The 70,889-nt window shown below is 44.3% G+C and overlaps 1 protein-coding gene and 1 non-coding gene across 4 annotated transcripts; both read right to left on the reverse strand.

Annotated features, from left to right (window-relative positions):
- On the reverse strand, window positions 11,221-60,613 carry HS1BP3 (HCLS1 binding protein 3). 3 transcript variants are annotated; one of them, XM_021390691.1, is made up of 8 exons: window positions 60,310-60,452; window positions 56,850-57,015; window positions 48,796-49,003; window positions 46,108-46,321; window positions 24,836-24,987; window positions 24,188-24,323; window positions 13,753-13,889; window positions 11,221-13,659 (listed from the first exon to the last, which is right to left on the reverse strand). In XM_021390691.1, the coding sequence occupies exons 1-8, from the start codon at window positions 60,348-60,350 to the stop codon at window positions 13,625-13,627; spliced, it is 1,089 nt and encodes a 362-aa protein (XP_021246366.1). In that variant the 5' UTR covers window positions 60,351-60,452; the 3' UTR covers window positions 11,221-13,624. The 3 variants fall into 3 exon arrangements, with proteins under 3 accessions (XP_021246366.1, XP_021246367.1, XP_021246365.1); XM_021390692.1 differs by having other exon boundaries at window positions 11,221-13,889; window positions 60,310-60,613; XM_021390690.1 differs by lacking the exons at window positions 11,221-13,659; window positions 13,753-13,889 and adding an exon at window positions 14,433-15,688.
- On the reverse strand, window positions 60,533-60,614 carry TRNAS-AGA. Its single transcript has one exon. It is a non-coding gene; the product is annotated as a tRNA-Ser (tRNA).

Here is a 70,889-nt window from a genome sequence, read left to right on the forward strand (position 1 = left end):
CATGGTGCTTCTGTGCTGGCTGCTCTTGGTGCTGGATGTCTGCAGTGGTTCCTCTGTGACTAGAATTGTAAGATACTTTTCAATAAACTTCTGAGCACCCTCTACCTCTCTCACAATCAAACAGGATCCAAGGCAGACTTGGATACTGCTTGTTATCAGGCATGGAATGTTCCTGTCAATATTAATAGACTAGAATCAGATCACTTGCTAACCCATCGCTTCTTCTTTCCTCTCCAAAAATATTGTGGTTCTGAAAACCAACCTTCTCAACGTCCTGCCTTTCAACACATCTATCAAGTAATGCTGGTTTGCATGCCAAAACCTGTCCATGAGCACAAGTCTTGGACATATCCCAGGTGAGCTGAAAAATGCTGGGAGTAGCATTGCCCATGGCAAGAAGAGGTCAGACAGTGCTGCTGAAAGCTGAAAGGAGCCTGGAGCGATCTACACTGTCCTCACACCAGGAGGCACCTTCTCACCCTGCTCCCGAGCTGTACAGTACTGTCAGGCTTTCCTCAACAGAAGATGAGATTTCACCAACACAGGCAGGAAGCATAGAAGACATTTCGTTGCTGAAATGACGGTCCCCAAGAGAGGGCAACTAGACCTGCTGAAGTATGCCAACAGGAGAAAGTGTGTCTAAAAAAAGGACATGGAGCTTTCTTTAATATTGCCCACACAAATCAATCTTTATTTAGATTTATTAGCCAATTCCCCCCTCTTTCATGAGACCGAACAGCATTATAAGCTAATGGTCACTATGGCCTGTGAGCACAGGTTTCCAGACAACTTTCCCACCAGATTGCAGCAGTTCTGAAGTTAGTGAGACAAAGAGCTTAAACCCTGGCCTATCTCTGACAACGGATGTTCCCTTAATGAACATAAATCTGTCACTCACTTTGCAGTCCCCCTGAGGTCGCAGAGCACAGATATGCACAAGACAGCAGTGGAGGGGGAGGCAACTCTGTATGGATGAGCACATTAGTCACTGCTGTTCACAGGGTTATTTTTAATCTCCTGTCTTCTGTAGGGGAACTCTTTCACACAGTATTTTTAAAAGGAAAAATGGGCTTGACATTGCCCTCCTTTCCCACTGTGCGAGAACAGAATGTCTGCCAGGAGGAGAGACGCCCACCCTGTTGCAAAGGGAGCTTAAGGCCAAGCAAGTTGGAATTCAAATAGTCAGCAGTGCAGTCCTCTGCCTCACCTCTGCACCGCTGGCTGCTGCAAAGCTGAGCACAGCTACCTGGGCCTCGGCTGATCCACCACCAAGCATCCCATCCCAAAGCTTTTGCATTTGAATGTAGAGGCATTCCAAGCAAAGCCACAGGACTCCAGAAGCCACCTTGCCCTGTATCGGACTCATTAAATTTGCTGAAAGAGCTCTGGATGTCTTCTGGCTTCATTCACTCAGGTAGGGACACGTGTGCTCAAATGCGCAAGGCTTATGCTACCCATGCAGAGGTCTATTCGCACAGGAGTGTCAGTGGCATCCCCTGTTTTTTTCAGTCCTGCCATTCTACTGTTGGTGTTGTCGAGGTTACGTACAAGTAAATCCAAGATCAGATCTGAGAAATGCTTTTGGCAAAGGGTCAGACTGGCTGGGGCCATGAAGAAGGAGCTCTTTGCCATAAACAAGGAGTACCGTGAGCCCAGATGAAACCTGCAGCTGAAAGGGATAAAAGTCTGCACAGGGACAAAAGCACTTTTGCGGTAGACATTAGGAATAACACACAATTTCATAGGCAAAGACAACAGAAGTGCAAACCCTTTCCAAGTACCTGTGCCACCAGCAGCAGCCCTGTGCTCTGAGTCTGGGATGTGAAGGTTGGGGAAGTGGACAGGGCAGCCCCCCATCCACAGCATTATTTCCAATAAACTCACAGCCCCATGTAGTTTTGAAACAATTATGTCTTTACCCTCCTGGTGTACTAACAGACCAAGTGTGCTCTCCCTGTCGCTGTAAGGAGGATTCTACCTTTACCCAAGGGTGAGCATGCACCAGCAGGAAGTGAAGGCTGGCCAAGAATGAGACATAGAATCATAGAATCATTAAGGTTGGAAAAGACCATTAAGATCATCTAGTTCAATTGTTGACCCACCACTATGTTCACTAAACCATGTCCTTAAGCAACACAATTCCATGTTCCTTGAAAACCTCCAAGGATGGTGACTCCACCACCTCCCTGGGCAACCTGTTCCACATGCCTTCAGGATGAGAAATTCCTACCAGATGGAGAGGGCAGAGCAGAGGTAAATAATCTCTGGGGACTGGCCTGGCCTGGAGCACAGCCCTGCACAAAGCCATGGACTAGGGTCAGCAAGCACAGCAAGCCGCGGACTCTCTTAGCTTCTGGAGAGACAACATCAGCGTCATCCTGACATTTCTCTTTTAAACCCTGGTAGAGGTGTTACTCAGATTAGGGAGAAAATTGGCAGAATGCAGGAAACATTTCTGAAAGGTTTCAATATCAACAGAACTTTCAGCGTATCGAGGCAATTTCCTGACTCTTTTAATCTAACCTCTCAACCCAGCAGTTTTATCCTGATGGACAGGGAAACACTTGAGAAACGATTAGATTCTCTGCCGCTAGCTGTTTCTGTGGGAAAGTGGAGGTTGGCTACAGGAGCAAATGAACAATAGTAATATCCAGTAAATCATTCCTTGCCATTTAATTGCATAATGCTGCAAATCACATCAGTGTTGGATCTGTCCATGTGGATTGCAGGGGCTGGACTCCAGCTTTCCCCAGTGTCTGTAAAGGAAAAACATTTCAACACTGGAGAAAATCTGGGAACAGAGATACAGATCTGTCCCTTTGTTCTTAAATTCACCACCAGATACTTGAATTAAATTAAATGCCAGTCCCTCCTCTATGACTTTGTAAAAGCGACGCCAAATAATTGCTGGAGATACAAAAACCCCGTCGTAATCCCTTTAAAATCAAAATATCCATGGAGATTTTCTTTATAAGCTGTCGTAGGTTTCAGGTTCTCTTAAAGCTTCCATTCCATTTGCTTTATTTATTTTGCCAAGGAGTCAAGCTGGTGTCAGAAAGGGAGCAGCCAGGTCTTGGTGCACCAGCTCCTGTGTGTGTGTGTTAAACAAGAGAAGGCAAGAAGGCAGCACCCATGAGAAGACCTGGCCCCCTGCAGCAGTGCATCACCTCCAAGGCCATATTGAGCACTGAGCCTGCTTATTGTTGATCCCCAGCCACTGGGTGTTTTGTGGCTCATTGCTGGAAATCCTAGTGTGCCTAAAGCAGAGCATGACTTCCTCTTGGCTCCTGTCATCGCTTCCTTTGGGTTGTCATTATGTGCATGCTCTTCTCTTTCTTATGAGAGGAATTAGGTGGCTGAGTATTACAGACCTTATCAAAAGAAGTGATGTTAAAAGGAAAAGTGGCCCTGCTTTGTACTCACGGGGTTTTGCAAGAGACACCCTGAGCTGCTTAGACCACAGGCAGAACAGCCTTTAAAGGGATGGAGCAATTTACATAGTGAAAAGAGTGAAAAAAACCCCTGATCAGATACAAAACAAACGATGTAACCCATGTGCTGTCCTTAAGCAGGAAAATCTGCTGCACAATCCCAAAGGCTCAGCCCTACACAGATGGATTTTCTTTCTCGGGAAATGGAGCCCATGCAGTTTTTTGGGCATTTGGGAACATTAAGCTTTCTCCCTGTTTATCAGTCTGCTCTGCTTCACAATCTGCATGGTGCATTACAGCACCGCTTTTATAAAGATGTAGAAGAGAACGAGATGAGAAAGTGTTGGCAATGCATAAGCCTCCTTCCCTTCTCCCCAGAATTGTCTGTTCCCAGACCCCAGTGCACTGTCAGACTTCCCTCACTGAATGATGGAAGTCGGGGGGGAGCTGGGTCTCCTTGGTTATTTCTCTGAACACAGACATTCGACTAAAGATCAACAATTTGTCAAATTGGCTTTGGAGCCCCGATCCAAAGAATGAAAGAGATAGATAGATAGACAGATAGATAGATAGATAGATAGATATAAAATTCAGAATCTTAGTTGACTATGATGCCCCAACAGGCTTGTCTCCATGACACCTTGTGAATGCAGTTGTATTTCCTGCTTGCAGGGACAGAGGGAAGGAAAGAGGGCATGAATGATGAGTACTGCCTGGGAGTGAGGAGACTTGCTGTGAATCCTGCTTCAGGGTACATCTAATGTGAAATACACAACCTTTCCTTCCTCTGAGAGGGGACTGAAATCAGATACATACCCTCATGTCTGCATCATGAGACATATTCATTTGCACACACTCCATAGCCCATTGAATATTTACTTTGCTGTGCATACAAAGACACGAAATCATTAGGAGATGTTTATGTTTACAGGGAATATCAAACTCCAGAACACTTTTCAGCATAGTGAATTAGATTAAAATGAGACAGAGGGGAGGAATAAACTGTGCTCTCCTGTGGCTGGAGATGTCTTACTAGCCAAGCAGTAAATGGCAGTGCTTCCTCCAGCCTTATTGTGGGGATGGGAAGGGGAGGAGCAGGAAGGGAAGAATGAAGAGGATGAGGAACTTGTGGTTGCTGCAACAGATGAAAAAACCCCAAAGCAGCACCCATGGCTCATCAGCCTTAAAAGCTGTGGGGAGGAGCAGGGGCACCCAGTGACAGAAGTGCTTGGGTTCTGCTTTTTCTGTGTCTCTTCCCTCGTGGCACTCTGTTGGTGTTAATGGGCGCTTTCAAACACTGAAATATTATCTTTCGTATACAGTTTACAAAGCCAAATCCTGCAAGTCCGTGTTCCTGTGAGACTCTCCACTGGAGTCAGCAGAGGTTGAAACCTGGGTGCATTTACTGAAGTATTTTTCCTTGGATCAAGTGTGAGCTTTTGAAGGGGATGTGAGCTTTTGAAGGGGACCTCTCTATTCTCCCCACCTGCTACTTCAGTTCTTATCTAGGATGGTCCCAGAGCAGTTAATGAAGGCTTTGGATGAATGAACTGCCTTAAAAGGCCTTCACCCAATGCAGAACAAAGTAACTCCCAAACACACATCTCACCAATACCACTCCAATCACAACACCATCCTCCTTTATTTTCAGCACCTATCTCCCAAATTTCCCCTTCCTTGTCACAGAGTGCAGATTTGCAGAAGCACCATGTTTCCAAGCAAATCTCTCACCTTTGGGGCAGCAGGATATAGCTGCTGTAGGGCTGGGAAGTCGGCTCATGTGGACTCCACACAGGCCCTAGAGGCATCTGGCAGGTGACACATGCTCTTCAACAACAAACTCAGCCAAATGATTTCCAGTCTCCATTCTCATTTGGAACGCAGGGCCATGATGGTGATGCCAGGAGTGTGTTGCATTGATTTGACTTGGTCGCTTAAGCCAGTGTTTCAGGACATATTGGACTGGGTTTCTTTGCATGTATGTGAAAAAGAAATAACAGGCCAAGGGCTCCCTCTGCATCCTCTACCAGGCATAACTCTTGTACCAGCTGGAACAGCCTGGCTGGGGGCATATGCCTGTCATAGAATTTGGTGCCTCAGTCCAGCACTGCTGATGTGGGATCACCTCCAGCTTCCTTGGAGGCAAGAGAAAAAGCATCCAAAGGAGATCAGAACACCCTGCTGAACTCTCTGCTGTTCTGCACTTCTCTAGGAGGACTGAGAGGTTTTATTTTGTGAGGAACCATGTGTCTGCATTAGGCTAGATCCATTTTGGTGTGGCAAGAGGCATGAAAGGTTCTTCGTGCCCCTTTGGACAAACTGAGCTGAAGCTCTGCCTGCAGAGAGCCTGGAGCTTCTGCACCATGGCACAAGGTACAGAAAGGCAAGATCTTAATTTTACACATCCAAGATTTTGTGTGGGAGTAGGGCCCTGAGGATAACATGTTAATTAAATGTTGCATCATTGCAGGAGATAAATAGCTCTTATCTTTGGGTGCACAGGCGACATCAAATAATCAATTTGCAAAATGAAGATGAGCACTTTGGAGAAATGAAGGAGATGGGGGCACCACTTTCCAGCAACCTGTTTGCACAGGGATGTCAGAACGGTGTTTATTTTTCAGGTGTAAAAGCAGCAGTGCAAATTCACAACTAGACAAAGCTCTAGGAGCCTTCTGCCTTTCTGATTAGGGATGTACCTCTTTACGTAAATCCTGAGGAGATGGCACCTTGCTCCCTATCCCATGCTGAAATGAGGCTGGCAATAACATCCCTCTGAGCACACGGCTCCACTAGGCAGCTGAGGTCTGGAGCAGGCCAGGAAATTGCTTCACTGCACAATTGTAAGAGCCCAAAATTAAACTTGATGAAAACTAAATCATTTTCTTCCAAGGGCAATGTCTTCCTGAATGAACTTCTGATTTTCAAAATAAATGGTCAGTGTTTTATTTTATGGCTTTGGTTTTTAGCTTTTGTTTGTCTGCTTGAGATTTTGCCTTTTTGCATCAGTTTGAAACTGAGATATTTTTTGCAGCCTTCAGATTTCCCTAAGAACAAGCCCAGCACCTCAGCATTTCCACCTACAGCTTTCCAAGCACCAACATGGGTGAAGTGCTTTTCTAAGAATTCTTGTGAAAACGCACTTTTGACATGAGGTGAGCACACAGCAGATAGGGACAGTGTTCTGGTGAGACAAGTCCCACCTAGGGCAAATTCCCAGCACTCCATTTCCCCTGCCTTGGCCATGAACCTCCCCACGTACCTGCTGCCAGCAGTGTTGGCTGGCTTGCCTGCTAACAAATGACCTGAAGCTCATTTGCAGGAGTAGGCCCAAAATAATGCTCATGGCATGGCTCCAGCTCATGAGCCCAGCCTGGAATCTCTTCCAGCAGCTGCAGGCTGCGGCCTGCCCCGCAAACAGGAGGGGCCCAGCGTGGCCATGGGGAGAAGGCCTCCTTGGGCAGGATCTGTTTCACCTAAGTATAGATGCCCACGGCCTGCAGCTGAGCTCGTTGGCCAGGGTTCCCTCCTGGAGGCCAACAGGCATTTCCAAAGGGTATTTTGTCTTGCCTCACATTAGATGAAGGTCAGAGAAAGCAGCCCAGAAGCACCAGTTGTTTCTGTTGACTAAAAAGGCATCTCAGCTGCTTGCTCTGATACACAGCCCCACCTCTCCTGTTCAGGCGCATAAACACGGGCACCTCATGTCTGCTTGGCCTGCAGCTGCTGGCTCCCAACCTCCTTCTTGCACGCCCTGCTCCAAGCAGATCTGCTGCTGGCACCACAGCCCCTTTGGAGCTGGAATTGAGCAGCCCACAGGGAAAGCCTTGCTCAGCCCATTCCTGCACAGGACTTAAGGAGAGACATGGGGTGGGCATGGGCTGGCTGCTTGTGGGCACACTCACAGGAAAATCCACAGAGCTGCCACAGCGTTTTAGTTCTGGCAGCACACACACTACACAGAATCACAGAATCATTAAGGTTGGAAAGCCCACCAAGATCATCTAGGCCAACCATCAGCCCACTCCTGTGACATGTCACGCATTCAGTGTGACATTTACCCTTTTCTTGAGCACCTCCAGGGACAGTGACTCCCCCACCTCCCTGGGCAGCTGGCGCCAGTGCATCACCACTCTTTCTGAGAAGAAATTTTTCCTAATATCCACTTAATGCCTTCTGTTACACAGGTAACCTTGTGAAGGCTTGGGTTTCACTTGTCTCCCTCTAATTTATAAGGCAAAAGGCTCAGCTCTAACATCCAAGTGTTTTCTACACTGATTTCCTAACCCCTCTTTCAAGGCATGGGATTATAAGGCCTTCTCTTGTATACGGCTCTATTCAGACTGAAATAAGAATTTTCTGCTTCCTCATCTGAAGATTGATGGACACTCTGCACTGAGCCAAATAACTGAGCATGTGCGATGTTATTCCAAACAATTAAAATCTGACAAAAGCTAGGGAACTAAACCCCATCTCCCACAAAGGAGATAGCTGAACATACTTATTTGCAGCGGGAATAGCCTGCGACTTCACACTAATGGGGATCATGTTCCTACTGGTTTAACTAGGTGCCAAATGGGATGACCGTCTCACTTGTGACATATAATCGATAAAGAAACAGTAATAGGAGGTCTCCAATGACTAGAAACAACTCAGATCCCAGCAAGCAAAGTTTTTTATTAATACCCCTACATCTCATTTCTACAAGTCCCCTGCCACACCGGTAACATGGTACCAGGGTGCAGAAAGCCCCTCTGTTCTCACCCTGCCATGCTTCAGTGACCCAAAAGCCTCTGCATTGAGTCACTGACATTGTTCTCACTGTATACCAGGAAGAGCATATAATTGCTCATTGCCAGCATTTCAACCATGTTTCTAAGAATTGGGAGTGCTGTCAGGACATTGTTTTCTGGCTACAACTGAATATCCAGAATATTCAACTTCGTGTCTGCTGCTGCCGATGCTATTTCCATTTTAGGCCTGGTTACATCCACACCCATGCTGAAGGAGAAGCAATGTTTTCCTGTTAAGACAGCAGCTCTGGTTTTGGGATGCCACGAAAAGCGTCCAAAAATGGGGCTTAGGTACTTACTATCTGTTTTTCTTTTTAGCAAATTACAGTGGCTAGTCCTAGTGCTTAATCAAGAGGAAAATACTTTCTTATCATTGCACCCTTGAAGGCACCTCAGGTTTCTGCTGGGACAAGTCGACTACATTTTTGAAAGAAAGTTTCTTTTTTAAAAGCTCTGTCTTAGGGAATTCTGATCCAAAGCTAAAGCTTTATTCCCACTGAACTGTGGCTGTGCCAGGGATTTGAGACTGGACATGGAAGAGGAAAGTGACTTTCAAAGGAATTTGGAGTTTGGGCTTATTTTGCTGACATAATAAAGAAAACAGTTAAGCTTCTCCTCATTTATTTGTAAAGGTTGTTCATTTCCCTCTTATATTTTATTGGAAAAAATAGGAGGAAACTCAGATTCTCACACCCTTCGTGTTGGGAAAACCCATTAGCAATCCCAGCAAATGTTTTTCTCACAAACATTGTTAGACATTTAAAAATGAAACAGGAATTCAACTGGGAAAGAAATTAAAAATTGTAGTGCTACAATATCCTTGTCCTATTGCTTCTTTTCCACCCTTAATCATAGAATCATAGAATTGTTAGGGTTGGAAAAGACCTCTAAAATCATCCAATCCAACTGTCCAGCTAACTCAGTGCCATATCTCCACATTTCTTGAACACCTCCAGGATCGGTGACTCCACCACCTCCCTGGGCAGCCTGTTCCAGGGTGTGACCACTCTTCTGGAGAAGTTTTTCCTAAAATCCCACCGGAACCTCCCCTGGTGCAACTTGATGTTACCAACTCTCTGGCTATTCTGCAGTCAAAAAATCTTCCTCCATTTCTAACAATACAGAGGAAAGATAGGCATTTTTTTGTGAGTGTGGTTAATGTTTCAAGTTATCCTTATGCATATTACACTCAAAAAAAGAAGCAAAAACAAATATGAAAATCCCTTAATCCACGAGACTGTTTTGTTTGTATTTTTAGTTCAGCCTCGAGGTTCGTGGCCAAGATAGGAAACCAGACAAATTTTTGGCTGGCTCTGCTGCAGAGTCCCAGGTTAACTGTGGGAAAATTAATAACCCTCTAGAGTTTTTTCCATGTTGTCATATGTACTGCATACATATCTATTATCAGACAGAAACACAGAGCTTATAAATGACTCCAAAGCCTTCGATCCCAGACCCTGATGAAGTCTCTAAAACAAATAAATATTGTTTTCATGAAGTGGCGGTTATACAAATTGCTCTGGAAGTGCCCAGGGAGGCAGCAGGTCTCTGCCAGTGGCACATGCTGAACACCCAGCCAGCTACGTGCAGCTGAGGTGGGATAAAGAGAGAAGGAAAAAAAAAAAAAAGAAACAGCAACATAAAAGGATTTAAAAAACTATGCTAAGTGCAGACATTACAGGTTTCATTCTCACTAATTACTGCATGAGGAACTGCAGGTCGGTACCTTAAAGGTGATGGCAGTCAATATGGTAATGTGTGCCCTGAAACGAAATGGGTCCGCTCATGACTGCTCTGCAGAACTGAGCGTGCAAATGAATGACTTGGAAATATGGGAAAAATTGGAGCTGGTTAATTGTGCAAGTGCAATACCATTCAGAAGAGCCTTGTTGCTCGTCTGCCTCAGCCAAAAATGCTGCTTTGGGCACAGCCACACAAACAGCCCTGCAACCTGGTCTGTGTGTTGCCAGCCTGGAAACAGGAGGAAGCAGCAGTGAGCCAGGCTTGTGAGTCTCCTGTCTCATTGCTTAAGGAAATTTGTTTGTTGTAGAATGGAGAGCAGAGACAGCACCACCAAGCTGTTCTATTAAGAGCATCTGAAGGGATATTGTGAAATCTACTCCAACACAGCAGAGGACACCTGAACCTCCCTGTGATTTTGCCCCTTCCTCTCTGCTACAGTAGTACAGCCTCTTCCTGCAAAGGTGGAAGGTGAAGCCAGATGGATCTGGGGCTCAGTTTACCACCAAACACGCACTGACAACATCAGCATGCAACAGGAGAGGTTTGCAAAGCAAAATAGCTATTGGTAACCACCCACTGCCCTCATGTATGCAGTTGGGGAAGTTATTTCTACTTCTAGTTGGGTCCTCTGGACCAAAGAGTCCAGATTGCTCTACTGCATCTCTGGTGGGGCCTACACATGGGAAATGGAGATCAGGCGATTAGCAGTGAAAGTGTTCCCCGTGCTACACCAAGCCACTGATGAAGACAGGCCCATATTTCTTTTTCATTCCCCATGATAAAGATGAATTTTCCACACCATTCCATGTAGAAATATGTTTTCTTTTTAGGTAAGGCATTATGACTATAATTAGCCAGCAGTCCTGGACACAAGAAATTCCTCCGAGGGACCACAAAAAAGATTAAATATGCAAGCTATTAAAGGTCAAGGCACAGGAAGGCATAGGCAGGAAAGTAAATCACTGTACCCTGAAGATTTGATTGCATAAGAGGGGAAAGAACTGGGCAGCCAGGACTCTCAGCATTTAAGGTAAAGAAATGATTATTTTTGTTCACAGGAAGAGCTTGTTAACATACCCAGACATTGTGAAACTGAACCTTTTCTATATGCTTCTCCGAGATGAAATCAGAGGCCTTAAATTATTATCACAAACCAAACAGTCAGAGATGTTTGCAATCATTAGCACAAATCCCCTGGACAAACTTAAAAAGCACAGAGAAATTAGCAGAGAAACAAGAAAAGTTTTCAGTAATTACCCCAGGAATTTAGTAATTTTATTTTGTTTGCTTTTATGTTCATTTGAAAAACCATGGGGCTCATCTCACCAAAGAACCATTAAACAGATCACTACAGCCCTGGTCCTTCAGGGGAAGGGAAGGGCTTCAAGCACTGCGTATAGCCCAGGCAGATGCCTTGATGAGAGTACCAACAGTCACATATCTAAGTGAAATATGCTTTTTCTGTACTCTGTATTAAATCTAACAACCATAGGGATTGGTCATTTACAGTCTCCTTTCATTAGCTAATGCCTAAGTGCCCCTATGAGTGTGCTGGGTTTTCCTGACCTTAAATTACAGACTGACTTGTGTACTCCAGCTGCAAGCTCAGCTACAATGCAGAACTATCAGTTTCAATTTCTTCAGATCCAGCCCAAATCGCCACACCAAGCTAGGTCTTAAATACCATGTGTGAATTAGCTTTACTAAAAATGCAGCACAGAACTGATATGAACAGATGATCCACCGTTCATCTGTGAAACACCCAAAGTAGTGAAATCAGCATTTTAACTGTGATCCAAATAACGATGTATAGAGTTCCATGTTTTTAGTGCTGTACCATACAACAAGCAGAAGGTTATGCAAAACAAGCAGCAGCTTCTAATGCAATAGAGATACCTATTATGAGTTCTAATTACTAAAGAAAATATCTTTTTTAAGGGTTTAAATTTAACTCCACTGCTTTTCAGATCCTCTTATGAGCTAGCTGTTATTAATGTCATAAGGTGATGCCTGTCAGCCAAGAACTACACCAGAGTCCGTAACTGAATTTCAAGAGCTGTCAAGAGGAGGCTAATAAAATATCTGCTACTGGGAGTGATGTATGCGAAAGAAAAGCTCTGGTCTGGCAGGATGCAAAGTATGTTGTGTGGTTTCCCAATGCCATTTCCAATAATATGTTCAATTTTTCTGAGCTGCATTTGCCTGACATTCTTCTCCTGTATAATAATGATTCATTACATATAATTTATTCAAAGACTGTAACTCACCTCTAAGTGCCTATAAATATTACTGGAGCTAGACATTTGCATTGTAAAACAAATGCGTTACACTGGGATTTATGACGGATCCTTTCACATTAGTTGCTTGACAGAAAAGAGCTTTTTCTGAAGTAAAACAGACCTTGAAATCATCTTAAAAATCTACCACAGGAAACAATTAACAGCTCTTCCTTCCCTGTGCTGGTTAGGTAATTTGACAATTTAGGGAAGGGTTGAGGACAAAATATTCCCTGCTCAGTTTAAATGAATATTGCTATACTGCTGTTTCATCAGTATTACTGGGAATGTTCCCATGGTTATAATAGTAATGCATAATATCTGCCCTCCCACTGCTTTGCAGAAGTGTGAACCATTTCTGAGCTCAGGAACAAAGGCTGCAGACTGTGGCACCACACCAAGTGTTAAGGAAAGGGTGTGGGATGCTGGCAAATTGGCACGTGAGTATGTAGCAATTCTAAAAGCAGGAGAAGTCCAACGTGAGATGACAATACTCAGCCAGGACATCACCGCGTCGTGGGAAGCCAGTACCATGGTGATGTCCTGACCTGGCTTGCTGCCTCCCTCACTGGGTGGGTGTTCAGTCTAGAAAACAGACTGAGAGGCATACTTTGTTCTTTCTGTGCTGATGAGAATTAGAAATTACAAATCTAAGTTGCAGTAAGGAACAGTTATGTCAGACAGTAGGAAAACATTTCTAATAGAATGGCCAAGAACTATATATAATAGCACCCCCATGGAGGCTATGACATCTCCAGCACTCTGCCCAGCCAAACTTCTAAGGGCTGGTTAGAAAAATGCCTATGAGAGAGAACACACAGGCATAATTACAGCCACCGCAAGAAAAAATCACTTGCCATGCTCAAGGATGTCTTCAGTCTGCCTGTGTTCAGGCACCTTTTTCAGCTCTGGCACCTGCCAAACCTTGCTGCAGCAACTTCACGCCAATAACACCCTGTCCACAACAGTAAGAACTGCCACTAGTGGGACACAGGCCAGGCTTTGGGCAGGACAAACTGGTCTTCACAGACCCCTGCCAGCTCTGTATTCTATTATTTTGCTAACTTACTAGAAGAAATCTTAATAATTTTCCTGTGTTGAACCTTCACTAAGGGTAAAGATCTGCACTCAGTCTAGGGCTCGTTAAATCCACGACTCTTCATATGGTAGTTGTAGCAGTGTTCATGTCAAGTGCCAGGCTGCAGGCCAAAAATACTGAAATGCAATCAGTTTCCTGAGTAGCACTGCATAAAGTGGAGATGAAGATTCCTCAGCCCTCAGTTAAATATGCAGTGGTTGGCTCATGACTGCAGGTTGTGCAATAGGAAGGCTGTCCTGACTTCAGTTCTCTTCTGCTTCTCTCTTCAATGGCTCTGGCAAGTCAGTTGTTTTTTCCTTTGTGCCTTTGTTCTCCTGCTGCAGAGTGGGATAAACAAGCTTCGTAGTTGCACCAGGACACTGTGAGAACAGACAGGATCAGGAACTTCCTTTGCCCATATATAGTCTTACCTTTAGCTGCTGTGAAAGGAAATATGAGCATAGCTACATTCCTGGTTTCATACTTATTTACATAGGGTTTTAGCTCAGCTTGTACTTTAACTCCATGGAATCCATCCTTTAACTCCAATCTGCTGCTTTTGCACAACCTAGAGAACAACAATAGTAGTAACTCGTGCAGGTTAGCTTTTTTTTTTTTATTGTACTGAAACATATTTTACATAGGCAATGGTTTGGTTGTACTTGTTCCATCAAACTAAAATACTAAAATATTATAACATTTTCCATTGGATTAAAAAAGAAATAATGAAAGAGATAATTTCATTTATTATATATATATATATATATATACATAAAGCATTCTATTCACTTTGTTCTATATTAGAAAGGCAAATTTGGGGATAGTGATATGGCTTCAATATATTAACAGTTTCCCTCTGGGGAGTTTGCCGTCACATTTGGATGAGTTCAGGAATCTCTTCCTATGTGACAACACATATGAACCCACATTGGGTGTAAATTCAGTGCATTCAACCAGAGTGCTTGAGTTGGGGAAGAGCAGCATGGAACTCCTGTTCTACCATGCCTTTCTTACTTGTCCTGCATATTGAATTTTCTCCAGTACATTTTCTTCCTATGTTTTTATTTTGGATAATCCCAAGTTTGTCCTCCCTTTACAAAGATTGCCACAGTAAGGAACATATTGCTGTTTATTAAATATTTAATGATGTATGAAATATTTAATAATTCTAATGCAGTGGAATTAATCACCGTGGTTCCTTCTTGAATTCATGGGAGAAGGGAAGGAAAAGAGAGAGACTTGACTCCAGAGAGCAAGTCAGAGTTCATCTATGAGGACACCTGCACTGAATCAACTCCTGCAGAAATCTCTTGCCTTTTGCTAAGTACAGCAGAAATCCAGGAAGACACGTCTGGAAAAAAAAATAGCCCTTGTGTATCTTGTGTGTGTTCAGAAGAGTCCTACAGCATCCAAATCTCCTACATGCTGCAACTTATGCGTATGTCTGGAGCTGCACCCTGAGCCACCTTCAGCCATTTGCTATCTCCCCCAAGGGCCAGAGATGCATAGAGTGTAGTGTTTGCCACCCTACAAGTTCTCCTCTAAGTTAGCATTTATTCAACAACAAAGGCAACAGAACAGTCAGTCTTAGCTGGGATTTCAGTATTTCTCTGAACTAAAGAGGAACTGCTAATCATGCTTAACAGTTACTGGTTATAAATTATTGAAATGCCAGACAAGGAGGAAAAGGCTGCTATAAAAATGCACGGGAAAAAAGCAACATTACCTTTAGCTGAAATGCCTAAAATGACAGGAAAAGTATCCTGTCCTCCCTTACACCATTTGTTGGATACTGTTCATACTTGCCATGTGTGCAATATATTTGCATAGTCCAGACTAAACTGGCCAAAACTTTATTAAGCCGATACTAAAATAGCAGTAGGCACAATCTGTAGTGCTGTGCCCTTGTCCATATACTTTAAAGCCCTGAAAATCTAAGGGAACATTATACTACAACTGCATTGTTTTGAAAATATCACACTGAGCCTTTGATAGCCAAATGTGCTGCCCTCTATATCGTGGTACACAAAAGAGCACAGTGGCAATAAGGAGATCTGGCCAATTCCAGCTACTGTCATTTGAGCTCACAAGGAATTTGGGCCAAGAAGGTATTGATTACATATTAAAAATAGATCTATTTAGAAAAGACTTGTATCTTGGTCATTGATAGATTCGTTTTCCTGGATATACTGGAGAATGTCCACTTCATTCATTGTTTCAATTTTGTCTTCCTTTGGCTTTGCCAGTGGAGATGAATTCGTGTTTCTGGGGAAAACTGCTGTCTTCTGAGGCAGTGGTGGTTTTGGAGGTACCTTGGGTTTTGGTTTGGAGGTTAATTTCAAGAGTTTTTCTAAATCATCTTCAACTCTGGAATGAAAAGAAAACACCAGGAACTCCTCAGTGACACGGCTTGGGAATTTCTGAACTGCTTTTTGTTTTCAGTGTTGGCAGGGTTTTTTTTTATGATTTTTCAATTCATCACGTAAACTATTTTACAGCATGATTTCAAGCTAAAACCAATTTGAAATTATGAGAATAAAAAGAATGTGACTTTAGTTTGGGGGGAAAAAAAGCTTTTGATTTGTTACAGAACAGCTTGCTTTTCCAGGAGCTGAGACGTTTTCGTGGAATAGTAAATTTTTTCACATGCAGCTTTGCTTTCCCTTTTCCCTCCCCAAGACAGACATGCTCAGTCACGAGAAACTGGAAAATGTAATGGCTTTAGAAGCATTGCATTCACATTTGCTTCCAAGAAACGGAGGCAGTTTTGCAATCTCTGAATGCGTACACCAATTCTTTTTTGATGATCATTTTTCACAATTTCCTAGTGACAGAACCAAAACATCTGGAACAGTTAAGAATGTTTTCCACCTGGACTGTTTGACTTTATCAACAGACGCAGTACGCTGTGTGCACCCAACTCTGCTCCCATTGGAGCTGTTAAAGAATTTGAGAGAGCCCTTACAACAGATTGTGTTGTGACTCCAAGAGGTGGCTACCTTTGGAAAGTAGTTACGTGAAGGAAAGAGAAAGTAAGTTGTGACATGTCACATCTCTAAAAGACAAAGTCAAAATTAACATAGCTGGAGAGGTCTCAACAGGCCACGGCAATTTTTGCTCTGAAACCAACAGCCTCTCATCTTGGTACTGTGAGCACAGTGGTCAAACAAAATGCCATTTGGAGTAAACACGGTTGTTAATTTCCCAAAGGCTTCACCGATCAATCATTGTTAAGTAGTCAAAAACCATACAGTAATCCATGCGGATAATCAGGTCTGTAAGGACTGGCTACAAAAGTGAAACCCCTGATAAAATGCATACTTCACATATGCTTACAATATACAGGCTTTGCAAAAGGCTCTACCCTTATTGCAGCATATAAAAACTAAAGAAAGGTTAAGTGTAAGAAGTACAAGCAAAAATTTACACGAGGGACCAGGAGGAACGTCAGGTCTGTAACATGTCAGCATCTCCACGCCAGACTCCAGTTGTAGTGGGATATGCTTACTCTGTGACTGCAATGTCTTACGCAGTAAAATGACCTAGCTGCTTAATTGTTTACAAGTACTGATACAAAAACTGTTTTTACCAAACTTCAACATCAACTAAAATAGCCCATTAAAAAGCTGTAACAGTGCCAGCAATAAAACTCCTAAGATAGGGTAGCCCAACAGGGTATGAACTATGAGACAAAATTAAGGTACGGGCTTTACTCCAACAGGATTGGAATTTTCTGCTGTGCTAAAGTTCCCTTCGAGTAGTTTTACTTAATTCATTCTTACAGGACTTGTGAGGATAAGAAAGTCTTGTCAAGTGAACCTTAAACGAGAAAGGAGACTGCTGTACCTGTGCAGCCCATCCTCTCTCCTAGAACACTACATCAGGAGGTGGCACAGTCTTCCCAGCAGGGAGGAGGAGCCTCATGTTTGCTGTTTGTCACAGCTTTCTCAAAGTCAGATCTTTCTGTAACTCTCAAATAAAACCAAAAATGGTCAGTTGGTTTTAAACCAAGGCAAACTTTGTAAAATAACTGCCTGGACACTAAAAGATAATCTAGGAAATACCTAACCAAACTAACTGATGGACAGAGCACAGACACTGCCCCAGAGCTCTGCACCGTGAACTCTACATGGTGTACTTTGTATTCCATGTGCTTCTGCTGTTATCTCAGATTTCAACCCTCAAGTAATTCTAGAGACTATATTCTGTTTTAACTTCATAATAAGATTTATGATGTCTTTTGGGTCCCATGATTCGCTGTGGGGGTTATATCCCACCTAACTTACAAAACACCTTGCAAGTACCTTGCTTCCTCCTGAATCCTTCATCTACAGAGAAGAAATTAATTCCATTTAAGCCCAGATATTTGCTGCAAACTGTGATATCCAAGAGATATCACACCTGTGATCACATTGTCAAGACACGTTCTTGTTCCCTATGCTGCATAGTAAACAAAGCATGTTAGGGCTGGCATTTTTGAAGCCTACTTTTCTTTAGCTGGTCTGATGCCTCCCAAGTTGGCATAAACAAATACTGAATGAATCAGTGTCCGTGTCATAAAGTTTTGGTCAGAAAGAACAGAAACCATAATAATCAGATGAACAATGCAGACATGCACATACAGATCGTATGAAGCCAGCGTGATTTTGAGCCAGCTGCAGTACTTGAGGAGGGCAGCTGATCTGCTGAGCAGAGGCAGCAGTAGACACAGCTAATTAACCTGATCAGAAGTCACAGCTTGCTGAATTATCTGCTCCTTTGTGGCTCTATATTAATTTCTGTGCTAACCACAGCAACAAAACCAGAGTCATAAAATACCTCCAAAACATGCAGCTCAGATATATTTTTTTTCTTGTTACTGCTGTTGGCAATGTACTTTCTGGTCACCAATTCTGTAGATCTGATTTTTCAGTCTGGAAACTGATCATGTAAAGCTCCATTTTTGTCCTGGATTTTTGAAAGAACTCTGGAAGAGAGAGAAATCTTCTACAGAGGACACAGCAGATAATGTGATCTTTGTTTCAAAACCTGCTTTTCATGCTGCAGCGTTAGGCAAACTGTTTCATCCACTGCTGTTTGATCATGTGAGACACAATTGTCTTTGGAAAACTAAAGAGGTAAAATGCAAAATGCCTCAGGCAGAGATAGGAACAAGGACTTCTATTTCTTGAGAAGCAAATGAATTGTTACAGTGCGTAACTACCACCATATTTAACCCCAGGCAAGGAGGAGGTAGAAGAAAAAAATCAAGCAAATATTCTGAAATAACAAGCAGATTAAAGGAAGAACCTTCCTGCTTCCGTCCCCCATTTTGTTACAGACAATCAGGTACAGAATCCATGTAATTAATCATTCTCTAATTAGTCTCTCTCTTTTTTTTTTTTTTTTTCAATGGAAAAGCAGCACCACATTGTTTAAAATTCCTGCCATACTGTTGTGCTGATTCACAGACTTTTTTGGTGGAAAATCTCATTGTTTCCAGGCAGAAAGCAATCAAAACCCCTATTAAAGAAAGATTGTCACAAAGCCCTACGGTATAATTGCTAACATGCAGACTTCAAGAGAGTGAAAGACTTCTAAGCTGGAGACAAAGATATAGCTGCCATCAGAATATCAGCATTTTCGATGTCACTTCTCTTGACTTCCATTCTGTCTGTCTGGACAAAACTTCTGGGACAAGAACAACAATGTGTACATGCAGCATCTAGCATGATGAGAGCAGTGACCTCCTCAGCCTTCCAGGAATGCTCTAATGAGGAGAATTAGCAATGAAAGCAAGAGACAAAGACTGCCATAATTTGCTAAAGTATCCAAAAGGATCAGACTTGAAGCTGTGTTATGCAGCTCACAAAAGCTCTTGCAAAAGACTTTTTATCCTTCTGTATCTTACTATCATTATTTTGTCTGGTGTTAATTCTGTGCACAACAGATTCTTCGCTGAAGTGTTCAGGAGAGATGTAATATCACAAATTTGACAGAGAAAAGACTTTGAAGTATCTGTTGGCCATCACACTGAGAATGGTCAACAAGAGACAGAATGGCCTGTGGAAATCACATAGACTGGAGTTAACAGCAGGAGGAAAGAGCACAGGGGGCTGTGTAGAGGTATTCTCCACCTGCTCCTGCTTTCCCCAGCAGTCCATCCCAGGTTAAGTTCATATTGGCACTTTAAACAGTGCCAGGAAATGTATCTGGAACCCGAGAGTCTGCACTGTTGAACTGTTAGAAAAAGCCCCAGCACAGTCTTGATCTGGGTTAGATAAGCCCTCTTTCAAAAAGCTCCCAGGCATAACTCATGAGCTGGCAAAGAACAGGGACCATTCCCAGCAGCAGCTGCAGGCAGCCTCCTTATTCCAGAACTGATGAGTCTAACAGCATGGATGTAGCCTGATGGTGCTGCTTGCCTTAGGGCCAGAGAACAGGCTCATTAGTACACCTAAGTCCTACACTTGCATACTCACAAGTTCCCTGAGGATAACAGCCTACTGGTTACGTCACTCACCCAGGAAAGGAGACAGTAGTTTTCACAATCTGAACCAGAGAGCTGGTTCAATTTTTCCCTATCCTGAAAAAGTTCAAACTTTTTTCTGTTGCTTCTCTAGAAAGTTCCCTTGTCACCAGGCTATGGCGTAGTTGGGAGAACAGTTTCCATGTCTCTGGGTGAAGATGTCTGTCAAAAATGTAAGTACCCTGGGGCAAAATGTTTGAAATCTGCTGACTCTTGAACCTAGCAAAAAGATCTCTGGCTATATTAAGACTAGGAATCCAGGTCACTACTCTGCTCTACTTCATACAACCCATACATGTAACTAAGGGTGGGGCAAGATTTAACATTTCCAATCTGGCAACCATCCTTCTATTCTATTGGCCAAGTTTACTTGGTAGTTCTTCCACTGTTGGTAGCTAACATTATTATACATCACAGGAAAAACGATATGAGCAAAATAAACGCTTGAAAACCGTTACAGAAAATGTTCTTGGGCAGCAAAGAAAATCCACCAAAAATGGGGGGAAGAATGAGTATAGTTATTTATTTTTTTACTTAAAGCTACTGTAGCCAGGTCAAGATTCTTTCCCCACAGTCAGATCCCAGCAAGCCATGGAAACTGCCCTGGAGCGGTCAGGAAATTTCTGAGTCACTTGTTGCAGCCTCCTCTACCACCCGTCCACAACCCAAAGAATCCCCTGCCCAAGGATCTGGATTTAAACCCTCTAGTTTTTCAAAGCCCCTGTGGTGCTGCTCTCAGATCCTTAGTACAGTGAAAAAGTATTTCACATGATATGCAGCTGAAGGTGGTGCTCCATATGACTTCTGGCTAGTCTTAAGGTCTCAGTGTTGCCCTTTGAATTCAGCACCTGCCAGTGGCCTGCTGAATGAAGAATGTACAAACTCTGCTTGAAGGATGGAGACAGTTCCTTGGCAAACCTTAACCTAACAAACCTGCTCAGGAAGCTACACAGACTGAATGGTGTTTAGAAATGGCTATTGTTAGGACGCAGTTTCACAAACACCTTCAACCTCTAACAGTATCATGCTCCGGAAAGAGCACCTGCATCACTTGCAGCTACACATAGAGATTAGCCTGTAAATACAGACAACATTTATCTTTTAAGGGCATGGACTGGATAAGGCAGCTCTAGCACAAAAGTAAGAGAGGAATGGTCCCTCGATGACACTGCTCTCAGCACTAGAAAAAGACAAATCTTACGCTGACAGCTGCTTCCTTCCATCTCAACTCCCTATTCATTATCAAAGGTGAAGCAAGTTAAATCTCTCCTAAAAGGCTGTTCAGACAACTCTGACAATTAATGTAATTCTGCGGGCCACAGAGCTTCTGCAACATTCAGAGGATCAGTTCTAGCACCAGTTTTTCACAAAATCTTGATCCATCACACCAGGCAGGCATGATTTAGATTAATGAGGCAGAAGAGTTGCATGAGGCAGTCCTGCTGCATGAAAACTTATTTTGCACATCTGTGGCCGCTGGGTAGACAGAGATGAGGAAACAAGATGGCACGAGAAACCATGATGAAAGAGTTTGCAGGATACTGGTTTCTTTAGCAGTTCACTTCTATCACTAGCTTAAATAGAAGTCATACCTGAGGAGGAACTTTTAGAATGGTGGTAGAAGACTGAATGCATCCAGAAGGAATCATAATATGATGTGACCCAGGAAACAAGAGGAGAAGCATAATCCTAAATCCCTTTCCAAGGGTAATTCTTCTAACACCTGATAAAGGGTTGATCAGTTACCCTTTCAGCTTACAGCAGTGGGCCACAATGTACCTTGGAAGAGTTGAAAGCAATGGAACCCTGGACTTATTGGAGGTGTTTGTGTTCCTCTGTATCCCTGTGGAGAAGAGATTAGCCAAAAAGATCAGGTAACCTATTCCTTTCTTTTGCAAAGCATATCCCATGAAAGATGTGCCTTTGTTCTGTGAAGGCAGTACATTGGTATTTGACCTTGGTGGTTCCTACCACAGCAATTTATCTCTTTTCCACAAATTCTGGAGAGATATATAAATACAAGTACCTCACTGAAGTATTATGGCAGGCCTAAGGGTAGGAAAGAGTGCCTTCCTCTATGACGAGTGAGGTTGTTTCTCCATCACCAACATTTGATGTTTGTTGGTAGGCTGAGAAGTTAGGAACCAAATGCTAGTCAGTGGACAGGCAGAGGGAAGATATTTATTTGAAAGGATGTGGGTATTTTGCCATTAAGAAAAAAACAACCCTTTCATTACACTTGCAAAGCATTTGGTCTTTCTCAAACTTCAACGCTCCTCAAAGTGCATAATTCTACTTAAAATAGTAATTCTTTTATTTGAGCAGGTATCTAGAGAGAGCATAGTCTTCAATCTGCAATGACAGCATTTATCATATTCACTTTTCCCTTATGTTGTGACATGCAGAGCCCACTCACATTTCGCAGGCTCGTTTGTCTCTATAACAGTCTCTTCCTCAGAAGTTTCAAGTCACTGCTGGGGATTCGCTGCTGTAGGGGCAACGCTGTGGTGCTACTGCTCCTACAACTGCTCAAGTATTACAAAGATCATAAAGGACTTGATTGCTCCTGTGTGCTGATCACAAAGGACTAGACTGCCCCCGTGTTCTACTCTGAACATCATCTTCTTCCCATCTCTGCTTTGCAAGGAGGAGGTTCTGCCCTTCTCTGCCTTATGCAGTGTTCTCCTATTTCTGCCCATCATTCACTGGAAAGTACATTTTCCAGTAAGGCAAACACTTCTCAGACCTATCACATGCGTACGAGTAGACTATGTAGTACATGCACATGTGTACTACATAAGTCTAGAGCTACCATATCAGACTTATTCAGTTAATTCATCTGTGCACAATGAACATCTTTGAGGTTTCTGGATCTACCACAGACTCTGTAATGTACAGAAAACACTGTGAGCTAGATTTATCAGGGCAGTTTCAGAGTGTTATGCACCTAAACAGGTCAACAGATCCTGATCAATTTGCTTGTACCTCTGGCACAGCGAGGAGCTGCCTCTAAATTCCTGTAGTAACCTTCCCATTGGACAGCGGGCATGATTTTCTGCTTCATTATATCTGTTCACTTCCAGCTGGATGCTGATGACTTGCCAACTACTGAAAGCATTGGGACAATTCATGAATAGATGAAAACAACTGGAATTTAAAAGAAATGGAATCTTCTCCCATGGTTTTCTGTTATCATCTGGGCGTGCTGCTGACACTGATGCCCCTGAACAATTTAAAAGCATAGTCTATTGGCCTTGGAGTAGACTTCAGAGACCTTTCTTCACCACAGAGGAAGAGAAAACATACAGTTCAAAGGACATTAACATGGCAGTTGGAGAAACTCTCTCCACTTGCGAATAATGAATACAATGACTGCATTAAAACAGGCACTTCTAGCCATATAAGCAATCTGAGATGGTTAGCAGAGAAGAAAGAAAACATGAAAACACTGCAAGCACAAAATGCTTGCTTCCAGTGTACCACAGTACTGAATTAGGTCATGTCCTTCCCCATCAGCTTTCATAAACATCAGGTGGGCTGCCAGCATATAATGTGAGATGGCACCTAACCCAATTTAACCTCTGTTTAAATTAAGGCAGTTATTACTGCTGAGATAGTTTGCACTTTTGCATGGGTAAAAAGCAATACCTGCAAAATTGTCTGCTTCAGGAGAGGAAACCACACACTGCTTCTCTCCCTTGGGCTTAGTACCTACTGTTGAAATCATGCATCCTAACAGAAGTTGTCTGGCAAGAACTGGTGCCTAAAATAGGTTGGCCTCATCATTCAGATGCTGGCCTGAGATCCAGGCAGCGTGAATTTGACTCTTTACTGCAGCACAGATTCCCTGGTGATGCCCATCTTTCAGAGCACTGGCATCCTGCTTGGTATCTTGAGGATTATCAGTGCAGGCAAACTTGCCTTGTGAGAGTCATGTCAGGAATAAAACATGTGATGCTGATGCCGTGTTTCTGTGCTACATTAACAGGGGAGCAGGCAAGTGTAAGAGCAAGTACATATCTTCTTCCTGTAACTACTGGCCCCAGCCCTCTGTTCCTCTAGATTAAAAATTCAATACAGAGCGATACAGATTTTAACGAGAGTCCTTTACAGCTGTGGTGGTAGGCACAGGATTCTCCTTGGAACTGCCCATGGAGGTCTGAGAGCCACCAGCAGAAAATCATTTCTATTGTGGCAAGAGGGAAGAGCACCACAGATTTCAGCTCACTAAAGCAGAATTCCTCCTTTTTTCTGGGTGTTAATCCTGAGTCTGCTTTTTGCTTTTCATACTGGAAATTATTTTTACTCCTTGTATATCACTCAGAGAAAGCAGAAGTGTCATGTTAGAAAACAGATACCTTAGCAGTTCCTCAGTGTCTTCCTCAGGACCTGCGTTTGGAATGTGCTCCCTTTTCTCACAGGCAGCTGGCAACAGCAGCGCGTCACCCAATCTTACCATTCCACCAAGGTCTGGATCTTCAAATAATTTCACATCTGGAAAGGGAAACCAGTAAAAGGTGGAGTTAATTGTACTACAGAGAACAATAACCACATTAACACTACCTAGGGAATCTGAATAAGGGGATGAAAAAAAGATCACATAGACAACTCCTTTTATACAACGATTTTCAATCCACAAAGTACTAGGAAACACAGCAGTAATACGTTGTGCTCTCAGGACTTGGTATATCTGCTTTTCTTCTTGCACGTAGGTCACACTACTCTTGCCATTGTCATGACAGCCAGCTTCCAAAAATCTGTATTACCCAAACCCAAAATGTAAACGGGGAACAGCCAGGGGAACTACAGGTCATATTTATTCTATTTAAATGATTCTAGATGGTTCTGCCCCAGCTTTGACTTAACATTTTAGCATAAAACTTGCCTTAACGTTTCCAAGACATCATCTAACCTGTATACTCTGCATCACTATATTTTAGAAATCCAGTCATACACATGCTTTAGACAAAACAAACTCTCTATATACAAATATAACAAAGATTTACTCTCTTTCATCTTCTTCCTGGGACCAAGTGATGAGAAATCTTTCTCTGGGCCAAACAGTCCTTCGTTTGGGTCTACTTCCTCTTCAAAAATGATTAATTTCTGCTTCTCTTCCTTGGCTGGAAGAACAGATGCCTTCTTTGTTTTTTTAGTTCTAAAAACATAAGAGACAAGAAGATCAACTGCAATTCTTCATTTAACAAGAAAGATTTATGGCTAAGGAAGTCCCATATGCTGAAAATAGATGGAGGCTGGGAAAGTATTAGAGGAAGGTACATACACATCTGTTAGTCACTGGCAGAAACAAGATATAGAGCTGCGTAGTTAGTTAGCATGACATACTCCATCTGTACTCACACTTTGTATTCTTAGGTACTACTGAGGAACTCAATGGGAACTGGAAGATTAGGGCTAAAAATGCCATACTGCAAAAACTATCACTTGATCACATTTGTTTTAAACAGCTTTACTCCTCTCATAGAGAAAGCTTAAAATAAGAAAGGCCGGCAGCTTCAGCAACGCTGTCACAGACAGAGAAGGGATGGCTTGAAAAACAAAGTGCAGGCTGGACACTGCACTGATCCCTTTGACTTCGCTTCCAGTCACTGACTCTGGGTTTGATGTCTACATACTACTTTCATCACAGTGTCAGCCATTTTATGAGAACACCCTCATCCTCAAAAAAGAGATGGTAGAGAGTCTACATCACCTTTAAGTTGAAGCAAGTGGGGATTGGAAGATATTATTTTGGACAGACTGCAACTTGCAGAATTTACAAATGTCACTCAGTACTTTCCCAAACCAAGGACAGGATTAACTTCCTCTACATTCAGCCTTCTAGAAGTTTGACATTGAGATAAAGTTAATTTTTAGGCTTCTTCTCTACTCAATGGAAAGAGACAGACATTCCCATAGGATAACTAATCCCATCTCCTTTGAACACTGATATTTGGATGCAATAAATCTCTGAAGATCTCCCTCTCCCTTCCCTCTGGATAGAGAAGGAGGCTGAAAACTGCTTTGGATTAGAGGTATCATTTGAACATTGCTTAAACAAGGACGGGAGCAAAAAGCATGTGTCTAATACTCTCATGTACAGGAATTACGTTCCACTAGCCACTGCAAGGCAGCTTTCAAGTAGGGCAGCTTGAGAAAACTTTGAGAACAAAAATCTTTGCATGAAAAGTCAAATCCAAACTGAGCTGAAATAGAATTCATTCACACCGCGTTCTTCCCATGAATTTGCCATATTTTAGAGATCTTGATTCCTAGCATACATGGCGTTAACACTTCTAAGGTAGCCCCTTTGAGTGCCTCTTACAACGGAAGATCTGATCTTCTTTGCTAAGAGTAGGTCAGGTTTCAGCCTAGAGCAAACCCAATTATCAGCACTTAACATGCCATAGTCATCAAAACTGCAAACTAAGGTCAAAAGATTACATACACATTCCAACTACATAAAAGAACCTTGTAAAATCCTTGTCTGAATACAGCTATGCGCAGAGTGGAGTCCAGTTACTTTCAGTTATTTCCACAAGTTTATTATCAACAAAACAGAACTTAATGGATGATGTTACCTTGCTACCATCACTTCGTCTCCTGGCAACAGGAAAGGCCACACTTCAGAGGCCTAAGAACAAGCCTCATGCAGAACTGAAATACAGACTTATTTGGAAATACAGCTCAACAATATACTAAAGGTATCAGTAGTTGACAGCGATAGCGTGCTGATCTATTTAAAGTACACCCCCTCTCCTTTTTCAGACACTTCCATGGCTTTGCTTTTTTGCACGTATGTTCATTATGGATATGCCTTGAATGACTTCTGAGTTTGAGCTGCTTTTGGGTCCAAGTGCTTGTCTCAAACTGATGCATTTGTGAAAGAGCCTTATTCCAAAAACATTCATAACCTAAAGTAGTACTACCTACAAGCCAGACAGCTTTCAGTAGAGATTTCCACACAAAATTATTGCTTTATTAACTACGGAAAGAAATCTATCACTCAAATGAGCTTAAACATCAAAGGAAAAGGTAAAAAAATGAGATTAATTATATAGAACAGAAGCAGAAGAACAGTAAAAATGAGTTGTAGAGAGCTGGCCAATCGATTAAAAGTAGAATTAGTAGACACAAAACAGTCCAATCTACTGGGGACAGAACAAGCTTTGCAGAATTTGTGCCTTGGACTGTATTCTTTGAAGTTACTGATAACATAGATGAAGATTTGCCAACCTGTGGAGTACCAAAAAGCCTTCGGCAAGATACCTTGTCCATGCAGAGTGTGACCACAGTTCTCCAGATGCCTAAGAGCCTCTCAGGCCACAGGTATTACACATGAGCCAACATATGCCCAAGCAACATTCTCCACCCCACTGAAGTGAGCAAGCAGTATACCAACAGTTAGCTGACGTACTTGCAGCAATGAGTACCAGCATGGTGGGAAACATCAAGGGAAGGGTGGAGAACCATCAAACATCATAAGGAAAAAGACGTAAAACAAAATGAATTGGACCCAAAGGCCTTAGTAATAACCCTCTGTTGAGTCTAGCCATCAGACCAGCCTACTTACACTGTCTTGCTTTCTATTTTGCCAAGGGACTCCACTGACAGTTACAGGGCAGAGGGCCAAACCCACAGGGCCCGAGTGCTACCAGCAGGAACATGAAGAAGTTGTTTTCCTGCCTCCAAGTCATTTCCCCTCAGTGCCCTTCTACAGAAGCCACAGCTGGACTGCCAAGTCATTCCAGCATATCCATACAGGGACTCTGCCGAGGTCTGTCTCAAATTGGGAAACAAGATTCCCACGGTTCTGTATTTAGCTGTGCCCATCCAGGCTGTACGCTGCGAGCAGAGGTTAACAGACGAGAACGGGTGTGTGAGAAGCTTCGGAGTCTGTCTGAGGCTCTGCCTCCACAATCGGCTTCAGCCGGCCTCAGCGTGTGTTACAAGAGGCGGCTCTGCCTGCCCACGCACCCCTCTCCACACTCCTGCCAGCTCCCCACAGCAGGGGCCCAGGGACAGCCTGCACCAAGCTGGTGGTGAACCTACATGCTGCTGGGCACGCAGAGGAGGAGCTGTAAGATGGCTACCTTGATGCTCACGATACCCCTGACCTGAGACATTCTGAAACTACCTGCATCCAGCTGGCATAAAATGACCCACGTCATTGCTTATTTCTGTGCTGCTGGAACAAGTGAAAGGTGGAAAATTCACTGCAGTTAACTTTAAGAATCTTAATGAAAACCAAACCAGTCGTAAACTTTCACTGATTTGAAGAGACTGACCAAAAATTAGGGAATGCGAATGCTCCTAGTCAGGTAACTGGTACACTTGAAAATCCAGCTGAGATTCCCAGCCCCTTTGTGATTCTCAGGTCACCTGTGAAAATGTCAGCAGCACTCTGAACGCAGGAGATACTCACTTTCAAAAGTAGCGCATTTTTTCAGAGCAGTTCTCCTGTCATTGTTTACAGACACAATGTAGGTCACTTGCTTGGCAGCCTCTCTGTCTCACTGGCACATCAATAATGCAGAAAAGCGTTCTGGTCAGCTGCAGAGAACAGCAACGAGGATGACTAAGACACTCCATGTGCAGTTGCTGTGTTTTGAAATGCTGGATCTCTGCGCCTAACTCTTGGTGACACACAGCTTAAATCACAGAGCTGGGCTCTGTAACTCTGCTTGGCTGCTGTGGTTGGCACAGAGGTCCCTAGCCCATTCTCACTACTGAGTTAAAATACATGTAATACTTATACTTACTGCTGCGTATACTTAGCCTTCTGTGATTCAGACTAAGTACCATCTCAGTACACAGACAGACAAAAATGCTCTGAACTTACTGTCCTGAAAATATGACTGTTTCTTTTTTACAGGAATAAGATTATGCTCCAGGAAAGGAATGTTACATATAAAAAAAAGATTTACTCAAAATACATGTACTCATATTTTAGGAACCCGTGAGATTTTACAAGGGAAGAGCTCAGTGATATAAATGCACCCCACCTCCCACACATCCACATTCAGGCTTGAACAAAAGATCTCCTGCTAAAGCAGCAGCAATATTAGCACATCTTCTTGAAAACCATTTCTGGGAAAACAAAGATCCTATACACTAGCTCACCCAGAAAACAAAATGTCATCTGCTGCTTTCTTTTCATTCAGCAGTGCTCATTTTCCATAGCTGCCTGATAATAACAGACAGGACAAAAGGGGTCATTCTCATCCGCTTTGGGCAAGGGATGCAGAATAGAAACTCGAAGGCAGCTAGCTCAGCACAGCCTGGCATGAGGCATTAAGCAACCGTGACAAGTGCTGGCCGCAGGGATATTTCACCTCACACAGTCATCTTTTTCTTCCAGGCATCACAGTGACTTGCAGAGCTTTAAATGGCCCTGGCATGTCCCAAAATAAGATAATGTTAATAGATGGAGTAAACCTCCTATTAGAAATCATGTGGAAGAAGAGCATTAAATTGCAGGGGAAGTTTCTCCTGCTCCATCCCCCAGATTAGGCGAGCTTTGGGCTATTGTTCCAACAGAGCAACAGACAGAAAGAAAGCCTGAAGGACTACATCTTCAGCTCCCATCTAGGGACCTGCTTTTGGGAAGAGAATTTTCTAAGGGCTCCGCACCCAGGAGAACCTATTCTTCAAATAAAAGAAGCCACGCAGTTTTTACACTGTCCTTACACTTTCTGGTGATACCCTTTTTCGATGCATGTATGTAGAAATCAAAAATGGCCAACAAGACCACAGATTGACAACTGTTGTTTAGTACACAGCTTGTACGGAAAAATCATAATATAGAAGCGCCTCCTACAGAGTTTTCCTCTAAATAACTAATAAAACTCCCAGGCACTAGTATGACCAGCTAGGGAGCAAGGGCAACACAGAGGACTGCAAAGGAAAATTTGGTATCGTGTACATTTGATCTTCTAGACTAAACCAGAACGTGCAACTTGTTGAAACAAGTTAAGGACAACAAAAAATAAGTTTTAAATATAATTATGACCAAATTAAACCTCAGCAAGGCCACTGGTTCCCAACAAGACAACCACAATCAAGTGGTTGCCAATAGTGCCAATAATGCTGTGAAAAATTCAGAAATACTCACAAATATTTGGGATTTTATCTACAAAGCAGCAGAATGGTTCCTTCAGGGTTTCTAATGACAGTGAAAGAGTTCTAACATCCATGTTAATGCTGCACGTTTTCAAATATGCAATACCAGCTAACATGCACAAACGTGCTTTGGAAAAAAAAAGGCCAAGCATCTTTCTGTACCCTTGATAAATCTACTCAACACATTTTAGACTTCAGGGAGGTTACAGAGGGCTAAAATTAAAGCTAATGTTCGGACAGTACATTGCAAAGAAGCGTGGGCTGACGAACACTGCCAAGATGCTGGGTAAAGTCAAAGATATGTGAGATAAAATAATTAATTAAAAGAGCATTCAGCTGCTGGATTATTGCCAGAATCATGCCATTGCTTTGTTTTTTATGACTACAGGATTGGTTAATAATGATACCTTATCCAAGGACAGAGACTTTCCATCTTTTTCCTCCAAAACAAGACCAGGACAATGGGAGCACTGTTACCCACCATCTGCTGACACGGAGCTCACTGCAGCATTGCAGGGATCTGCTCCTCTGCAGAGAGAGCCTGAGATATCTCTGCATCTTACTTAGGTGCCCAGATGCACCAAGCAAGGAGGGATGAAACCAGAAGGCTTTCTTTTTGTTCTTCTCCACTGCTGTGGTGGGATGAGGAGAAGAGAAACTTGTGTCTTGCTTAGCAGCCTATGGATTATTAAAACAACAGCAAGGCAAGAACCAGTATCAGGGCTTGGCACGTAACACTTTGTTTATGCCTTTAATTCTCTATTTGTATGCTTGGTAGAATGCAATTTCAAATCGACAAAAGAAGAAAAGCATTGATTTCTTCTCTGCTTCCCCCTCCTGGAGCACTTTCTCTTTTCCCTGTGCCAAGTCCTTGGAATTTCTGCCCAGTATTGCCTCTTTCCCCTTGTCATCCCTCCTCAATCCATTTCTCCAAGTTTCTGGCCGGTATCAGGCACCTTCTTGCTCCATCTCCAGGATCTGCAGTATTGCATTATCTTCCAGATCGACAGTTGGCCCTCTTGGTCATCTTTAGCACTCTATTCCCCTCGTCTGCATCGTGTACCTTTTCCCTCCAGACCTCCACTCTGATCTTTTCTTTTTCTGCTTCAGTTCTAAGCATTTCCATAGTTGGTCTAATCGGGCTTTTGAAAAAGCCCAGAGGCTGCAAGTAAAGGGGAAACAGGATGCTGCAATGGGAAAATGGGGAAAAAACAGGGGGGAGGGGAAGGAAAGAAAAGGATGAAATTAAGCATAAATAACAATAGGCAAATCAGCAAAGGAAGAGAAAAGGAAGAGTTTGAAGCTGATCAAAAATAATAACCAGCTGTAATTTACTGAGCACCAAAAATAAACAAGGATGTTGACAAGCTCATTTTCATGTTTAATTTTAAACAAACATAAAATCTTTCTCTGAAAGGAAGCTTTACATGGAAGAACTTACGAAGGACAGTTTGGGCTCAGTGCACTCTACCAGATGTTAGTCTTTGATCTATCTCCTTCAAGGTTCCCCAGATCTATGCTTTGACCCTATAAAAATTACAGTCTTAACTAAAAAATCCATTCTCTTGCACTGATTTTAACTGCTATTAGTCTGTAGCTCCTGAGACAGGAAATCTGTGGGTAAGTGCCCTGTTGCATGCCTGCAAAGTGGTGTCTACATTCAGTATAACTCAGCAAAACAATGTGCCACGTGACAAGAATATATATATGACAACTGTAATGAGATCAGTCTGTCAACATTGTCCCTTTACGAGACATTATTCACAAAATTGAGCAGCTTTACAAGCAAAGTGAACCGTGTTGAAATGAAGAGGGTGCAAAAAAAAACTGGGTGGTGAGCATGTATCTGTCACATGCTCAACAGACTCAGGAGCAAACAAGAAAAAAGGCCTGACAAATGGGGAATTTATGGTAATGGAAGTATCCAAAATATGGCTGATAACCAGAGGTCATGCTGCAAATTTCTGTACTTTCTATACCTCAGATACTTTTGAACTTTAAATTTTGGAAATAGATTGCTGGCACATTCAGAAGTCTCTGAATTTAGAGCAACAGTTACCCTGAATGTTGTCACAAGGATTCTTAAAACCAAAGGGATAAAGGCAAACAGCGATTGATTTGGAGAAGTAACCGGTTTCTTCAACGCTAAAATAATAAAAAAAAACACTCACAGGAATATATCACCATAGCCTCTTGTTAGACATACTTGAATAATTTCTGAAAAGCACAGAACAGGTGAGTAGGTGACACTCTATCTCCAGGAGTGCTGGGCACTCACAACCGTCAATCAACAGGACCTGCGAGAAGTTGGTGCTTCCTCGCTAGGATGAGCAGCCTGTGGCCATTCTACATCTACTCCGCAAAAGTTTTGTTTTGTGTTACCTTATCTTCCTCACCAACAGAATGCCATCGTATCCATTGGCACCTCCTGCCACCTACCTGTGTTCGGCAGCCTCGTGGCCTCATTTTGTGCTCCTCAGCAGCAGACAACTCCCACTGCAGTGCTGCTTCAGGATAATTCCCCCCTCACCACATCCAAAGTGCTGGTTACCAAAGCATGGAGCAGATTCCACCAGTAGCCAGGCAGGATTAGTTCTCAAAGGCAGATCGCTATAGAAATGTCTCCACTGAGCCCAAGGAAGGGTGACAGGTTTCAGCCTGGTTTTCAATTGCCTTCCCTTCCCCAGGATTCCCCCCATCCTGCTGTCACAGAGGTCACTATTTCCCTGTGCTGCTCTGCCTGCCATGCTGTGGGTAACACAACCCTACCAGCACAATGTGGAGGTGGCTCCACGGGGAGCAACAAGGGAAGGACACAGGGAGTCACTGTCAGAACTAAATGATCCCGCTGTTGAGATGCGGCCCTGTGCTCCTCTGCTGCTTCTCCTGCTGATCGTGAGATCAAAGCCTCTTCCATAAAAATAAAATGTGACTTTCCTATCTAGAGGTGGTTTACATTTTTTTTCAACAGAGGTAAAATAAAATTGCTCTGGGTGAAATATTCCCCAGGCCACAGATACGCCTACTGCACGAAGCAAGTGCTCCTTCTGACGTTGCAGACATTGCTGGAGGTCAGACTGCAGGCACTGGGGAGCAGAGACACAGACCTCTCCTCCTAAGTGAGACACTGAGGTTCTGCAGAGGCAGCTGCCGAGGGGCTTCTTTCTGTTGCAAGCAGAAAAATAGCTGACATAGATCTCCATTTTTTTTAAATTGGATTCCTGCTTACATTTTTGTCGCTAATGATTTCAGATGACACTAACTGCCCTGACTTCTCAGCACACAAGCTTTTGCAACACCAGTGATTTCGGCTCTGCGCTCAGTGCACTCAGCAGCTGCCTGCCAGGTGCCGTGGGGGGGTTTGCTTGGGAAACACTGTGAGCACATTGCAGAGGTCAGGCGCTGGATGGCCGAAAACTGGTAAAGGTGAGCAATCCACGAGCACGTCGCTGAATGCAAAAGAAATCAGAAGCCTTTACAAGCATTCTGGCTCGTGCATGAGAACCAGCTCAGCACTGGTGTTAACAGCCATAGCAGTATTCTAAAATCCTATTGACAAAAATCTCTCAGAACTCTGCTCACTTGGAGCGCTGCTTGCTACTCCCACAGCGCTTTTCAGAGATGGCACATGGATGATCTCAGCGAGGCCTCCAGCTATCATCTCATATCCCCAGAGAATTACTACCTTGCACCAGAGCCTGCAGCTCCACCCAAGTGATTCATTATAGGCCCTGCTCCTTGCTCCTACTTAGCTGCCTGACTATGTGCTACCACCAGCTGCCTCCCCTGGGGCTGCCCGCATTAGAAATGCTGGGGATCCACGCACTGCAAGGGCTGCAGCAGGGAAAATGGAACAGGGAGTGCAGCTTAGGGGTTCATTTGCCACAGTGGACAATGCACTCAAACGTAAGGATTGATTTTGGGTGGTCCTGTGTAGAGCCAGGTGTTGGACTCAGTGATCTTTATGGGCTCCTTGCAACTCAGGATATTCTGTGATTCTACGAGGTTTCAGCCCTGCGCAGAGACAAAAAGTGGAAAGCAGAGAGGGCTCCAGAGAGCTCTTTCCAGAATTAGCTGCTGTTGACTCAAGTGTGAGCCTGGGCAAGTAACCTGATCTTCTGGGGCAGTGTGCTGATTCACAAATCCTGACAGGACTCAAAGTATACCAGTTACGCCATTTTATATCTGTGGAGAATCTGGTACAATTAAGCCGTACAGTAAGTGGGAGAGAGGTGAGAAACTAACTGAAGTTCGGTAAGGGGGAACTTCTGTTGAAAACAGAGAGGGAGCAGGAATTTATCACTGATCTGTGTCAGGAAGAGGGGCTAGTGGAAAAGTGATAAATGATGCTGAGGACAGCAGGGGAGTAGCAATTACAAATAACTGCACAACGTTTCAAGCTTGTCCTCCCTGCTGTTACAATGCCTGTGGCAATGCTGGAGGAAAGAATGATGATTTCTAGACTGAAAACGTATCCCCAGGACACTTCAGGACCTGGGTTCATCAGGAGAAATGCTACAGCAGCCCCTTCACATGCCACATGGCTAGGAGAGAGAACCAACACAGCGAGCTGTAAACATGCAGTCCAGGAAGCGCTGCCACACTGCCAGGCACTGACTCCTGGGGCTGCCTTGTGCCTCTCACCAAATCACTCTGCACTGCCCACCCATCTCCTGTCTGCTGCTTCTGGCTCTGTTCGTCTTCCTTCACACCCCCAAGTGAGGACACTGCTACCTGTCTGGGATCTCCTCAGTGAAAGAAAGGGGTTCGAGGCTGCCCACCTTCCTCAGCTGGCAGAATCCCACAGCAGGAAGCAGCACATACACCTACCCTGCTTGGCAAAACAAGGCTGAGGCTGCATGCACTTGGCATTGGGTCTTCCCTTTCTCCATGTAGCACCCCTGTAATTATTCTGTGTCTGATACTCATTTCAAAGTGCTTGAAATAACATGAGGGTTGTGCTAGAGCCCTGCAGAGCGATAGCTTGAAACACAAGGTGCTTATGATGAGCCCCAGGCATAGGAAGAAGGTGCGTGGTGGTGTTTGAAGGTGCAAAGCTTGATGAGATACTGCCAGAGGACTGTGTACAGAGACAAACCTGGTGCAGTTGTGCCCCGTGCTGCCTTTTCGAAATGGCTTCGGTGAGAGGTCCTGGGTAGCAGCCCCTCCCATGGAGAACAGATAAGCAGAGAGCAGAAGGGAGACTGTCCTTCACCCATTTGTCCCCTGGGCTTAAGGATACCCTGGCAATCTTCACAACATCCATCAGTAACGCCTGTCTGTAGGGCACAGAGGAGCATGATGCCTCCCCTCTCTTGAGCAATGGTGCTATGCCAACAGCTGGCAGGCGCCTGGCAAACTGAGCACGATCCTCTGTGAGGGTGCACAGTTAAGGGGTACGACAGGCCGGGTTATGTTTCCCACCGCCTCCCAAAGGCAACTGAGAGGACTGTTGCCAACAGACAGCAACATTTGGATAGCACCCAATCACCTCACAACCATTCAGAGCTGACTCTCACCGCACCCCACTGCAGCAGGGAATGCCAATACTCTTCTTTTACAGACTGGGAACACAGCAAGGTCCCAGAAAACAGAAGTGAGCTGGTTACAGCCTAAACAGGATGTCTTTGAAGCAGAATTGAAACTAATTCCTCTGAGAACTTGGCCAGCAGCTCTGGACCACATGCTTCTCCTTCCTGTCTGAGCATCTTGCATTGTGTGGCACTGCCCTCGTCTCTTGGCAGCACCACTGAACAAATAAAAACAACTCCTGATTAGATAAGGGTTTGCTTTAACAGCCCCCGAGAGAGGAAGGGAGGCTTAGCCCTCAGAGGCCTCATAAGAACATATCAATTTTTTTTTTTATATTACAGGAACAGTGAGGCCAAGCCTCTGTCACTCACAAACCAAGACATGAAAGACGGATGGCACAGGAACAAGTTTGCAGGACAAGACTTTTATACACAGGAACAACTAATGCTGGCAGATAACCCATCACACAGATGAAAAATGAGACATCTTTAGCAAATGGGTCTAGATAATGTTGTAAGGCGGTTTTGAGGGCAAGACACTGTGTTTTGTGCTTAATGATGCCTCCAGAAATGCCTCAGATGCTATTATAGACAAAAAGCAATAAAGCAAGGCAGAGAAGAGGTTTGGAAATCTTCCATTCAACTCACTCTGACCAGTTTGTGAACCGTGCCAAGTCGGTAGTAGTTATGAGAGAAGAATCACGGGTCAGAGAGCAGACCTCAGAAAATAGCCTATACTACCAGTAACCCAAGTCGAGACCTTTTTCCAGCCCATTGACACACCATGGCTTGTACCACAGCTGAACTCTGCTCCAACACGGGCTGGCTGCACCTATGCAGCCCTGAGCCAGCTCCTGAGCCGTGCCCACCATCAGCCAAAGACCACTACCTGATCTGAAGCACCATAGCCAGGCTGCACGCTCACTGCAAAACACCCTTGGCACACCGAGGTTATCTAGTGAGTTGTTAGCATGCTCCCTGGCATGAATTTGTCCCAGGTTAGTTAATGCTTTCCCAGATTAAACTACATCACTGGACATAGTTTAAGGTTCAGTACAAGCTCAGGGTCCTTTCCATTTTGGTTGTGGCTAGCTTGCTCTGGGGAGCGTAAGATTTCAGCTAGGATTTAGTCAGTGCAGGTCTACATGCTCTGTCCACTTTTATTTACTTGTCTAGTCACAGTCAAATTGCCTCTGCAGCTGTGTACATCACTGTGCTGACAAATCCAGCCCGTGGACGTGGACATGACTGGGCATCTCAGGCAACACAAAAAGAAAGGTTTTGAGTCTTATCCAGAATTTATGGCAAGGAATAGAAAGCCTTTCTTTCACTTCAGTGACAAATGCCACTAAGAGCCACCTGAATGTTACATTTCTTTGCAAAGATGAACTTTTCTCCAGGCAGGCTGACAGAATCAGTTTTATTCCTTTCATCAAAGGGATAACGGAGGGATGAAACTTTCAAGCACTGTGCCCAAGATGTGACCTGAGAAATTCAAAGGCAGAATGAAGAGCTGCTGAGTCCCAGACACGTGTCTGTCTGTAAGCACATTCCTCTTTTTTGCTGGCACTTCATATGATTCCAGAGCTGGCCAACTACTGCAAAAGGCAGGAGCAAGAGTATGTGATGTCCCAGGTGTGTTAATTAGTACTAGCATATAGTTACAATGGCCAATTCATGTATTTTTTGTAAGGTTTTACAGACTGCTTCCAAAAATGGTTTTCCAAAAGCCCGTTCTTTGATCCTTTGAAAACAAGACAGAAAGTTCTGAGTAGATCCACGGGGAGAAGGGATCAGTGGTTTTATTAAGTCTGCTGATTTAGGAACTTGACAGCATCAGATGAAAAAACAAGCAAGACTCTCATCTCAATTTAAACTGGGCACTCAGTCACCCTCCCCAGACAGTTTCTTCCAGAGCAAGCAATTCTCTTACACTTGGTGAACAGAAAAACAACAGGGCACATCTGAATCCATCCCTCATTAGCAGTCTGTCTCATCTACAAGCAGTTCTCCGGGTCTGCTGATTAAAGATTTCCTGTGCTTTGGTGAAAGGCACAGGCTAATCGATGAGGTAATGCTTTTTTTATTCTAATTAAGGATTTGAGTCATCCTATTATTGTAAAGTCCATGAAACAAAACATGTTTAAATCTGTCCAATTACATCATGTTCAGTCCTCTTCCAAAGAAGAAATTAAAAAAACAAAAAAAAACCACCAACACTTTTGATTCTGTGTAGTTGCAAATTTATCCTGTGCCCCTTCTAAAGGATCTCCTGCCTCCTACAAATCTGTCTCAGTTAACTAAGGGCTTGCTTAGCATGCCTGCAGAATGGCTGGTGGCAGCTTCTGCACGCCTTCATCGCTGCTAAGCTCGGCACTGCTACAAATGACAGCACGCTGCTGTTAGAGAGGATGGGAAAATCAAAAGCTATGAGTTCACTTAAAGGACTATGGGAGTTATGTGAAAGCTGGTGCCAGCTAGTGGCAACGTTATTTCACACCAGTTCCCTGACATTACTTGGCTCTCAAATTCTTCTATTTACAGAAAAGCGCGCGGCAAGTTTACATGCACTGCCCTTTAATGCATTGAAAACAACGAACCAGGTCCATTACAAATCCCACAGCATCTTTCTTAAAAGCAGATCTAACTTGGTGAGATGGTCAAATTCCAAGCTGGATATTTACATTCACATCAGCACAACTCCTCCTGCTGAATTCTAGCTGAATGACGTATTCCCCTCTTAGTGCCTGATGCTGCACGAAGCCATTAAGCCCTCGCTGCACTTCACCCCAGGTGTAGTTACACTTGTGCTCTGCATCAGAACGCTGCTGGCTGGCACGCACAGCTGTAACATTACACAGACTATAGAGTTCTTTGCAGCCCTCTGGGTTTAGGATGATGGTATAAACACAAAATTACTATTTATAAAACCCATTTGAATATATTCAGTGCTCTAATCAGAAGGAAAATGAAGCACATTAAAATAATTACTTGAACTCTCTCCCAAAGGATCCCCATGTTCCAGCTGTGTGCGTACTGGAATCACGCAAGCCAGCCATGACAGAACTCACCACTGAAGTTTATCTGAGGCGAATGCTTCCACATGCACGGGGAAAACCTGGGGAAACAATGACTGCATAATTGTGTAGGGCCTAAAATCTAACACTAGAACAGGATATATGACAGGATATATGATAAGGACAATGCTGGCATGGAGGAGGACTCCTCCACGTTTCCCCTGAGTCGGGGCAGTAACTATTTCCAGAATAAAAGAAAACACTGAGCAGCCAACTTCAGATCCGTGATTTATGCCTCTGCAAACCTCTGTCAGAATGCCCTAGCTCTGATCCCAAGGTACAGTTCCTTCTGGTCACCAAAAGTGGACATACAGGAGGTTTTTTTTCCATTCATCTGTCAAATAAGCTCTCCTGAAGCAGCCCTTATGGATGTAACCTGTAACAACTACAAAAACACTAATTCCAGAAAATCTCAGTTTTCCTGAGTGCACTTTCGTTCAGTTAGCACCTGCCACAGAGCAGCAATGAGAAGAGGGCTGACTCCTTCACACACCCACCTCAGTGCCCCGGGTTGGAAAGTATAGCTAGAAAAGTTTCTCAGCTCCACCACATGGAGCCACACAGACCTTGGTACAGTTCTTCCAAGGAAAACATCTTCCCGGACCCCAGAGCAAACACAGCAGACAACACTGAACTAATATGGGTGTTTCTGTGAGATTCAGTAGCTGAACATGTTTTTGTTTTCCACTGTTTTCTTTCTATCACCTTCAACCCTTCATCTGCAGGGGGACAGCAAGTTTGGCAGAAAAGAAACGTGGGAAGCTGTGCCGAGGACATGGGGCTGGAGACAGAAGGCAAAGGAAAGCCCGTTGCATCATCTGCATATGGGAAGTGAATGCTCAGCAGGCACCTATAGACATTAACAGTGTTCAGGGCAGGCAAACTGGAAGGACTGAACTGCTGCAAGGAGAGCATCCTGCCATCCTGCTTTATTCCCTATCCACTTAGTTAAACCACCTGCACAGATAGGCTGTAAGTTTGCCCCTAAAAAGGGTCAAGAATAGATAATTTCATGAAAAGCAAATATGAGTCATCCTTTATTTGCATGAGTAATCCACACTTTCTGCTGTCTTTTCTTCTTTTTCCTCTCTTTGATGAGGAAGATCACTATACCACACTATGACCCTGGTTTTCAGAAAAATTTCAACTGCCAGAAATGTTGCAGTGGAAGACCAGTGGGGTTGTTTACTGAGATTTTATAAGTTGCCAATTGGACAGCAGCTGGATTGGAATTGAAACAAATACTTGTGTCACTTGGCAAAGTGAGAGTCGAGCATGCCTTGCAACCTAAACTTGTGACTCAATTCACAGAATATAAAGATCTGCCTGTTCAAATATCTAAAGGCTTCACAGCTGTGAGCACGGATGCACACACTGCTAGCAAAACAAGGCTCTTTCTGTTTCTTGTTCATTGTTTTATCTATCTGAATTTCAATAAAGAAAACACAACCTGTAACTTCCCTCTTCTTTGAGGCGTACACCCTCTCTCAGCTGGTTATGACAGCCAAGCAAGTGTTTCTACTTCTGTGCCCAAATCCTGCTGGATTCAGAGGGGAAGCCATGAACTCACATGGCCAGACCGAAATACAGTTGTGAATTTACAAGTGGCTGAGGAGCAGGAGGATGCCTGAAGAATGGAGGTAACACCTTAGGAGTACAACCCTGCTGACCAAGGACCAGAAGGCACAACAGCTGAGCACACAGATTTTGACAAGTTCGCTCCAGGCCACCTGTCCAGTGGATAGCAGCTGAGCCATGACACTACTCCAGCCTGCAGATATTCTCTTCTTCCTTTGAGGCAAAAATCTACCACCAGGCACAGTGCCTGCACCTACCTACCACAGTTCTGATCATGCCATCAATGAAACCACCTGGAAAGGCACAAAATGCAGGATTCCTTTGGAGCTGACTTCTGTCTCTGTGTGAGCCATTCTCAGCTGCCCAAAGTTTCTGGTACAGGAAGTGAGATCAAACTTTGCCACTCATTTCTCCCCCAAAGACAAAAAAGGCTGAGGCCAGCCTAGGCCACAACAGGGAAGAAAAGGAAAAGCAAAGCATCACTGGGATGTCAGGGGACAAACTGTAGCGTGGTGGCCATTAGGACACAACCCAGAAATAACTGCTGGCTCGTGCACTGACCTACCTCCTCCAGCAGCCAGCCTGGCTCTGCAGGGCTCTGGCAAAGTCAGGGCTAGTTGCCTGACTGTTTCCTCCTCACCAATCTGCTGCTCAAAGCAATTGCCCACTTTGTCTGCAGCCAGAAAAGGCCCTGAGTCCTTTAAAACCAACCAAACCCAGTGATGGCAAAGCTCTGGCACCAGGGCTGATAGAGCTTGACCACAGCAACAGTGAACAGCTTTTAAATACTTCTGGCAGCAAGCCCACAAAACATCAGCCTTCAGTGGCTTCATCCCTTCCTAACTGTTGTCAGGAGTTAGCTACATTTCATGCTTATCCACAGCAGATGCAAAGCTTCAATCTACCCACGTGCCTTTACTCCTCTGGGGAGGCACAAAATGGGATGAAGAGAAGCCACGAGGGGAAATCCGCTGAAATAATAACAAAGGTAAAGAGAGGAGACAGAAGAGCTCTTGTCTGGGGAATACCCACCTCCTGGCTCTGTGCAGTCAGCCAGGAAAAACCTCAGGCTGAGGGAGGATGTGCTGTCGCTGAAAGATTTAGGGAGGCAAGGGAGAAAGGACGGAAGGGAGGGAACTGCGTGCGGAGGAGAGGCTCCTGTGAGGGGTGCAGAGAGCATACGGAGGCAGGAAAGCACAGGAAAAGGTGGGTTCTTCCAAGCTGGTGAATAAATATTAGCTCAGAACTTAACTGTAACTGAAGAAATGCATGCACAGGGCTGTCACATGCTTTAACCCACGAAGAACTCACGTTCCTTTGACAACATTATCGCCGCTTTGTTCAGAAGAGCTGGTTCTGAGTCACTTTAATCAACTACTGTCGCAAGTTTATTGGACTAAACTGAGTACAAGTACTAAAGCCAGTTTTAAACTGTGTTTTAAAGCTCTTGCCTTCAGCCTACAAACAAACTGCACAGTTCATCCGCGGAGGAAAGAGATGAAACCCAGCTCAGTTACTGGGATGTGTTCCTAAAGTTGTTTTAAGTTTCAGAGCTGGAAATGTCTAATGTGGTATTTCTTGGACCAAACAGAAGGAAAAATTCTGTAACTGGTTGCCCAAATTCCCTGCAGAAAGCAAAACTCTAGGAAAACCTCAGGGCAAACAGAGAGCAAACAACAGAAGGCAGAAAGCTAACCCCTGTGGGAAAAAGGGCTTAGGGCTATACTTTACTTATTTATTTATTGGTAATTGCTTCACACCTTGAGCCTAAGCACAGGAACTCAATTCAGCAGTTCACCTGTTAGACTAGTTCCTGGGGATCCCCTGGCATGGGACAGGTTGCTTTCACCTAACCCATCCTAATCACAGCCTGGGAGATGGCACAGGCCAGCAGCTATTTCCAGTGGGCATTCTGGGTGTAGCAAACCTCATTTGGAGGACAAGGGAATATAACAGTACAGACACAGCCAGATAATACCCAGACAATGGAGCCCGACACTGCTGAGTTTAGTAGCATTGATATTGTTCTAGAATCTTGCCTCATATTTCACTCTTCGCTCCTTGTAAATCTTTTCTCATAGCGCTGGTAGATTACACCTTTTTCCACTGTAGAATTTTCAGCAGTATCATCAAGAATATCCTGGCTGGGGATGGATGGCTCCTCCATCTTGTGGCTGTCTTCCATGGCTCTCCCTTCGGAGGATTATCCTCTTTGGGATCTAGTGTTCCCACTTCCTTCATTCTCGATGGTATCCCAGCCAGAGAAATCCCTGCAATTGTGACTAGCCACACAGTAATATTTTGTAGTTTACCAGGAAATCTTTTAAGAGCCAGCATTGTTAAAAGATTCTGCACCTCTAAAAACCAAGGCATATTGTTAAAAGCACTACTGTAGTTTATTGATTACTTAATAATGTGGATCTGCAAATGTTGGAATAGATGGATTTATTAAAGACTGATAAATAACAGTATTGCATTCACTTTAAGGAGAACAGAGAGAAGATAAGTTAATGTACCTGATATTTTCCCAACTATGTGAAATAAAATACATATCTAATTTCCCAATCTGAAGGATTTTAGTAAAGGGATACTGTAAAGATTATGGCTTACTAGGAAAAAAAAGGATGAGATACTAGCTTCACAATAAATACTTCAACTAAGAGAGCACTATGACTTATAAGTAACTGTACACTTATAACGCCAAACTAAATGAAATAGAACTAGAAATGTGCCACTGCTACAAAAGCAAGTACAATACATTCATTCCCCACTGCACAGTTGATCTCATCTTACTCAGTATTACTAGTGCTGTTCTGCATAAAGCAGAAAAGATCTCTGCAAGTGTCCAGGAAAACTTGCAGAGTGATAACACACGGAATAGCAATACACCTAACTCAAGGAGAGTGGAAGACGAGGTGACAGTACACATCCTATAATCACACTTCAGATGAATTTCAGCACTACATCCCAAAAAAATGTAACGTAATTTTGAGCACCTTTCATTCCAGGATATTTCCAGGGTGCATTAAAAGATGCAACTTCAGGGTTTAAACTTAATCAGAAGCAAATATTTGAGCTATTCCTAATTCAGACAGGAAAATCAATTGTTCTGTTGCTAAGCAGCCCAGACACAGATGATGTGCAAATACAGAAAGTAAGCTTTTGAGCATGAGAAAAGCTGAAGAGCATAGAACTGGCAAGTGAGTTGCCACCAGACATAAAAGATCAACTCGCCACAGCCCTGAATGCAGGGAAGAAAATCAGCTGGAGGATGTCTCCTCCAGGCAAAAGGAACCAGGCCATTACCAGCTTCCACCTGGATGATCATCATTAATACAGAAGCAGAAAAAAAGGACCCTAGTTTAGCATTTTACCCCTAAGGCCAGTGCATTTAACTGGATATCTGGTGGTTCAGCAGCACAGCAGCAGTGCTGGGCCAAGCCCAGGATAAAGCCTTCGGGCCCAGGAGGAAAAGCTGTTACCAAATGAAGTGTGTTGACAACATACGGAGGCCCCTGCTACTGGAGCAGTTTCATCCTCATCCAGAAATAAAAAAAAAATTGTAAAATTATGCCAAACACATGATTCAATTTAGGTCAGAGCTCTGCTACTCAAAGCTCTCTGGCCACTGATATGGCTTGCAATGGACCAGCTTGTTTTACTGTTGACTTTACATCTTTTCAAAGGGTTGGGTTTTTTGTTGTTGTTGTTGTTTTAACAAGGGAAAGAATTGTGGATTTTTTAAATCTGAATTATCCATGCAACAGGAAACTGTGTAGTACTAAACGTGTTTATCCAGTCTGTACCACCTTCTTTTTTATTCATTCCCATCCCAAACTAACTTAAAGCATGCCTGAGAAACTGAAGCTGCAAGTCTTTCAAGTTCCTTGTTTAAACCACCTACAAATTTAAGGGCATGAAAGGCACCCTAAAATGTTCACTCCAGAAATACCCATTCACTGAAAACGATGCTCCTTTCTTTGTCCTCTTACCTAGACATCTACTATTACTAGATGGCATAAAACTGGGATGCAATGCTTATGCCCAGCCTGATCTCCACTGATGTGAATTAAAAATATCTTCCATGGAAGCTGAGTGAGTTAGAGGGGATTAGAAACAATATAAAATGAGATTCACAATTCTCATTTCCGTGCTTCTTTCTGCTGGGACAGTGTACATGTGAGATATAATAATAAATACATACCAAGAAGTTTTTATATTGGAAACCAAACACTGATTTACAGAGAAAACCATCATACTGCGTGATGTGTCATGCTGCAGCTCTCTTCCAGTGAAGGCCTTGTTTATTCTTAAATAAACAAAATTACTCCGATTCACTAAGAATTCTGCTCTCGAAAGGAATGGAAGCAATAAACTAAATGAGGATTAAATACCAGATCTTTTCATCCTTCAAGGCATTAAAGGACCAAAATAATCAGACTTTCAAATGTTACGTCAAACTCTACAGAGTAGAAAAGCAAACTTCTTGCTTGTTTTGGCACAGCAAATTCTTTACAGCCTACACTTGTTGTAACTCTGAAAATACAACATTGCATTTGCTAACCCAATAGATCATTTTCCTATCCAAAAAAGGACAGCTTCTTTCATAAACACTACCAACCAAAGACCATTCTGCGGGAAGTACTGCGTTATCTAGCTTCTCATTGTAAATAGTTCCTTAACTTTTTAAAACACCTCTTCAACAAAGGAGAAATTCTGAGTAATTAAGCACGTGTCTTGTCAAAAGAATAATGTTTAAAGTTCCCTGGTGAAATGTAAAGGATGAAATACCTCAGGTAAAAAAGGATGCTATCTGGACATGAACAATTAAATGTGGTTATAATAGCAGAAGCAAAATCCACACAGTGCTTCTAGTATTAATCATTACAGTCTACCTGAATTTTAGTTTGGGAAATCCATGCATAGAACTTGGTGTGAATGACCACTCCGCAAATGATTCACGGTAACTGGGCAACAATAAGAGAGTGCTCTGGCTAGTTCTTATCAGTTACTGCCTACTTCTAGGAAGAAGCATTTCAAAAGCCCAGACTGGTTCAAGAAAAAAAAAACATTCAGACGATGCTAGTGATTGTGGTTGGCTCAACCAATTCAGCTGAATCCATCAGTGTGCTTAGTGAAGGCCAAGAACTTTTCTACTTTTGGGCTTCTCTACTTGGGCACCTAAAGTTTGAGACACGCTAAAAAAAATAGTCACAACTCATGATCCCACACATCATGAAACTAAATTTACTTTCAGGCTTCAGTAGTTAGAAATGCTTTTGGGAATTGAGAATTTCCATCTTGAAGTGGAAATAACCATCTGAAATTATTGGACAGATACACAAACCCAGACATTAACTTTAGCAAGCTCTGATTCAATTACTTGGTTCCTCAAGCTATTATTGCTTATGTCTTAGAGGCATTTAAGGATGTGACATCCTCAGAGAAGGGCAAAAGCAAAGATAGCATATATGTGAATATCATGGTTGAAATGTTGGTTCTTTTGGTCTTTATGTTGCTATGACTTCATATCATTCTAGATACCAGTCAGCTCGGAAGTAGTTCCAGACACATTAAACCCTAGTGATCTCCAAAGTAGCATGTCAGATGGTGTCTGGTGGCTTTACATTTTGTGGAAGCACCCTGAAGTGTCTGGTGGAGTGCCTACTGCAGTTGAGACTGTACTTAAGCCATTCACAATGTCTCTCTCTCACTTAGATTCCCTGAGGAACGCACTAAAGTGGCACTACAAAATTTCTTTCCTCTATAAAGACACTTCTTTATTAACTGGATAGGAGTATAGCAGAGGCCTCTCCTCCTCTGTGAAGCTGAAAGTGTTTTATGTTACAAAATGTTGGCATGAGGGGAGAGAGACATAGAATAGCCTTTTTTTTTTTTTTTTTTTTTTTTTTTTTTTTTAAGAAAATCAGGCAAAAACTTAAATTACAACAAAGGCCGTGACAGCCATACCTGATTATACCAAGAGGGTCTAAATCTTCTTCCTCCTCTTCCTCTTCTTCTTTCTCATCTTTCTTGGCATTCTCCAGTGCTGCAAGCTTTGAAATTAAGTCAGGTGTCTTCTCCTCTTTGAAAAAATCCAATGCATCATTTTCTTCATCGTCTTTCTCTTTGTCGTCAGCAACGTTTTTACCCCTGAAGTCAATGACACTAGTAGATTTTGTTCCTGCGAAATACAATTACAGATGCAAAACTCAGCCATGTTTTATTTCATGCCTTGCACCTGTTCCTCGTGATTTTGTTTGAGAAATGAATAACACAATCAGCTTTTGTGAAATTCTTCCAATATTCCTGATTGTCCCTAGTTCTGTTCAATCCCGTGTCATTATATTTCTGATCTGTTCACTGATTTAAAGCTGTCAAGTAGAGAAAGACAGAGGAAATTAACTTTATCTAAAACCTAGCAGCATATGCCTAATCTTCTCCTTTATGTTCCTTCTGTAGTCAGTGGAAACAATAGAACTTCCAGTCGGTGACTCATCACATCTAAATACAGTTGTTTGACAACACGCTTCCTTCTGAAGTGCCTATTTCTGCCCATTGGCTACAGAGGGGCCTAAATGCTCCACTTAGCTGTAGATAACTAACCTTCATGTAACTAGAAGAGATAAAGTCCACTTTTTGTTACTGATTTAATTAATTTGGGCTAAAAGTACAGCACTGGACAGCATGAAAACTAGTTTCCAAGGCAGTTCTTCAATTTACACTCAGAAATGAAGACTGAAGTCCTAACTCTCTTTAGTATGCAAGATCCATCGAACTGAACAAACTCAGCAAACTGCAAGATGCACACTGAGAAAGCCTTCTCACCACACTTGTTATATGGAAAGCCCAGGAGCGAGAGAAGAGCTCATAACTACTCTGTTCTCTGGAGTCTCTGGATGGTCAGGAAACCGATTTAAAATAATGAGACTAGCTAAAAATAGGCTGGCTTAAAAACATACTGGTAGATAAAATTCCTACTTTCATCCTTTTGACTGTTAAACTAATATGGCAAGTGAGACTCATCTCACCTAGCTTTCATGACTGTATGTGCCTAATCAGCTAGGGCAGAATATAGTAACTAAATGTGCATGTCTACACTGAACAAGTGGTCTAACACTCCCCTTATAGGCAAGGGACTGAGGCTGCTGAGGGTAGACAGTGGAGGTTAGGATGCTGCACATTTTATCACCATGTAGATAGACATCTACATCCTACGATGTTAAATCTCCCTAAACATCTCTGAATATATCAACGCCTCCAATGTCTCTCAGGAAAGTGTACCAGCTTAAGGACCTGCAGTGTATGTACTGAAGTTCATCTGGTTTTGTAGGGCGAGACACATTATTCTAAGTCAGACTGATGAACAGTCACATTACTTGTACATAATCTGCCCACACAATATAAAGACTCATTCAGCTATAGACATCTGTACCATATACATAAAAGCTTAACACAACACAAGTTCTAAATTCTCTGTGGTCTACTTTCAAGAGAACACTGACAGGGGAAGGGGAGAACTCTCAAATCTTATTTGGCAAAATCCTTTTGCTAATATTATGCAGTTTTGCCCCCTCTGACTTTAGGAAGCTGCTTTCAATTGTGGGTTTCATGACTGATAAGGCTTTGGTTACAGGGACGCACACTTGCAAGTCTCAAGAGTTTCCAACCTGTCTACACTTCATACTTCTGCAAAACTGGCCATTTGCACATGATGATTTGCTAGTGACTTGCACCTTCGGTTCCTTAAAACTAACACTACACTAAGAATCCTGCACAGCACCAGGCTGGTGTATTCCCTGTTCAGCAGATAAATTAAGAGTGAAGAGCCCATCTGTTCCATTCATTCACTGACTCCCTGCTCTGTCCAAGGAATGTAAGAAAGGATCTGTATGAATCATTGGAAGAGGCAACAAGAACTGGACATGAGGGTAAGGAAAATTGAGGAGGAAAAAAAAAAAAAAAAAGCCAGAGAAAGCATCAGACTTTTACTCAAAAAGTAACTGTCAATAATTTGCTTTAGGGTTGCTTCCTCAATACCTAGCAGTTTTATTAGGAATGAAAAACAGACAAAGCGTGGAGCAGCTGTTCACTGAGGGAGCCCTGCACTGCCCTTTCAGGGTCCATCCCTCTGCTGACAATGTATGATTATTTAGCCTTTGAAACTTACATGTTCTGAATCACAGCTCCAGTATATGCCTAAGGGAAATTACAGACTGTGCAACTGACACTTTCATAGCGACCATTTTGGCATCAGTACTTCCAAATGAAACATGTGTTCCACTGAAAAGAAGGGAAAATAACAGCAAACATCGTAAGAAAGAGTGGTGAGGTGCTGGCACAGGCTGCACAGGGAGCTGGTGGAGTCACCATCTCTGGAGATGTTCAAGAAATGTGGAGATGTGGCACTGAGGGACATGGTTAGTGGGCATGGTGGGGATGGGTTGGTGGTTGGACTAGATGATCTAAGAGGTCTTTTCCAACCTTAATGATTCTATGATTCTATGACCATGTAGCACTGTAGATGCACAAGAGAATATTCTTAGTGATAACCTTTACTCTGGCATTTTCTGGCTCCTGACTACCTAAATCAAGTACCTAGTAAGGCTTGTATTAAGCATGCTTGTGGGAGAGGGGACACTCACATATTTTAGTTACCTAAAAATTCCAGTAACTCAGGACTCGTTGCTAGATCCTCGTCTTTTGAGATGAATTTCATGATATCATTGAACATTGCTCTTCGTTCATAGATGTCAGATTCTCCCACAAAGAGAACTTTTCTAGGCAAGAGTGGAAGGGAAGCATGTGGATACCGTGCTGACAGTCTGTGGTAGAGCTCCTCTATCTCGCTGTACTTCTTGGACACCTGAAATAGAATGTGTTGTCTGGGTAAGTTTCTTTAAAGTCAAGAGGGAGACATGGGCAGCAAGCAGCAGTTTAAGCACTGTGAAGCATTAACCCTGGAAATTGAAGTGGAAAAACACGTATTACCAAAGAGCTTTACATATAGCCTAGTACAATCCTGTTATCTACACAGTCAATCCCAAAGCACTGTTGCTGGTCTTCTAATTCTGTTATTAAAATCTGTTCCCTAATGAAATAGAAGTTCATTGCCAGATACCCAGCGTCCATTTGTCTGACTCATCAGCTAATTAAATACTGGGAAGATCACTGCTCCAGATACTTTTCTCTGACAGCTAAAATTCCTGACCGCTAAAAGCGAGCTATGTGGTGACCAGCTCCAAAAGACAGGAGGCATAGCAAGGAATGTACCTGATGGAGAAAACGGCGAATCTTTTTACCACCATGCCAGAAGACAGAATTCTCAGCCTGGCTGGGTTTCGGTGTGCTTCTGCCTGTCAAGGCCAAAACAACTGGCACAGCTGCTGCCCTGCACAGCACCCGACACAGAAACTCAAGGGCAAAGACCTCAGCTGATCCCTGACTCCTTATCTATGAGAAAATAAAAAGCAACCACTTGGCCATGGCCTACAGGTTCTTGTACAGTGAGAAGATGCCAGCAGTGCAGTCATTCCCTCTGCAGACAAAGACAGGAAGTCTGAGGAGGAATAAGGCCCAAGATACCACAGGAAAGCGATAACCATGGGAACGCTAGTTAGAAATAGGGTGGCTTCCATGCCACAGTCAGTTTCGAATTCAAGACTGGAAACCAACATACACAAAAAATCCCCGCCACAAAAAAAAAAACCCACCATCTGCAATTGATATTATGGGCATAATGAAGATTGACTGTCATGCCATCGGTCTGTGGTATTACACAGACAATACATTCATCCTGATGCTCCACAGCCCCATAATCTATTAAAGCGTTTCAATGAATACAGAGTTGGATTAAAAAAAACATCCCAAAATCTAGTGCAAGCAGAGTCTGCATGGATCAGATCCCCTCCCAGGGTACAACATTTATCTTCCTGTAACATATGCTGGCAAACTCTAGTGTAGTGAATCCCAATTAGCAGTGCAATATAAGAGATGAGAGACACAAGCACATCTTCTATCTTGGGATAGAAGAAGGCAGAATACTTCCATCAATAGAGCGATAGAAAGTCAACCCACAAGAAGCACAGAAGTAGCTGGGAAACAAGATATAGATTAACCCAGAACCTACAAACTATATCTCTACAAGTAAACTTCACAGTATCAGGGTATATTCCCCAGCACTGAAACTTGATAGTGTCTGATAGGAGCCTTATAGTATCTAGTGGAACCTGATAGCATCTGGCACAGTTTTGCCTGGGCAGCTAGCACTTCCTCAGTTAAATTTTCAGTCCAGGATTTAGCCTGGCACAGAGCACTCAGTAGCCAGTTTGGGTACTGCCAGCCATTGTGAATGGTAAAAAAAAGAAAGCTTACCACTATGAATGCAGCCAGACTGTGCTAGCTGGCCTCCAGGTCAGAGAACAGGTCCTGACGTTAATAGACACACCTAGACTAGTCCACTGAGCTACATACGGTCGTAAAGAACAATAGCCACCGAGTTTTCACCCTTCACTGCTTTTCAGAGTAATTATCAACTAACCCAGATGATTTGCAAAATGTTTGCATTTCAGATGTACGATGATCACTCCGGGTTCAGTGTCCACCAATAAAAGGCAAGCAGCTCTGCAAGAAAGATCAGAACCACAAAAACAAACCTGAGTTGCTAGGAGAATGAAAAATTAGGATTTTAGACTTGCCTCCTGTACGCAACACAGGTAGGCAACACTGTACTCGGCATGCAGGATCTGACACTCAAATCAGCAGCCAGGGACTAAAGTGATGGCAATAAAGAGATGATCCCAGAATAAGATAATCCTCCCTTTGAAGAACACCCCAAAACGAGAAAGGAAAGCAATTCTGGAATTTCCAAACTGCTGTACATTTTTGTTCAGCTGTTCCCCAGTAGAACTCTGAACAGAGTATGACACCAGAGTCCCTTCCAAACATACTGTATAAGCATGGGTGTAAGGGCAGTGAGGAAATCACTGGTATTTTTTCAACAGAATAAACAAATATTACCCTCTGCCCAGAAAAAAAAATCAAGTCTGATTGGCAAAAAATGCTTAACATCTAATTAATTGCAATAATACATAACAAATTAATGTCTGAAACCATTAGGAGACAGCAGCCAACCAACAAGACCAAGCCAAAACAGCTTTAAAATACTCAGAAAGGAACACTGAACTGAGACATACAAACTTGTTTAATTATCATCCTTCCTCTATCAAACACCGTACATTATTCATAAATCTCAATTTATGTCTCATTACACTATTGAACTTAAAGTAAACCCACACCCTCGGATCCTATCACTAATAGAGCCATTGTGAATCTGCGTGGGCTCTGCACAACACAGCCCAACAGCACACACAGCGTAACAATGCCATATCCAAAGCATGCTAACAGGCTGCCCAAAAGCCTGCAACACGCCATGCAAGCTAACATCCAGCAGTGCGGGGCTGCCCTCTGCTGGGATAACCTACCACACGCACACAAGATGTGAAACCTCCAGCCCAAACCATTCCCCACCTAAGCCCAACGCTGTGCCCAGCAAGTCCCCGCCTCAAACCCTGGCTGCTGCTGCTGCTGGCTCCTCTTCTTCTTCGTTCAACGCTTTTGTCATCTTTGCTGCATTTCCAAATGCAAAATCCAAAAGCACCAAAACCGAGGCAGTAAGACTAGCAGATTCTAACAGCCTCAGAGCTGATGCATTTGGTTCTCCTCCCGAAGCAGCAGCACAGAGGCACCACAGGGGCCTTGCATAGCATGGCAGGGTCACACAAAGAGCTTTTCCTCAAGTTGGCTCCCACACGTCACCCAGAGCTTCTCACACCTTTCCAGTTCTCTACCACGATGGTTTCTGACTCTTACAGTTTGATGTTTTCTGACAATTTTCCAAAGGAAAGGCACGCAGCAAGTTAAATCTTCCTTTTCCTGTTACCCTTCACAATCCTTTGAAATGAGGCTATGGACTCTACGATACAAAACGTCAGGTTAAAAAAGAGGATGTTACTCTAAAGCCTGCTTTATTGATGCTATTCAGTAAACGAGATCCCCTTTGATTGATATTAAAATATTTGTCTTGCGTTACCCCTAATTCCTCTAGGATCCTGCAATTATCCTTTCCCTCCCTGCCTCTAACCCAACTCGCACGAACGCTGTTGCCCTAAGCCCCCACCTGCTGGAGCCAGCCCAAGTGCACTGACTTCAAGGGAGTTCTGTCAAGTCGCAATATCAAAGGCTTGATTTACTTAACTTCAAACGAGTTAATCGCATAAATACAGCAAAGCACGTGTGTATTTGCCAGGTCAAGACCCTATCTGCCTGTAACAATTAACATTCAACTTAGAGCTGAAACAGAGACAGGGATGGGTTGAGTGGCTTTTTTTATTTTTTTTGCACCAGGAAACAGATAAGTAAGTCAAATATGATCAAATATAGCTAGAAGGTTAAGAAAACCATCAGGAAGTTCAAAGCGAATGACTGAAGTTTGCTGCTAATCCCTCAAATCTCATGCATGTGCCTTACCCCCTTCCTCAAGAGCACCTCACCCATGAAAGTACGCACTAATGCCTGTAGGACACGAGCCTGGGGCTCTCAGATGTGCGTAGGAGAATTTGATTCCTCTCTGTATTAGTGGGATTTAATGTCTCCTGTCCCTAGGCTCCTTTTAATGCCTCAAACTTGTCTTCATGTGCTTTCTATTTACAGTGAGGATTTCAATGAAATAGAGGCCTCAGACAGAGCTAACTCAACCCCTTTGGCCAGCCAGTGCACACCAGTGACTAGACTTAATTTTACAGTATTTCATAGAATCATAGAGTCATCATAAAGCTTTTTAAAAGCCCACTTCTTCACGTTGTCAGAAAATGGAAGTACAGCAGCATTATCCCTTAAAACATCCAGCAGCTTTGGATACAGGAATCAAAAGCACCCCTACGCAAAGACAGCGCAAACCGAGCTTTCATTTGTATGCTTCCAAGGTTAGCAACACCAGAATTAATGCTGCTTGGTGATCTCATGGTTATGCATTACAGTAGATTTTAATTACATGACCACCTGCTTGTTCCCCTCACCTGTTTCACCCAGCAGAAGAGCAGCACTCTAATATTTCTTTTTTAATCAACAGGAATTCTTAACAGCTGCTGAACCTACTGCTACACCCAACACTGCTCTCCCATCACAGAGGCTATAGCATGAAGGAATTTATCTTCCCAGCATATCTGTGTGGTCAGGAAACAGCAGCCCCAGCTCAGGGATTGTGAGGCTCACAGAAAGTAGGCCAACATATGCCAACAGGCAAGAATAAAAACACACCCACGTGCTTTTACTCCATCACTTTATGAGGGGAAGACAGATCCGTAGTAAATTCCTCCTCAAAATGTGCTATGCCTGTCCAACACCAGTCGTTATTTGCTCAGCCTGGAAAAAGAAAGAACTTGACTCACAAATGTTACTTGTAAAAAAGAAGTAATTGAACTGGGCGCAAATAGAAAGAGAAGGCAGTATATGTTGGGTGGATTTTTAATTAGGCTGGGGAGAGAGAAGCTCATTGCTAAAGAAGGTGAGGTGTGGCTAGAAGAAATGCATTTAAGATAAACACAGCCTTTTCTTCTCTCAGAAAATGGTACATCTACAGACAATAATTACAGGTTACCTTTGCAGCAGTACTTGATGCAATATGAAAGCTAAAACCAATTTCATTGTTTCAGGAGGACAAGAGGATTCTGACCTCTGAAAGAAATGCAGCTGAGTTCTCCTTTAATTACCAAATATAACCTCAAGGTTAAGCAGTTCTACAACCCATCTGCTGTATTTTACACATGGCATTTTTTTTAATTAAAAAATCCCTTCTGTTTCTAAGAACGTAGATCTGAACGTCGCCAGGATGTGGATTTCTTCTTCTGTTAATGCTTCACAAACATTTCATTTGAAACGCTGATTTTGCATAGTCCCATTATGGCTGGGGAACACAGAACTCTGGATTGCTCAAACCCACAGTTAAGGGCAGTAGCTCCCCGAGTTAGATATGAAGTCTCTTCCAGCTGTTCATCTAGCTTTGGTCAGAGAACCTTCACACATCTTGATCCACTGAGTTCTACACCACAGCACTGAGGTCAGAGCTAGCTTAGGGGATGCTTCTGTCCTGCTCAACCTCTTTTCCCAGAGGACATGAAGAAATTTTTTGAGCAAGAAATACTGCACAAGCACATCGCTGCCTGCAACTGCTTGTAGCCCAACGCACAGAAAGTTTCACTGCTGCCACCTAGGGCATGAGAAGGCGGCGGACAGTGACTTCAATTGGAAGCAGGCAGAAAACCAACGAGACAAGGAACATCAATTTGCAAGGGAAAGGAAGAGAGGGAGGAGGAGGGGAAAAAAAAACAACAAGAAAGCCAAATGTTCCCAAAATACAGGTCTGGCTCCAAAATAGGATTATCACATCCAGAGCCAATGAAATTCCTGCCACGCCTACCAGTCCTCTGTAACCTGCCACCTCAGCATTGCCGCACTGGCTCCTTCCTCCAACCTCTCTAATTTTATAAATTCAAAACTAGCAAAAAAAATGTTCCACCTCCCATTCTGATCACACACTTGGTAAGGCAGAACAGGCACACTGTTGTTTCTTTTTTCTCCTTCAGATGTCTTATCTCACTCCTCCTTGCTAGACCACTTTGATGTATTAGGCCTGCTGCCCAATGGAACCGGCCCACTCACCTGGTCGTCTCACACTTAGCTTGAAAACCTTCTGGGGATGGGTCTCAGTCTCTGTTTGAGCTGGTACAATGCCGAACACAATGGGGCACTGTGCAGACACAAAGCACTACAGGTGACGTACAGTAACTCCCTTTTGGAAAAAGTGACCAAAACTCAACCAAAGTGGGGGATTCAGATGCCTAAACACAATCAGCTAGGGGTAGATGCAATGTACAGTCTTCTACTTCATTCTATTCCAAGACAGTGCCAATGCCCAAACACACTGTGTCTAAGTGCATCACCCTCTGCAGGCATCTCGGGCTTCTCAGATAGTATCAGCCATGCACAGTGAGCAAACTGAGTTCACCCACATCACAGATGCTCTGCTACATCCTTTTCAACAGTACTGTAGTGACTGCAGTGAGAAAATCCTGGTCAAATGCAGACATCTAACCACAAAGAACAAACTGCTCTGCCTAAACACAGGCATCTATGTCATCTGAAATGCCCTGGGGTATCCAAGGAGGTGTGTGGGGCAACCAAATATCACACAGGACCTATGGGAGACCCACATCCATCTGAGGGCTTTTTGAAAAACCCCAGGGCACCTCAGATAGATAGTCTAGACAGTGAATGGCGTGCAACTCAATTCAGCCTTAAGCATTTTAGCCTGGAGTCCAAGCCCCCCACCCCAGCTGTCTAACATGCAGAATGCTTTCCCTTTACAGTCAAAGAATAGAGGCATTTCCAGAGGATGAGTCACCCCATTCCCCTTCTCCCCACTGACCACAAAAGCAGTGACAGACTCAGATTAAAATATCTAACTTACAGAGAGATAAATTAGGACAGGTGAATCTCTCTGCTCCTTCCAGTAATACATGCAGAAGACTCACTGGAATGAATCGATGCAAAGCATCCATCCTCCCCCCAGCTCACAGCTTTAAATTACTTCCACATACGAAACTATATAATATATCAGACTTAATCAGCTGAAAAAAAAAGTATCAGATGAGACAAATGTTACTCCCATCAGGCTACATCACAGTTTTCTTCCTCATAAAAAATGAAATGTCAGGAGGTCTGACCCGAGAAGAAATCAGAAAGGTTTGCTTCACTTGAGAAGAACAGCTGAGTGCAGAAAATTCCCTTACACAGAGAGAAGAACAGACATGGGAGTGGATAACCTCAGCAAGCAGGGAGGGTACAGTAGGAAGTCTGCTTCTTCTCTGTGTAGATGAGCTGATTTCAATTCCTTTTTCTAAGTGAAGCAGTGTCACGTAACAATAACCAGTTTAAAACCTTGAGTTTAGTCAGGTTCACCTTTCACAGAGCTGCATGGAAAGAGTGCATACTACAGGCAGGCACTACCACAGAAAAATAGCAATTCCACATCCCCTTCTCTCATCTGCCCCCATCTGGCCCTTCTCCTGCCCTACAACAAGGACTGATAAGTGCTATGCAACTCAGAGGCTCAAGAAACAGGTGTAAATTAGTACTAAACAAGAAACCCCCCAATACCATTTTTAGCCAGGACCGGCTCCTCAGCTGTCACTAGAGAATGGCCACATGACAACTGCCACCAGCAGAAAGAAGGAAGCACTGCAAGAGAGAGAAACACTCGTTCCCCCCGGAACAAGAGGGAAGAAGAGAACAGTCTCTTTTGCCAGCACTTTACCATAGTCTATCACTTAGGGCGTGCAACAAAGCTCAGAGATTTGTGCCTCACCATGGACTTTTTCAGAGCATTGACAGATGTTTGTTTATCTGCAATTCAGACTGTGTGCATATCCATTCACCGGCTATGTCCCACGGAGCATGAGTTAAACTAAGGCTAATGGTCTACCAGGTAACCACATACGTCATTGTATCTTTACAGTCATCAGCAAAACATCTGAAAAGTGCAGACACTTACACCACGCAACAGCGAAGGATCTGCTACATCCGAACCCAAATCATCAACGTCAGTTAAGAAAGGAAAAAAATGATGGCTAACATGGTACCAATTAAACATTTACCATAAACTGAACAACATCCTCAGGTTTGTGCTTTGCTGATTTGAAGGCAGCCAGTCGGGTAACGACGACAATGTGATACTCCACGTGGCCAGACATCATCTTCCCACGGACCTCCTGGTATTCCGGCACTGACAAATCCAGCCCAGTGTGTGTATTCTGAATTTGCCTAGGAAGGAAAATACATGCAGAGCTCAGGCACTGGCATGCACACTTTTAAATGACCCTCTCTGAGGATCTAATTCAAAGCTCCAGAAAGTCAGTACTCCCATTTCAACAGGGCACAGGACAGACCCTACACTGCAGCAATACAAAATTGCACAGACATGACCTATCACAATATGAAATAATACATATTGGTTTTGAATATTACAGTCCCAACAAATGCCGCTCTACCCTGCAGGGCAGAAGAGAAGATGCTGTGATCTCCCACTGCATCTTGCTCCGAAACAAAGCTCTGGTCCACCTCTCCTTTGCCTTAGGATGTCTCCAAGAAAGACAGAAACAAGAGCTGAAAGGAGCCAGAAAAGGAATAAGGAACTTGCCTGGATGCAGGGACAACTTTATGACTGTAAGATCCATCCAGGAAACAGGATTAAAGCTTGAAATACAAAGAGATGTTGGAGCAGACTGCTGGGTCACCCATGCTGTTTTTACCCGTGGAGCTTCTTGAAGAAAATTAAACAAACATCTATCAGGAAAGCCCTTAAATCTGGTTAATTTAGGCTCCCTGAGCAAGTTAAAGCCATCTACGGTCTCTTTGAGCTGCCTTCTATCTTGACTTGCCGGCCTGATGCTCTTGTTGCCAAAGAGAAGAAAGGGTACACGTGCTGAAGTATCTCAGCTGCTCCACACAAAATCCCACTGCAAACAAAACCTGTTGTTTTATAGCCAGAAAAAGCAGGCAAAGACTCATAACATCAGCCTCAGCCAGAATCACCCATGTCTCCTCTTAGAGAAACATTTAAGAAGGGAACCATTGCTGCAGTTTACTCAACTCATTTTCTTCTCCTGCCACCGTTAGATCCTCTGAACTCTGGGGTCCTTAGGAAATTTAGATTCATTTACGTAGAGGCCCTTTCACCCCTGGATATGTTAGGCGTGCAAATTTAAACCACACTTTTAAGAGATTTAAACAATCTAGTTTCAAAATGTTGAAAGACTGCTCTCGTCATGTCAAAACCAGACAGACCAGCGCCTTCGAAACTTGAGTTTTGCCAGCGAGGCAACCTCTGAATCTTCAATGAAAAACTGAAGAGGCTTTTTAAAGAGATCATCTCAAGAGCTGTCTACAAAACCAACAGCAACAAAGAAGGGCACAGGCCTTTGGAGTTGTTTTATTTTGACTATATCTGCTAGTACAGGAAATGTTCAACAGATGAGTTACTCAAAAGTTGTGAGTGCAGTAATGACAGCAAATAGATCAGTCCGCTGGCACTTGGGAGTGACTGACTTCTGTTAACATGGCCACAGACAGAGGATGAATGATAAATTAACCTGCTTTTCACTTCTGATATAAATAAAAGAAAAAACAGCCACCAACAAAACAGCAGTATGCCAACCCTTCTGAATGGCCTCATTTAGCTTCAAACACCAACCACGTACAACGTACTGAGATGAAAACTTCACTGAAAAAGCTGCTGCATTCAAGAGTTCTACAAACATCATGAAGTTGGTAAGCACGTACCTACACCCAGGCTTTTTATTTCAAAGCTATTAAAAGTCCCAGCTAAAATGACTGTAATGGAAAGCGATTAGAGGGAAGGGAAATAACCACATTTCTGTTTGCTTGCTTAATGCTTCGTGATCTCTTTCATTATCATCTCTTACACAAAATCTACCGCTATTACCTCTTCCATAGCAACAGAATGTTTTTTTATTTAAATATAATAATGATTCTAAACCAGCAGAAATCAGCAAGGAGGCTGAGACAGGTATGATGCAGTATCCAAAGCACGCTCTAATTCCTGGAATGCCTTCGTTTCAAAATAAGCAGCCCCCAGTTTTAATTTGTTCCATACTGTTATTGTTGTTGTTATTCGAATGGAAGCAGCATCCCCAAATCCCAAGACAGAATGCAGCATTACTGCATTTTTCACATCAAACACAATCGTTTTCACACTAGGAGCTTTAAAAAAGAAACAAACAAAAAAGGAAGCTGGCTATTGACATTGGGCACACAGGCTCATTGCTCCTTATTTACAGCTAGATGTGTACCTGTAAGTCACACTGCTGCCTACAACACAGCTGGTTCGAGGCTTGAGCACTTGGTTAATTCTGCTGGCGTGAATCGCCTCACCTGAACACAACGAGATCACGCACACCAGTAACGGGGTGCTGGCACAAGGAGGTTGTGCAGGATGGGCACAGGGCAGACAAAGGGGAGATTATACACAGGTCAGCTTTCATCCCACATTTTGGTTTGCATACGATGTATGTGGAGGCTTGGTATTTTAATTCACCAGCTTTCTGTGCTGAGAGGCCAAGATGCAGAGAAGGGAAAGCAGCCACTGCTAAGCAAGAAAGCAAGTAAAGGATGTGAGCGCTGCGACCGGAGAAACTTCATTCCACTGTTAGGAAAGCAGACTCTGTACTTCGTCCTGACAACTGCAACCCCACAAACCCTACCCAGCCCCAACTGCCTCTCCTCCTTCCCTGGAAGACCCCCAGGGGACCAAATTCCGATTACTGAGGTTATAGTAATAGGATAAAAGACCCAAACACCTGGCTTGTTTGCGATGTGAAGCCTAAACATCTGGCACAAATTAATGAACATTTTTATTTCTCTGCGTAGTTCAACTACAAGGGTGCAGCCTGGACTAGATGATCTTCAAGATCTCTTCCAACTTTTATGATTCTATGATGACTTATTTGCATTGCCATAGGAACTTGGAAACCTGTTCTCAAATGAAAAACAGTATGCAGTGAAAGAAGGTCACAACTACACAGCTACTCGATTACACAAGCCAGAAAATACGTTTTCTTGCTGAAGCCTTAAACACACTCCTCTCATTTTATTACCAAAGACATTACAACATCAGCAGGACAGTGTGCAAGAGGTGAAGCCCCCTGGCTGTACAACGAATGCAGGTGCTCCCATTTCCATCTCCCCGGCTAAAACTGAACGCAATGCCAGTCCTGCAGCACGTGTGTGCCAGCCATGTCTGAAGGATTGAGGCCCCTGCTCCACAGGAGGGCAGGCCCTGATGCAGCGCAGTCCTTTAGGATGAAGGGAAGGGCTCTGAAGTTCGTGTGACTGAAGCGGTTTGGAGCCATGTCCCAGGAGGCGGGCGCAGGGGCTCCGAGCCACCGCGGGGAGGAATAACCCAACACGGGCGGATCAGGAGACAGCACGGACCTCTTCCGGCCGCGAAACGTCACAAAACCTCCCAGGACAGAACCCGCCCCAAGCGCCCCACACCCGGAGAACGGTGCCCTCAGCCGCCCCCCAGCCCGGCCGTACCTGGTGGTGACCAGCACGGCGGGCGCCGCGCTGTGCTGCATGGCGGGCGAGCGGGCTCCTTCCGGCCCGCCCCGGGAGCAGAGGCCGCGGCCGGCAGCCAAGCGCCCGTCACGGGGTCCCGCCTCCCTCCCCCCCGCGGGCTGGCTGCGGCCCGGCCGGATGCGTGCCGGCTGCGGCGCAAAAGGAGCGCTGGGAAACGCGGGGAGAAAAGGGCGCGCTGCGCCGTAGTCGGCAGGATTCGAACCTGCGCGGGGAGACCCCAATGGATTTCTAGTCCATCGCCTTAACCACTCGGCCACGACTACACCGGCGTGCGAAGTTGCTGGCAGCGAAACTCCAGTAATTTATCCCCGGTTTGTGTTCCTAAGCGGTGTCACTGAGATCCAGGTCGCTCAGCCTTTCCCTGCCCAGGAGATGCTCCAGGCCCTAAATCATTTTGTGGCCCTCTGATGGAGATCCCCGTCTTTCATGAAGTGAGGAGCCCAGAACTGGACACAGTGCTCCAGATGTGGCCTCACCAGGGCAGAGGAGCGGGAGGATCCCCCCCCTCCACCTGCTGGCCACGCTCCCCTTAATGCACCCCAGGATCCCATCTTCCTCCTTGGCCACAACTGCCCACTGCTCACAGCCAACCAGGATGCCCAGGTCCTTCATCACAGAGCTCCTCTCCAGCAGATCAGCCCCTAATCTGGACTGCTGTTATTCCTCCCCATGTGCACGGCCCTACGGTTGCTCTTACTGAACCCCATCAGGTTCCTCTCAGCCCAATTCTGCAGCCTGTCCAGGTCTTGCTGAATGGCAGCACAGCCTTCAGGTCTGTCAGCCGCTCCTCACAGCTTTGTGTCATGTTAAAGGAGAAATGGAAGCTCTTTGGGGTGTCCGGAGGGAGGAGCAGCACCTAGAATAAGATTAGTGGTTTCATCCTGGACAGAGGCAACTAAAGGAGTCAGGGATGTGATGGACTGTACAGCCTATGCCATCAAAAGCATCACAGATTTATTAAAAAAAATAAATAAAAGTTGTACAAAGCTCAAACTTGACAGAAGCAAACCGCATGATGCGGATAGAGCTGTCTGCTAGAGCTGAACAACCATCTTGCCTTTATCAGAAGCAACATCTCAGAACGTTTGGAGTACGATTTCACAGAGTCACAGAACGGCCGAGGTTGGCAGGGACCCCTGGGTCCATCTGGCCCAACTCCTTTTCAGGTAGGGTCTCCCAGAGCAAGGGTGCCCAGAACTCACTGTGTTCCACTTTGTGCCCTCGGCCTCTTGCAAAAAAAAGCAACATTTCCATGCTACTTTGGATGCTACATAGACCATTTCAGCCATTTAATTGATTTATTTTCATCTTTTTTTTTTTTCCTGGCCATGGGTGCCGTGGGTGAGTGTTGGTCAGACCATGCACTCAGCCCATCAGTCACAGTGGGACTCCTTCATGCACTTGATCATCAGCTGGAGTCATGCTGGGGAAGGCTGATGGAAGGATATGCAGCAAATCTATTTATTTTAATACATTTTAATTTATTATATAAATTATATATAAATTATATATAAATTAAAATATAAATTATTATTTATATTTTAATAAATATTTTAATACCAGTAACAGCTTAGCATCACTAACAAAGTTATGATTTCCTACCAATATCTGGACTAACCTCAGCTGCTCCTCTCAACCTCATGGATATCTCATGTTCATCTATGGGTGAGCAAAGGAGATGGAAGAAACTCTCTCAACCTTCAGCACTACCTTCTTCTGGACTACAGGTCTTTTCCCTGCCTTTTAACTCTTCAGTATTGACTGGTTTGGTTGGTTGGTTGATTTATTTTTATCCATTCAGATGACAGGTTGGATATTAGGAAGAATTTTTTCTCAGAAGGAGTAATGATGCATTGGCACAGGCTGCCCAAGGGGGTGGTGGAGTCACCATCCCTGAAGGTGTTTAGGGAAAGGGTAGATGGAGTGCTTATGGACATGGGTTAGTGGGCAATATTGCTGGTAGGTGGATGGTTGGACAGATGAACTTAGAGGTCTTTTCCAACCTTAATGATTCTATGTTTCTGTGACAGCTTCAAACTGAAGAAAGTTTTCAGAGAAAAGGAGACCAGTATGATTTCAGTCAATAACCTTTAGAAAGTGAAAAAGAATGAACAGGAGACGAGTAATTAAGCTCAGTAGATGGATAAAGGAGCTTCATTTGTGTTCAAGATGTGTGAGCATTCAGTAGTGTCCATATAAGAGGAGCTCATGCTGAAATATGACCTCATCCTGAAAAGCTACATGAAGAGCTCTCCACAACACAAGTGTAATGGAAAAGGCAGATTTTAAACAAAGAATTTAAGGAGAGATGCTTATAACCTTGGTAGCCGGTGTAGCAGCTTCATCAGTAAAGAGGCAATTCCAGTTTCACCATCATCATCAAAAATACTTTGGCCATTATTGTTTCACAAAAATAAAAGGAAAGTGTGATGAGTTATTTTCAGACCTCAGAACTCTGATACCTAATGTAGGCAATCCAATTAAATTACACTACCCTTATAAATCTCATGATTTTGGGATTCCTTTTTAACACTTGGTTCAGTAGTATGGTGGTGGCTGGTAAATGAATTGATATCATCATTTTCCCAAACTTTTCACTAAATCCCTCATAGGAACCAAAAACTGATTCTGCTCTCCTGTTTTCATACCTATATGCCTTCCACTTGCTTGCTGCACAAGCTGGAGAAACTCCTGCATGTGCTTTCCTTCAAAACGGGAAGAATGTCCCATGGAAGAAAGAAAGTCAAGAAGACTCTGCCCAGACATTCAGCACCAGCCTGTGGATATTGCAGACCCCATGCCACAGACAGCCAGGTCAGCTCAGGGAGGGCGAGCATAAGCAGCATAAGCTGTTTGTTTCTGGGTTAATTCTTCTGTCCACTAGAGAGCACTCAAAGCTAACTAATAAACCATGACAGGTTGCTGGTGCTAACTGCGGCCCCCTAATTGTGTCTCACCCTTCGGGACCCAGCTCTGGAACCTGTCTCAGAGTCACGTCTATCTTCTGGCTGGGAGCACAGCCCTGGCTGGGTGTGATTCTTGGCAGCTCTCAGGTTTTCTTTTCACCTCCCCCGAGCTAACAGACCAGCAGCAGTGAGTTTATAAGTCTCAAGGGAATTATCTGCCAAAGTTTGGATCCCTGGCAAAATGCTCTGCTTGTAATCATGGATGCGGAGAAATCAGAGCCCTGCATAGGGTATAGTAAATAAAATGGAGGGGCTGGAGGGAAGCAAGGACAGGGGAACACACTTACATACAAAATAAATCGGCTATGAAAACACATTTTAAAAGCTGAAATGAAACCTTTTTCAGCCTAGATCATATTGAGAGAAATACAATATCATTTAATGACTCCACTGGAGTAACAGGATCCCAGTGAGATGACCAGTCACTTTATCGTTTCTACCACTATTTGTTTTCAGATGACAATTACAGAACCCAGATGTGAACCACAAGGAGATTTTATATTAAGACCGGAGTGCTTTGTGAGTTTCAAAGGTAGCCAAAATGCTAGATTTAAAGTTCACTGTTGTTATATGATGTGGTAAGGCTGTTGATAGCCTGTCAAGGCAGCCTTTTAATCTACACACCTCCTAAACTTGGGATCGATTGATTCTGGGAAGAAGAGAGGAGAGTTATACTGCTGTACTTCGTTATACCTCATGCTTTTCTCTCCCTTAAACAGTTAACCTGTAATATGATGAGCCACATGTCAGGAATAATCTAGTAGAAACCATAGGTAATCCCTGCTGAAAGATAACCTGGCTCTTTCTGTGCTGCAGCCCTAGAATTAAAATTCCCTGTCTCTAAAGTTTGGGAGACTGATGTAAATCATGGATAAATCTCATGGTAGAGAGCTGCAAAGAAAAGATGAGATTTTCTGGTTTGCCTCAATTTGAAAACAAACAAACAAACAAAAAAAACCACCGTGCAATCCAAAAAAATTGTCTACATTATTCAAAAACCGATCTATAGTAGGTAGAAACTGCAGACTTCTTCCTTCCTTCCTTCCTTCCTTCCTTCCTTCCTTCCTTCCTTCCTTCCTTCCTTCCTTCCTTCCTTCCTTCCTTCCTTCCTTCCTTCATTCCCTTCCTTCCTTCATTCCCTTCCTTCCTTCCTTTCCTCCCTCCCTCCCTCCCTCCCTTTTTTCCCTTTTTCTCCCTCCCTCTCTTCCTCTCTTCCTTTTTTTTTTTTTCAAAGACAGATTGTGGTAGCTAACTTTTTCTATATGCAATGAAAAGCATATTTCCCCAAGTCAAGGAAGGGTGAAGACTAGTCAGTAACAGCACATGTTTACAGATAATCTCCCAAATACGTTGCCAAGTTTTCCATGTACTTCTACACCATGCACTTAACCTAAGCTGTTGTTTACCTTGGTTTCCATCACTCCTACCAGGTAAGCTCTAGAGGTATTTATCATAGAATCACAGAATCATATTTATGTCCATGTTCATTTATTTGGTTGGAGATAAACAAGAGCCCAAGGTCTGCTTGGCTTTGGTGCTTACTCTGGTTGTTCAGCGCCTGTGTGGAAATGACTCCCTTTATGAAGACCCTGTCTGGACCTCTTTCATCAAAAGAAAAGCCTTTAGTTATTGGATACCTAAAAATCACAACAACTTTGCTGGAGTAAAGCTTTGAAAGAATGAAGGCAGGACTGTGCACAGGCAGAACAATCTGGGCAGGAACAATCTGGGTTTCCAGCACAGAAGCCCATCAGCTACCCTGCCTTGGTCTCCAGCATCTCCAGGGCACCATTTGCATGAGTAAATCAAACAATGCCTGGGAGCATGGACTGACACTCTGTTGTCAGCACTATGACTTTATTAAAAGGATTCCTGATGTGTTTTCATGGCATCAAGTTGTGCCATGGGAGATTCAGGTTGGACGTTAGAAAATAACTTCTTCTCCAAGAGAGTGGCCAGGCACTGGAACAGGCTGCCCAGGGAGGAGGTGGAGTCACCAACCCTGGAGGTGTTCAAGAAACATGAAGATGTTGTACTGAGGGATGTGGTTTAGTGATAAATATTGGTGATAGGTGGACGGTTGGACTGGATGATCTTAGAGGTCTTCTCCAACCTTGGTGATTCTAGGGTTCTATGATTTTCAGCTGAGAACTGAGCTGAGCAGTTCCTGGGGCAATTCAGTTGTTAACACAAGCCAAGGACCATTCCCATCCAGCACTCTGGTCAGCAGCCCTGGAGGCTAAGAGAGCTCAATCATATGGACATGGGGTGTCCATATCAATCCACCTTGGTGCCAAAGAATGGTCCTACAGTTAATTTGCTTGTATAGATGTAGCCCAGGTGGCTAGTTCTGCTTCCACAACCATGTCCGCCTGGAGGGCTCATTGGATGGTTTAATAGCCTTTACATTTACAGCCTGTTTTATGCACACAGCACAGCCCTCACTGTATGGAGGAAGAACTGCTGAGAAGATTTAGAGCATCATTCACTTGTAGTTTCCACATCACTAAATCATCAAGGCCCAGGAAGACCCTTAAGTCTCCTTGTGTCTTTGGCTCTTATTAAAACCGCCAGCCCAGGCTTAATTTGTGCCACAGGGTGAGGCACTGCAGAAAGGATATAGGCAGAATTTAGCACCTCCTTGTTCCAGAAGCAAAGCGCTTGTTAGCGAACTGCTTTCTGCCCACCAGGCCATCGTTTCATTTCATGTAGTCACATCAAATCATTCTCCACTGCACTTCCATTCTGTTTGCAGAGCAAGGAGCCACAAATGCCATGTTATTTATTTACTGGTTAATGTACGGGATGAATGTAAGAATGACAGAACTCCCAATACTCAGGCAAAAAGCTTGTTCTGATTTACATTTGGTAAAACTGTGTAAAGTTACCTTCAGAGCCTTAAGAGAGACGGCATATTATAGTTATTATTGTTGTGGTGTATTTGTTAACTTGAGGGCTTTCTGAGACAGAACTGAGGCAACGCAAAATAAGATGGAGCTTCACCTGACACAGCCGCAGCCTGGTGGTGCCTTCCACGCTCCGCCTGCTCCCCACAAGACACCCTGCTCTGAGGTTTGCTGCTATGAATCCCTTGACCAGGAGATGGTGCTCCTGCCCTGGGAGTCAGCCCAGCTGCCAGCCGGTCCCTTCCCGGTGCTCCCGGCTTGCTGATGGTGCTCGGTCCGCTGCAGCAACCCAGCAGCAGATGAAGCTCCCCTGGAGCAGGGGAGGCATGTCTGTGTGCCCCCTGTATGCCCCAGCTGCCCCACACGTCTCACCGGTGTCCCCAGCGCGACCGGCGAGGAACCAGAGCTCCCACCTCCCAGCAGGTACCCTAGGCTGTTAGCTGAGCTCAGAAGGGATGGATCCACCTGCTGATTCCTGCCCAAAGGGATATTCCCAGCAAGGAGAGAATATTTCCTGTTTTCAGGGACACACTTGCTTTGCCAGATCCCTGTCATATGGAGAATTATTGGGTTGACCTTATGGACTTCAGCTGATGTAGCTCCACTGGGCTGATCTACAGCTGAAAATAAGAGCACTGAATTGAATGTGAGAGCAAAACTTGTGTTTGACAAGGAATAAACAATACCAAAGGATGTGACGCTAACCTAAAGGGGAAAAATCTCCTTCTTCCCCGGCCTCTCAGCTGGGTTCCTTGGTTAGTGCTGTAGGAACCACCTTTGGAGGTCTCGCTCTCCTTCCAAAAGGTAAGAAAGGTAAGGAGTGAGGCTGAGAAAAAAGCTGAAATGAAGTGAGGTGAATTGCACCCCTCCCAACCACATGCCAGCCTGGTCTGCCACTGTAACCATTGACTGAGCATCTGGGCTTGAGTGCATGGATGGAGCTATCTGCAAGTGGATTATGCCAGACCCTATCAACCAGATGTTGGGTGTGTGGATTTTCCCAAGGGGGATGGAAGGTCTACCAAAGGGCTTTTGTTTCCCAGGGGTGGCTGAGCTCTTGGCAAAGTGTTTCTCTAAAACTCCTGGCCCTTAGCTAGAGCATGGTAGTCAAGTAGAAAGTGGTGGACATCCAACCTGCAGCAATGAGAGTAAACTCTCTGGGTCTGAAAGAAAACAGCCTACAGGACTTTGGATCTATCTGATGTTACATGCATTGACTTTGTACCTTAATTTGTCTTACCTTCTCTGGCTATCCCTGTGCAGACAATCAGAAAAAAAAAAAATAGCTTGGCTTCAGTTTCAGTAAGTTTTGGAAAGACGTGATAGGGACGTGGTTAGTGGGCATGGTGGTGTTGGTTTGACGGTTGGACTAGATGATCCTAGAGGTCCTTTCCAACCTCAGTGATTCCATGATTCTGTGATAAGATTTGGAAAGAAAATGATGCTGTTGCTTGGTTACTTGCTGAGCTGGCCCCCACTTGTAGCCATCTCACTAGAAGATGTTTGCTAAGCCAAGTCTCAGGAGGCTTCTTGTGTGGTCACCACATGAGGACATATTCTCCCAAATAACCACAAGCATTACACATTGTGACCACTGCAAACTTGCTCAAGACTTGAAAATTTGGTGGAGCTCCGCTGGCTTGGCTGATGGAAACAGCCACAAACACCCCAGCTCAGAGGCCTGGGGGAAGTTTGTCACCACAGTTCAGTTTTGTTCCGTCAAGCAGTGCTGATGACGGGGAAGGTGAACAGCTGTGGAGACAAAGGACTCTGGGAACGTGGCTATGGCACTGGGTTCATGGTCATTCCTTGAGGATCTCTTTTCTGCCTCACTTTCCTCCTTTGGGAACTGATGAGGTGCTTTGTTCTGGTTATGTCAATAACTCCTTTTTCCCTGTGGTGAGGAGCATCTGTAGGGGGGGCCTCTGTGCCAGGTGAGTCCCAGGCTGGCACCTTGCCTACAGGTGAAAAAGAGGATGGCAGGAGAGCCCGCCCTGCCTGGGACTCAGCTCTGCATAGAAACAGCTGGGGATGTGCTCCACATGTAAAGGTACCCTTCCTTCCAAAACCCCATCCAGAGCAGTGTCTTGGAAAGACTGTGGTGATAAGCAGTGCCACCGGCCAAGGTGTGGGACCGCTTCCTGGTAAACAAGCATTGGCTTCACGTTACTAGAGACAGGTTCTCAGGAAACATAGAGGCAGATGTGGCCCTTTAGCTTCACCTTAAGTTCTGACAGACTTCTGATTTATTCAGTATAGAATCATAGAATCCTTAAGGTTGGAAAAGACCACTAATATCATCGAGTCCAACCATCCACCCATCCCCACCATGCCCACTGACCACGTCCCTCAGTGCCACATCTCCACGATTCTTGATCACCTGCAGAGACAGCGACTCCACCACCCCCCTGGGCAGCCTGTGCCAGTGCATCACCACTCTTTTGGAGAAGAAATTTTCCCAAATATCCAACCTGCAATGATGGGACATCGTGGGGCTTTGTCAGTTTGCGCTGGAGTTACCAGGAGGATTTGTAGGAGTAAGGAGAAACGGAGCAGGGAATGGGGCTGGAACCAGTCTCGCCATGATGGTGGAGAGCCACCATGGGCAACGGGGGGTGCCCTTGAGAGGAGCAAGTCTCCTTGCTGGTGAAGTCAAATGGACATAAAATCTCCCGTGGTTATATGGGTGTTTTTTCTGTATAAACTTGCTAATTGAGTTGTAAAATAAAACTGCAGCCTTTCCTCTCCAATTTCTGCTGCTGCAGCCGCGTGCTAATTTGGTTTTGGAAGGGGGCTGGTAGAAGGTGGCCCTTTGCCAGCGTGAAGTTATGCACAGAAGGGTTTGTGCTGGGAGAGCAGGGAGCATGCGCTCGGAGCGGGAAGGGGCAGGAGCTGGGGCAGTTCAGGCAGCTCCTGCAGCTGGGCTGGGCCGATGGAAACTCATGAAAACCCAACAGGGTTTGGATGAAGCTGCAGTGGAGAACAGATGGGAAACGCCGGCACCTCCGGAGATGCTGGGCAGTGGAGAGGATGGGCTGTGGGACTGCACAGCCGGCCAGGATTTGCTGCATACGTGCTCATGGAGCCATGCGCTGGTGTGGGCATGTGTGCCTGATGTGTGCGTGCATCCACTGGGGTTTGTGGCCGCGTGCGTGCTCACGTTTGTGCTTTTGGACAGGGAACTCTCTCAGCCCCAGCACGTGTGGCAGCGTGTAGGGATGGAAAGCTGGAGAAGGAGAAAACTCGGGTGCTCTGCTGTGTCTGTATCATTTCAATTTTTAGCAGATAGACTGAAAAAATGCAAGGGCAGTTCCAAGCGCCCAGAATTTGGAGGAGCCTGGGGTTCCTCGTGTGTGGAATCGTTGGAAGGGACCTCTTGGAGTTGGAAGGGACCTCTAAAGGCCATCTAGTCCAACTCCCCTGCAGTGGACAGGGACACCTACAGCTCTATCAGGTTGCTCAGAGCCCCGTCCAGCCTGACCTTGAATGAATGTGTGCCTCTGCTGACACCGTTTTTGCACATTTCACCATTCCCTGTGAAAATGTCTGCTCTGGAGGAATCCAGGAAGGAGGCTCCAATGCCAGTACACAGAGCACGAAGTTCATAGATGGACCAATGAAGCTCATCACATCCTTCCCCTGACCCTTTCACTCCCTTCCCATTGGGAAGAGAGCACATGGGAAGCTGGGAGCCCCACCGGGGGCACAGCCTGTTGGGCAGTTCTTTACTCAAGAGGATGGTGAGGCGCTGACACAGGCTGCCCAGAGCAGCAGTGGGTGCCCCATCCCTGGAGGCATTGAAGGCCAGGTTGGATGGAGCCCTGCACAGCCTGAGCTGGTGGGGGGCAACCAGCTCACAGCAGGGGGTTGGGGCTGGGTGGTCTTTAAGCTCCCTCCCAACCCAAGCCGTTCTGTGATTCTATGGTGCCACTGGGGGAGGTGGGATTGGGATGGGATGGGGCTCTTCTGCCTTCCCGCATTAGGAAGGGCTGCTCCGAGCGCTCAGCCTCCGCGGGATGGCGATGCCAGTCGGCGATAGGAACCACGGGCTGACGGAGCACCTGTAGGATGACAGCAGGAAGAAACGCGAGAGGCTGCAGTGATAAATGCTCGTGAGAAGTGTTTGTTTTTGGGGGGGGGGAGAGGGAAAAAAAAAAAAGAAAAAGCCATGTTTGTTTTGGCCAAACACTTACATTCCTTCCAATAAATCATCGCGGCACTTGTTTTTGTATTTGCGGAGAAATTGCAATAGACACAAGCAGGGACTTAAGAGACTTAAAATAACATCCCGGTAAATACCCCACGTTGTTATTTTAATCGAGGCCCGAGGAAACATCTGAATTTTACCAAGGAAACCCTCCTCGGTGAGGGGAAAACATCGCCCCGCGCCCGCCCGGGGCTTTGTTCCGCCGCGGGGCGGAATTACCGCGGCTGCTGCGGGCGCGGAGCCGCTCGGAGTCCGCTCCCCGGGGCCGCCCCGTTGCCCCAAGCCCCCCGAGAGTGGGCACCCTCCGGACCGCGGGCCGGGGGTCCCTGCCCGAAGCGCGGGCCGCGAGACAGAGGCCGGAGGCGCTCCCTCCCCAGAACAAGGCCCGGCGAGGGTGACCCCGCAGCACGGGGAGCCGTCGGGGGGTCGCGGGACGCCGCGTCGGGCGCACAGAGCGCG

The sequence above is a fragment of the Numida meleagris genome, chromosome 3 (genome assembly GCF_002078875.1).
Source record: "Numida meleagris isolate 19003 breed g44 Domestic line chromosome 3, NumMel1.0, whole genome shotgun sequence".
In the NCBI taxonomy this organism is placed as follows: domain Eukaryota; kingdom Metazoa; phylum Chordata; class Aves; order Galliformes; family Numididae; genus Numida; species Numida meleagris.

Coding starts and splice junctions, on each gene's coding strand:
- HS1BP3 (XM_021390692.1), bottom strand. CDS start 60,350: ATGCAGCACAGCGCGGCGCCCGCCGTGCTGGTCACCACCAG. Junction 24,324..24,835: donor CAGGAAGAAGATGAAAGAGA/GTAAATCTTTGT, acceptor TTCCCTTTCCAG/ATGTGAAATTATTTGAAGAT. Junction 13,890..24,187: donor GACACTGAGGAACTGCTAAG/GTATCTGTTTTC, acceptor GTTGTTCTCTAG/GTTGTGCAAAAGCAGCAGAT.